This window comes from Vigna unguiculata, chromosome 2 (assembly GCF_004118075.2).
Source record: "Vigna unguiculata cultivar IT97K-499-35 chromosome 2, ASM411807v1, whole genome shotgun sequence".
In the NCBI taxonomy this organism is placed as follows: domain Eukaryota; kingdom Viridiplantae; phylum Streptophyta; class Magnoliopsida; order Fabales; family Fabaceae; genus Vigna; species Vigna unguiculata.
In genome coordinates, this window is record NC_040280.1 from 19,783,179 (window position 1) to 19,855,267 (window position 72,089).

Below are 72,089 nucleotides of genomic sequence, written 5' to 3' on the forward strand. Positions count from 1 at the left end.
AATTAATTATTGGAGACAAACAAACATGTAAAACAACAGTAGCCACAGATACAATTCTCAATCAACAGGGACAAAATGTAATATGTGTTTATGTAGTTGTTGGTCAAAAAACATCTTTTGTAGCTCAAGTGGTGACTACTTTACAAGAAAGAAGAGCAATTATATATATATATATATATATATATATATATATATATATATAAAGAGTAGTTGCTAATCATTTTCTTGCGGTTGTGAATGTAAGAAAATGTCTTCTTCTTCATGTTGTGTTTGTCAATATTCATACATAGAGATGCATTAAGTATTCTCCATGTAACATTAATTGCATATATTTTTTTTAAGTAACAACTTGATACTTGACACAACTTATTAGGCTTAAGTTAAATAAATTTTATCTAAATTGAAGAAAAAAACATAATCATAAGGTTGATGATCTATGTAGAGTTTCCATGTAGTCTTTCTAGAAGGGATGTTAGCGTGCAACAACATTAACATGTTCAACAATATACCTTTAATGTAGATAAATTTTTGTGAGATCTCTTTTAAAATAAATTAAAATGAAAATACTATGAGTGTAGAATAAATATTTATAATATTTGAATTGTAGTGCGAAGTATTTAAGAGTATATATCTTTATTGTTTATCCTAACATAAACATAGTAAAACCTTATAAAAATTAAACTTATCCTTCAAAGATTTATCAAGATTATTGTGTTATATATTTCAAATTCCTATTGAACTATGCACAAATATATAATTTTACCTTCAAAACATTCATTTATGTATAGTAGATATGCCATATCGACTAAAAATATAAAAAAATTATTTTCTAGTATATTTTTTCTTTTTACTATTCACTTATTAACTCTTTCAAATAAAGTGCCATCAAAACAATATGAATTTCTTTCTTTTGTTTTTTTTCCCACTTTCTAGCGTCTTAATCTTTTTCTCTTTATAATGGTCTCATCATATCAGTATTTTTCTTTTTCCAGATTCTATATACAAAAAAAGTAGATATCATACAATTTTTTTAATCATTGCTTTGAAAATGAACATACTTAAATGCAAAATCGGCTGTTGAGAACCAATTCTTTACTTATCCGATAAAAGTATTTTAAAATACCAAAAAAAATAAAAGAAAAATGAACATTGATGATTAATGGGTCCCAGAGACCACACGTGGCCACTCCTAGTTGTGGCGTTGAATGAACGCAAATCCATCACTGCACTGCATGAAGACTTTACTAAGGAATAAACCACTCCAAAAAAAGTTATATATTATATAAATTTTAGCTTTTTAGATTAATATAACTTTTGGGAAAAGAAAAACAAAAAAGTTGCAAATGCTTCAATATAGAAAATTTTTATTCTTATTTATTATAAGAATGAAATTTCACTGCAACATTTTCAATATCTTTTTTATAATTTTTCTTCATATATCATAATTTATTTGCTTTAAATGAAAAATATTATATATACATATTTAAAACATTTCTTTATATGATTGTTATATAACTATATTACAGATTTTGCGCACCTTAAAACACTGGTTAGATGCGAGTTTTACCAATACATAGCAACAACACACTTATATATAAAAAGTAACATTAAAAGATATAAAAGACATTGTATCAAATATTTTCATGGATCCATTGTGGTTTATCTTTTACAATTTTGAAGAGATACTTCAAAAACATAAGCCTTATAGCTAACTAATTCCATTCAGTTTTTACAACAGAAGATACAAGTCAGTACTACTTTCTTAAAAACTAAAATTCAACAATTTAAATTAGTTATGGATATAATTTATATAATTTAAATAATTAAAAATATTTTAATATTTTAAATGAAAAAAGCGAAATTTATAATTGGAAAAAAATTATACTGTTAATATTTTATTAAGTAAAGATTTTTTCTTATAAAAATAAAAGTATAAAAGATAATTAGAAAACTATATTTTTATTAAGAAAATAAAATAGTACAATGAAAAACAACATTAAAATGTGGTTACAAAAATTTTCTGTTATTTTTTAATTTTTACAAGATAAAGTAGAAGTTTCTAGGTGGGTTCAATATTACCTCAAAAAGACTTAATAGTTATCATCAAATAAAAGAAATAAAAGAAACGTGAGAACAAAAAAAAACAAAAATGTAACAATGTTCTTCTCAAGTGCCTCTATAAGAAGAAGAGCAGAGGCTTCACACATTATGATGCTTGTGAGGAGCCATAACCATGTCGGACGAGGAACACCACTTCGAGTCAAAGGCTGATGCTGGAGCATCAAAGACATTTCCCCAACAAGCTGGAACTATCCGCAAAAACGGTTACATTGTAATCAAGAACAGGCCATGCAAGGTTCGTTTTTTCCTTTTCTCTCAATGTTTATGGAAAAAATTATGATGCCCTTTTAGGTTTTTCACTTTTGATCGGGCTTGCACTGAATTTTTGTCCAAAGGTTTCTGTTTGTTAACTGGATCGAGACAATTGACGTGATTAATCAGACCCCACTTGGTTCTTTTTGATGAAATTGAGTTTCATGTGGAACTTTATCCCTTTCTGTGGCTTTTCCTCTTTTTAGGGATTTTGTTGGTTGAAAACTAGGTTTAAAGTTTTGGTTTTTATTGATGGGGTTGTGTTGCCTGGACAGGTTGTGGAGGTTTCAACTTCTAAAACTGGCAAGCATGGACACGCAAAGTGTCACTTTGTTGGAATTGACATCTTCACAGGCAAAAAGCTTGAGGATATTGTGCCATCTTCCCATAACTGTGATGTATGCATGAGTGTATTTTGGATTTGGGTTTTACCTTTTTAATTAGGCCACTAATATATGCTTATCATGGTATGATTTATGTATTTTTGTGGTTGCAACAGGTTCCTCATGTCAATCGTACTGATTACCAGCTCATCGATATATCGGAGGATGGATTTGTAAGATTTCAATCACACTTTATCTTTCACTCCTTCCCCTTTTCTATTGATACCCCAAAGTGATTTTCTATTGATACCCCCAAAGTGATTTTTGATGTGATGTAAATAAAGTTGTTTTGGTAGGTCAAATAGATATTTGATTTTCTTTGATTGCATATTTGGATTATTTTATTTCATGATCGGTTTTCTTAGAAAGTGATTGAATCAGACCAAATGATTAAAGTAAATAGATCAATGGTTGATCGTTGATGCATGTTTTAGAATAAACTGTATATGATTGAAATTTCATCCTTATCATATCTATGTATAGTTTTTTGGTTTCATTTTTCACATTCTCTTCTGATATGGTGACAATTGGTTAATAATGTTTGTTACCCTTTCATTGAATATGTTAGGTGAGTCTGCTGACTGAGAATGGTGGTACTAAGGATGACCTTAGGCTTCCAACCGATGAAAGTCTGCTTACGCAGGTTAGATTGGTTGATACCTATTCTGCTTTTTATGTTGAAATTTGCACAAAATTGTCAAATTATGGATATGAAGAATTAACATTTGATGATTGCATTATTTGTCCTTACAAAGTGAGGAATTTGGCATGATCTTGATCTTGATTTTATGTTAAACTTTCATGATTTGTTCCTTCTTAATACTGATCTTAATCTTCATGATCTTAATACTGATTTTAATCTGCATGATGCAGATCAAGGATGGATTTGCTGAGGGCAAAGATCTAGTTGTGTCTGTTATGTCTGCTATGGGAGAGGAGCAGATTTGTGCCCTTAAGGACATTGGTCCCAAGTGATAGTTCTATGTCAGATTAATGGTGAAAAGCTGAATGGTTAAAAGCTGAAGTTGTAACTGAGATGATATAGTATTTGTTTCTCTTTTTCTCTTTTATGTGGGTTTGTATGCTAAATCAGCCAAAAATTATGCCATTCTTACAAGATGTGGTCAAAATTGGATGGCTTTATTTGGGAGTCCTTGACCTATATTTTTATTGTGTTGGATATAGAACCATAAAATGTTAAATGTTATGTTTGGATGCTATTGGCAAGTTTTTCAGACCTTTTTCTGGTAAGATTTTCTTCATTATGATGTTTTTTAATTGCATTGAGAAAATATACGCTTTGCAAAGGGTTTGCTCTAATTTTGTCAAAAACTAATTGCTATTTCGTTATCAACCAAGTAGGTAAAACTCTCATTGTTTTCCATTAGCATTTTTATTAATCATCAGCTAGTTCTTCCTTTGTTGCACCATTCCATTGCGTTGAACTCTCTTTAAAACAAGTTTCATTAACCACAAAGCTACACTTTTCATAAATTTCAACCACAAAGTTGGTTTTAAGTACACAAGAATCAAATTCAACAATTTGACTTTCATCTTCCTTTGTAGTTTGTGGTAGTTCAGTCTTTATGTTTCTTTGAGCTTGATTATTTTTCCTCTGCCTTCTTATTCACCAAACCTTCTGATTCTCGTTTCCTCATTATCCCATTCCCTGTAGTAAGAAAGGGGAATCCCAATATGCATTCTCATCAAATTTTTTATCACTTAGTCACAATCAAATTTGCATAAAATTTGACACTTTTGTAACCTTTGGAGCTTGCAACATAGCTTAGGAAAATTCCCATTTCGTTTTTTTTTCATCCAATTTTGATCTTTTAACTATTGCATCATGGACATAGAAAATTGATCTTAAATTCTTCAATTGTTTTGTAGTGGGCATCACTCTTATCCAACATTTAATTGACGCTTCTCTCTTGAATAACTCACGTGAGTTGCAAATTTAAGAAATGCCATGTTGTAGAACAATTTTAACCAAAATTTTTTTCATAAGGTTAAACATCTCGCCATTTTTGTAACTATTTTGTTTTCTTTCCAAAACTTCATTCTATTATAAGACATTAGGACATAAATAACTGTTAATTGATAATTAATATATATATATATATATATTTATAAAATATATTGAATTCATTCGAGACATATTCATTCTCATTGTCTATTTTTATTTTAATCGTGTAACCATGTTGAGTCTCCACCGTAGTTTTAAGCATTTTAAGACATTGAAAGTTTCAGTTCTGCTTACTAAAAGATACGTCCATGTCATTATGGTAAAATCATCAATAAAAAAGTGAAGTGTTTGCTTTGACTTAAAGAAGTAATACTCATAAGAACACAAGTAATTATGAACAAACTCTAGTTTGTTATTTGTCTTTGTGACATCTAAAAAAGAGAAAGACCTTCTTTACATCTTCTCATATTGACAAGCATCATATAAACCATTAATATTACATATCACATACATGTATCTCACTATTTAATGAGTTTGCTAAAGTTTTAGTGCAATTATATTGAGGTGAACATATCTTTTATGCTATAATGTGAAATCACCTTGTTCGAATAACTTGAAAATATATTGAGTTTGTTCGAATATCTTTTATTGGAAAGTTATTATCAGATATTTCAACTTTAATAACTTGAAAATCTTTAGAGTCCAAAATAGTGCATCAATAGATTAGATATTCTCTTTTCAATAGTTAAGCCACACTAAATCCAAGTATGGAATGAAATAAACATCATGAATAAATTTTGCACCTTCACTAGGACATATTGTACAACCATTTAAACAACAATTGCATGCTTGAGTGTCTATAAACAAATGTTTTTTCAATTTGTGATTTCTCATCAGTGAAGTTGACCTGATGTTCTTCGTTCGTGTTGTGGTTGAGTTCAAATATGTTTAAATCTAGGTACCTCCTTTTATGTCTTTGACTTAATGCCATCATTACATTAAATTTGAGTATTTTTCTCCTTTAGATCACCACTTATTTTATAGTTTAACTTCTTTTTATTTTCTTGAATTGATTGTTTCCCTTTATGACTAGCTTGAAATCCACCTTCAATTATGTCATCCATTTTCATACTCTTAGTTTGCAATAAATATTTAATTCTTTCTAAATCATGTGACTTTTCAATAGCAATATCTTTGGCATCAAAGCTTTTGGATTGGCTAATCAACATTTTTCTACAACTTTGTGTCCTTTAAACCTCATCATATAATTTCATTTGATTAAATGGGACAACTTTGAAGTGTAGTTTTTTTGACAAACTTATTCTCCTTCATTTTCAAGATTCCAAACTATTTTTAAGAGTAAAAAACTTAATGGACCTTACCCTTTCATCAGCTACATATCTTTCAATCAATTCATATCATATTTGCTTAAAAATATTAAGTTTTGCAACTCAAGAAAGCAACACTGAGAAACACTTAAAAATACTGATGTAGCCAGACACAACTTGCATAAGCAACATAAGTTACTCAACAACTTTTACAGAAATATTGTATTTCCTTGAAAATTTGGCTTGTAATCAAGTCTACTGACATCAAGTAATCCATGTAGCTAATTTTGACAGCACCGAATAAAATGAGAAGTTACAAATGGTCGAGTAATTCGTTCATTTAGCATTTGACACATGATTTTTGAGTTGTATTGTTTAGATATACAACTCATACTCATGATGTGACCAAAAGCTACTACTTCATGTTGATTGTTGAAAACTAAGCAAAAGATTTTGTCATGGCCGATTTATTTCAAGGACCGAACAACAGTTCCAAGCCAGTCATCAGGGATGCTGCTTCTCAGATCTCCATTTAAGGCCCTTAACGAGTGGCTTGTAGCTGCCTGAAATTGCAGCCAAAGGTTTCAACATTAAAAGTTCTGACATAAAACACAAACAAATCAAATGTAACAAACATTACCTTAACAATGTAGACATCAATTCCATGTTTTGCTATCATTGCAGCTTCTGATATCTTTGTTTTCATCCCACCAGTTGTATCATGAGCAGCAACTGTTAGTTCAACTGTGGAGAACACATGTCAGGAAAATGCATTCCATCATATATTTCAGCTCAATTTAAGCCCTCAAAAGAAATAACCATAAAGAAAGGAATAACTAAGTCATTGTGTGAATGTATAAAAATTCTTCTTAGAACAGTTGCTGGACTAATAATTTCTGAAACTGCCCCATTGCAAAATTTATCAGACCAAATAATAGAAGGGGAAGAAAATGAATATTGATTTGCCAAATCTGCTCACTTGAGTTCTGCAACTTCGGTTTTACAACTGACCAGCTTCCATCATCAGCAACAGCTGTCACAACAGTTGAAAATGCTCTTATAATACCCAGTCATGAAGATATTACACCATATTCAAGATCATATATGCAACAAAGCTTACCAATCTCCTTTAAGAGTATTGCATCAGGTTCTGTTGGAGGGCGATCATATACCCCATATACATCTGTCTTTGAGTCATATTTAATGGAAAACACTCATGTAATGTCTTCTAAAATATTTTATATATATATAATTTGTGATAGAATGATTAGTTTGTTCCATGATAATTCAAAATTTTGGTTTTGCAGATGTTGCATATTTGTAATGTTTGCTAACAACTCTTTAACATCAAGTGCATGTTTGCTACAGATTTAAACCAACGTAAATGTCAGGCTGCACATGTTTGAAGGCACTTTTATTTGCACCAAACATTTTTTTGTCTCATCTGGAGATTTGCATGGGGAGGAAATTAAAACATAGAACTTTGTGATAGCTAAACTGCTCTCAGTAAATGTGGTGAGAAATGAAAATAAAAAGTTGAGGTATTCATCATTTGGAAATATGAATGGAACTCTATATCAGACACTAACTAGAAAACTATTTGGTTTGGTATGTTCAGAAAGAGCTTATATCTGTTGAAATTAAAGAATAAAAATTGTTGCAAATGATATACAAAGGATACCAGAAAAACAACATATTTAGGCTTTGAGTACGCTGCCAGATGACTTATGATAACATCTCCACTCAGAATAGTGCATCCCTGAAAACAAACTAACTTAAAATGCCATTTCCATTGATGGTGAATAATGAACAATAAAACGGAATACACTTAGTCTCTACCTGAATCTCATCAAGCACTGCATCTCCATGCAGAACCTAGACAAATATAAGAGGTTAATGTTATTCAAAGGGGAAAACAAAAAAAGAAAACAATTACATTGCATAAAGAATAATATAGTACTCAAGAAAAGAGTGCATTGCTGGGAACTATGACCCATTTTGGTTTAGCTTCTAGCTTATGGGAGCAATTCAACTGAGACAAGTAATTCATTTCTCACATACAAAATAACTCCTGGAAGTTCATTGTGCTTATGAAAAAGATAACGATGTTTTTGAAAAAAGTGCATAAGTTGATTTTAATTTATGCTAAATGTTTGATTTATTTTATCTTCTTCTGCAAGTGCTTGCTAAAGATTATCCAAACTGTATCTCTATGCAACAATGAGGAAAGTTAAAAGGGTAGAAAACTGTTTAAAAGCTTCATAGTAGTGAAATAAATTTAACATTCACTCTTACCGGTGTAAAACCAGAGTCAATTGCCTTAGCCACTGAAGATAAATCAGCTGAAGATATCTGCACATGTTGAATACAAAGCTAGATCAGTAACATTTAATATAATCTGACAAACAAGTCTACAATTTATTATGTTGATGAGTATGATCTGGAATATATCCAGTTAAAAGTTTACTAACATGTCTCTCACTGGTGAACCATCCACATGAGAAAGGTGACATTCCAATTGAAGGAATGCCCTCTGCAGAGAGAAACGAATATCTTTTAGAACGAATTCCATTACTTTGCAAAGAACATGAAGCCAATAAAGGGGGTTAAACAGAATAACAGATAGCGGCAGGTACTAAGATTCAGTTGAAGGGTAATTATCATTGTTGTAGATCTTACATTGACTACAAATATGACCAAATTAAAATATAGAGTAATGAAGCTAGATAGATGTCACATTAGTAAGATAATGAAGCTAGGAAGATGTCACATTAGGAAGATGTCACAGAAGACTGATGGAGATAGACAACAACCATGTGAGCCAAATAATGAAGCTAGGAAGATGTCACAGAAGACTGATGGAGATAGACAACAACCATGTGAGCCAAATCTTAATATGACTGAAAAGTTTAAATGTATATCATGTTACCATGATAACATTTAGTACATTCCTGAGGACCAACTACATGAATCTAAAGGCATAGAGGTTTGACACAAAAGATAAATACCCAATGCTCTGATACAATGTGTAGTCATATTAGATAACAACAATTGCAAAACTACCTCTGGCTAGTGCTCTAACAATTTCCAGATTAAGAGTGGTTACCTGAAGTTAAAAGCAAACAGAGTGATAAGAACAGAGACAATTCTCATTCTGAAAGTAATTAGCATAAACAGTTTATTAATATTGAAAAAAGATGTTCTTCAAAATAACCAAGGATTATAAAAAATTCAGACCAAACATATCTAAGTAAAAATAAAAATAAAAATAAAAATAATTAAATTATCATAACACTCTAGTGATACCACTTTGCCAATTTCCTCTAATATATAAAATATGGCACTGATGGAGATCCAATCTTTCTTTCTTACATTGGGGTATGCGAGACTGCACCAACCAATCATCCCTTAGGTGATATCTCACACTTGATTAATCTCCTCTATTGATGAGAAATATATCTACTGCTTACAATCTAAACTTTGATAATTATGGTAGACCCTAAAAATATATTCATCATGAACCATATTCTAGATGATGTCAGACATCATGCCACCAGTCAAATTTTCCCTTTTTACATAAAAAACTGTCATCTCCACATGTTAGATTCAGAATGCTTCTTTCTCAGGATTGGTAGATTTTGAGGGCCAGAGCTTCAACTATTAACAAAATGTTTAATGATTTATGCAATAATAGTACAATTCTACAACTTTGACGTATATTGTAACATTAATAACAAATCACTTCATAAACCATTATGGTTACAGATTAGAACATATAAGATCCCCCAAAAATAACTAGAAAGAGCTTATCATCTGCATTTAAACTGAGTTTGGAAGCAAAGAATTTCGAGTTTTCACTGTGAAATGTAGGAATAAGTTTTTTATTATCAACTTGGATCTGGACAAGAAGTTTATTCCTAGGTGCTAGGTACAGTGATATAACAGTCTAAATGTCATACTTCTCTAGACAATCTGAACAAATACAACTGCAGATACCTTGCCAACAATTACTTACAGATATTCGGGTAGCAACAAAGCCTCCTTTGACAAGAGGTTTATTCAATTGCCCCTTGTGGACACCAGATTTGCTAGCTTGGAAGTGCCCAAAAGAACCTGAGATAACCACAGGTTTAAGGACAAAATATTGTTAATTCAGAGAACTCCATCCATCCAACGCAACAGATAATACTAAATTTCTATAACAGTTTTAACTTGAATAATTTAAAAGAAATAATAGATTACAAACATCAAATTGGTCTTCCATTTATAAATACATCAAATTGATACACAAGATATGTGTGCCAATTTTGCATCAATATGGTCATTTAATGCCATATTTTCTTTCACTTTTTCATTAAATGGATCCTTAAAATAACATCAAATTGGTCCATGAAGGACAAATCTTATGACATAAACTATCATTAGAGGATTAATTTGGTGTCATTGATAGTGGAAAACCGATGTAATGTGCGACAACAAAATATTAAAAGAAAAAAACTAATCTTCCTAACATTTCTAGTTTTCAATTTTCATGCACTATCAATATAAAGTTCTTATGCCATCAACCAATTGAAAACCATCCCCGAGTATGAATTTTAAAGTAGTTAATATAAAAATCGGTAAACTTAGTTTTATATGACAATATATGATTACACGAGGTTGTAAAATGCCTTTAACTTGTCGGTGTATTCACTAATCTAATTGAATTCTTATTTTTATTATGATTACTAGAAAAAAAATAAAAGTTTACTTCAAAACAAAGATAAAAAGAAAATGAACTCAAGGAACCTGCTCCATGAACCACAATGAAAGGGCTACATTCCATGGCAGAATGATCTCCAAATTCTTCCGGGTTGCAACAGATTTCTGATCCTCCAGGTCTCTTGCTCCAATCCATCCCAAGAGGCTTCTCAGAAGATGCAATCATAGCTTGCCTCAGCTGTCCTGAAACCTTCTGAAGAATCTCCTCATTTATCATCTCCAATTCATTTTTGCAAGTGACTGCAGCTCCTCCTGAATACCCCACCAAAAGCATTTCAACTTTTTCACTGATTGAAAACCCTCAGATTGAAGCAGTCCATGTACAACATTAAAGGGTCTCATCCAAATATTTTAAGAACAGAACAAACACTCTTCTGGGTCTGTCTGTTTAGTCAATAAGAGACACCCCAGACGCTTATATGCAAGAGAAAATAAAGACTTTGACATGGAAGAGGGTAGCAGCATTGTAAAGCAACAATCTTTGGAAAGAAAATATGCAAATAATAAAAAGGAGTTGAGATACAAAAGCCCAGAGAGTGTGATACCGAGTTTGACTATGCAACGGATTGGTTGAGTGAAAGGAGAAAGGGGTGATGAAGTGAGTGTTTGGCTCTCATTCTTGTTCTTCTCCATTACCCTTCTCCGATTCTCAACACCCTCTACTTCACGGATCAAAGATGTTTAATCTTGTGTAATCTGGCCACAAGTTAACTATCTTTTCATGGTTTAACTTAAATTTTTATTTTTTTTAATTTTCAAAGTTAAGTAAATGGTTAATGCTGGGTTGATGTATCTGGTGCATGCAACTCGCTGGAGTATAAGAATAATTTTTTATAGTCCTATTTCGTCCAAAATGGTTAAGTTTGTCATTCAATTTTTAATTTTAATTTGATTATAATTTTTAAAAAAATCGATGAAATTTAGTTATATTTGATAAATTTTTTAAAATAAAATAAAACTTTTTGTCAAAATTAACACTAAAATTAGGTTAATTATATCAATAAAATAAATAAATAAAATTTAATAAATATGATCAAATTCATCAATTTTTAAGAAATTAGAAAGACTAAAAACAAATCGAACACCTTAATATTTCTTTTGGAAAAAAATAAATAAAAAATAATTAAACCATTTCGATTAGGTCTCTTTACATGTTATATTTTTGGAGACAATGTTAATAGCTAAATATCAGTTTATTTTTCTTTTAAAACATGTCACCGTTTTCTTCTATTTTTTTTTCAAACACTTAATATAAATAATAACTGATAAATTTAAAATATTTAATTAAGTTTTAAAGTTTTTATGAATTTATTTATTTTTAATTGAGTTTCTATTATTTTTTTTTTCTACTTAATCTTTATAATGTTTTTAGGTAAGTGATGTAGTTTTTATTTTGCTTATTTATTTTTTTAATATAAAGTCATTATAAAGATATGTAAAGTATAATTTTTTTTCTTTTCACCGAATGAAGTGATATTTTTGTTTGTTTGTCTTAACACATTTTTTATAAATGTGTTTTACTACTTTAATACAAAAACTGTGTATAATTTATAATTTTATATATATATTATATAACTTCACATTTTTCTAACACATATGTAATCGATAGTAGTCACATTACTCAAAGAAAAAAAAATAGTTGGTGCAACTCAATTAAAAAATATACCAATTTGAGTATTAAATACATAAAAAAATCATAAACACTCGATTATATAATTTTTTGTTATTTTAAAAATTTATTCTAATATTTTATAACGTAATTTATTTGGATTATATTTTTAAAATGATTTTTCATTTAATTTATATTTCAAAAAATAATTTTATTTAAAATTTATAAAGAATTAAAAATAAATTTTTTACTTATAAAATGTAACAACTCAAGAAAATATATTATTATTACTATCTTGATCATAACATGTTAAGTATAAAAAAGATCTAATACATGTAAAGAGGGTATTGTCACATTCCTTTCTATTCAAAGTTTTTAAAACAAAAATACAAAAGTCATCAAAATCCTTCATATCATATACAAGACTAATGAACTACACCAAAATATACGTCAATTCTAAAAATAACAATTTAAGCATAGCTCATCTTATTGATTACCTTCACAATTACCTACAACCTCGCTACTCATACCATAAAAGTGGTCATTATAAAAAAGCATAAACAACCAATAAACAAAGGAGAATAAGTTAAATGATAAACTTCAAAATGATGTCCCTAGCGAATGCACAACACTAGAATCACTTGCCATAACCTTCCTCTCTAAGAATGATATAACCATACGACCAATCACAACATCCAAACACTATATCACATTTCATTTATGTTGGAACACCTCCGTGAAACGTTTACCTCAATCACATAATTAATCTCCCCATAATTTTCTTCTCAAAGACAACACCTTTAAATTTTATAGACTCGCGTAGCGACAGCGAGTAGCCCTTGAAGGTTCACTCGCTCAACAATTGGGTGTCTCGTCCAAGGAGTCCAACATTGGAACCAAATTCAGGATAATAGGCTAGCAAGAGTTTACTTGAATTTGGCGTTCACCTGACTCTTTGCCAAACCCATTTTTGACAATCACTCATTAGTAAAAGGGTTTGTTCAAACAGTATGAATAACACAAACAACAAAATATTATAATTCGACAGAGCCAAACACACCAATTATTCATCTCATGCTTCACACAATTCACAAACATATAAAAAACATGATTTAATTCAAAGTATCAACGTGAAATACACATTCCAACCATTCAACCATACCAACCATAAAACAAATCATAACATGCATACTTATAACCTTAAATAACCTATGGTTCATTTCAATCACAAAGCCACAAGACAAGCATGCTAAATTCAATACACCGTCAAATTTACAATCACCACTAAAAAAGAAAATCAAGCATTAATTAGTTATAATTAGCTTTCCTCACCTGAGATAAATTTCCTTTCTCACATTATTGCTCCATAGAACTATATACAACACGGGATCACCTAACACAAGCAATAAAAACCCCGATTAGAGTTTTAAGCATAACATCATGATTATAGAGCAACAAAGATTCACCAAGAACAATCTTGAGTCACATGCATTGCCCTAAAGCTCACATGCAACCTAAGAACTAAATGCCTTAAAGTGGAAAAAATGAAAACCGACTATATTCGACTTTTGATCAGATTATTACGTAGAGTGTTTCTCACTAGAAATGAACCTATAGTTCTTGGTCTTCAAATAAATGAAGATTGGGGTTAGAAATCTAGAGAGAAGGTATAGAGAGATAATGATTTTATAAACAATAAGTTTTAGTTATTAGAAATCTATTTATATTTTAAACCTTTTATTATTAAAATATTTTAGTGTTCTCTTTTTATAAAAACCACCATTGTTCTAAAGTCATTTTCTAGGTTATTCAAGTCTAAGTATGAACTAGTTGGTGTAATAAAGATAAGAGAAAGTAATTAAGACTTTATGGGTGTAAAAGGAAGGCAAACAAATCATGTCATATAAGAATGTAAGGAAAGCATGACGAATTGCTAATGTCATTTTCTTTTTTATTAAGAGTACTTGATCAAGTATTTAAATTTTTAAATTCAAAATTTCTCTATTTTTTTAGTTAGTTTTCGACCAACACATCTGCTTGATTTTAGAATAAAAATTCCCATTTAATTTCATTATAATTATCATTTATATTTTATATAGACTTATCTTATGAATAATCGTATCTAGTTTGAATAAATACACTTTTGAAATATGTATGAATTTGTCATTTTTTGTATGATAGTGTGTAACGAGTTTCGTTGAAATTTTATCTTAATTAATAAGAGTCGGATGGTAATTCATCACTTTGTGTTTTCCTTAGAGGAAAGTACTATTTTTCAGGAAAGAAAGACAAAGATGAGTTACTTCCTCAACACTTATGGGTGGTGATGGCAAAGTCAACTCCACCACCTCTAATAACACCCTCATCGCCTTCTACACCATTTTCACAGTCTTTGGTATTCTTAACGATGACATCTATTATATCCTCAACGTCAATGGTGAGTGGGATGTGAGGGAGGCATAGTGCATTTGGAGAACAAAACAAAATAGAAAAATAGTAAAACAAAAAAGCGAAAAAGCAGAAAAACCTAGAAAAAAAAAACAAAAAGAAAAAGTCATGACAGTGACTCGTGGTCAACTTTCAAGTAGTGTTAACACCAATTTAATGGAAATGACCACATTGAATCCTTTAATAAGGAATGGAGAATAAGTTAAGATAAAAAAAATAATTAAGTGATCACATTAAATAAACCCATAAATATTGACAAAAATACTATTTAAGCCTTAAATTTAAATGATTCTATCTCATTTTATCTTAAAAATCTTACAGAAACCCACCTCACAAAGTTGAAGGAGACTCCATTAAGATGATGCGCCTAGATGCGTAAGCATGCAATGATGAAGGAAATGGAGTTTAGAGAGTGGTTTGGATGTGTGTCTTGAAGGAGGTTGGGCCAACCATCAAGGAAAAAGTTAGAAAAAGTAAAAAAGACAACTATCCTAGTGAACTTAGAAGGGGAAAGCTGCAAATTTTGGTAGACTTTCTCTATATTATTTCTAATTTGCTTTCTCCCTTTGTTGTTGTATTCAATGTATTTTTAAGTTTTTTTTTTCAATTTGGTTTTTGACATTCTCATGAAACTTCTTAATAAATTCCACTTTAGATACTCCTTCTTTACGTACTAAAGAAGTTGTTTTCGGATGAGGCAATAAATCAAGAGGTGTGATATGGTTAAAACCATAAACAACCTCAAAGGGAGAAAGGTTGGTAGTCTTATGGACTACTCGGTTATAAGCAAATTCTACATGAGAAAGATGTGCATCCCAAGTCTTCTTATTGCCTCTAAGAATGATCCTCAATAGAGTGGATATGAATTTGTTTACTCGGTTTGCCCATCAATTTGAGGGTGACATATGGTAGAGAACAAGAGTTTGGTTCCTAGATTTTCCCATAAAGTTTTTCAAAAAAGGCTAAGGAACTTAACATCCCAATTAGAAACTATTTTTTAGTAGACCGTGCAACCTAACCACTTCTTTAAAGAAGAGTCTTGATATGTAGCTAACATCATCTACTTGTGGCAGGGTATGAAGTGAGTCATTTCACTAAAACGATCCACTACCACAAAGATATAATCATAGCCATTTTGGGTTTTTAGCAAACCTAAGACAAAATCCATGTTAATGTGAGACATTATTTTAGACTTGGCTCGAAACAAGTTATGCATCTAGAGCAATGCTTCTGAACATCTACTCTCATGTGTGACCAATAAATTTTTTGTTTTTTCAAAAGAGTTAGGGTTTTTTCAACCCTGTGATGGCCCATGAGGCCCCCTCCATGACTTTCTTGGATAAGATGCTTTCTGATGGATCCTTGAGGTATACAAAGTTTTCCTTTATTAAAAAGATATCCTTCAGAAAGATTTAATCCATCAAGAGGTTTCTTAAGACATGATGAATATGTGGATGCAAATGTTTCATCATGCTCATACAACTCTTTGATGTCATCAAACACTAATATTAGAGATCCCAAGGAAACTAATAATGTGTGTCTTAGACAATGCTTAAGCTAAAACATTATACTTCCCTTTTTGTGTTTGATAACATAAGGGAATTGTTCCATATGCTCCACCCAATTTGCATGCCTTGTATTCAACTTTCCTCACCCCTTCAAATAGTTGAGTGACTCATGATCAATATGAATGAAAAATTCCCTAGTCACTAAGTAATGTTCCCATGTTTTATGAGCACAAATGAGAGCATAAATGTCTTTGTCATATGTAGGGTAATGCAAGGTAGGCCTTCTAAAAGCATAATGCCCTTTTTCATTACATGATCTAGAATGTATATGGACCTTTTGTTGTGACACTAAGAAGCATAATGCCCTTTTTCATTACATCTAAAACACCGGGTCTCTCTACCTTTAGTTTCTTTGGAAGGCTCTCTAGGTTTATATTTTTATTTTTCCTTATCTGTATCATGTGACCCATCATATTTAGGTTTGGAAGGGTAACCTTCCCCTCTTGGAATCTTTCATAGGGTAAGATGTGGTGGGGCAATCCTTCATAGTGGCCGACTTTCTCTTTAATTATTGTTCTACCATCACACATAGTTGAACTAAATCATTTAGGTCATTGTAAAGAAAGAGTTCTACCATATCCCTAATATTATAGTTCAAGCCACTTTGAAACCTAACAATTGTCATCTTTGATTCCTTTCTTGTTCCTGCCCTTAACATGAGTAAATCCATTTTTTTGTTGATATTCTCCCACACTCATGTTTTTTTTGTTGGAGTCTATGGAGCTTGTCCATAACTCCATATCATAATAAGAGGGTACATGTCTCCTTCGAAGGGTTGACCTAAGCTCATTCCAATATTTTATTTGAGGTTGATTGTGTATTTTTAGGTCTCTAACCAATGAAGTCCACCAATACTTGTAATGGCCCTGAAAGTTTAATGTAGCCATGGGCACCTTTTTCTCTTTAGTTATATGATGACACTCAAACAATTGTCCAACATTCATCTCCTGATTTAGATATTATTCTATGTTAAGTTTCCTATAAAAGGGAGGAAGGTCAATTCTAGGTTCCCTAGGGTAGTGCTTTCTAGGTCTATAAGGTCGCTTAGGTGGGGATTGATAAAAGTCATCATTATGATGACTACTATACCACTTATCTCTACTAGGAAAGAGGGATGATTCTCTAGTGTATCTACTTCTTTTAGGTGGGGAATCATCTTTTTGTTTGCCCTTGTTTTGACTAATCATGAATTGTGCAAACATGCCTTTCAATCCAGTTATATCCTTTCTTTGTCTTTGGAATTACTCTCTCAAATGTATCCTTCTTGACTATCCCTCACACTACCATGTATACTAGAATGATGAGAATGTTCACACATGTTGTGATGAATAAAGTTCTTCACAAAGGTTTTCAAAATTTCACAACTATGAATGATAAAGATTTTCTCAAAAGATTTTTCCTTTTGGTGAATGATTTTTATAAAGAAACTATTGATGGAAGTGTTCCAAGTAGCTCCTTGGAAGGAGAGGCGAGTCACAAGTGGATAAGCTTAGAAACAAAGTCCTTCCTAGTTAGAGTTTCCTTAGATTACTTTTACCAAATTTTCTATGTAAAAATTTTCCAAAACAATTTTTCCTAATAGTGTGTGTTTTGTTCCTAGAAACCAAAGAAAGGTTTATCTAATTGCAAACAAGGAAACATCGTACGTATCACGGAAACCTAAAAACAAGAATCAAAAGAATCAAAGTAAGGTAGAAAGAAAGGTAAAGGCAATTCACTAAGCTAGGGAAGTCCTATGTGAAGGTGCAAGTGACACTTGGAGCCTTTTGACACGCTTTCACTTCTAGTGTGCACGTATTGTTACAATGTTTAGTCAAAGAGATGGAATTACACCAAAGACATTTTCCCAAGACACCAAAGCAAAGAAGAAAGTGAACAAACATTTAGAACATAATAAAGCAAAATTATGCAAATGTTCCATGATATAAGTCAAAAGAAAAAAAAATTGTCTCGTTCTTCCAAATGCTCTTTTTTGCCTCCCTCCTCAAGTGTTTACTCTCTTTGTTTCACTCCAAAGTTCCTCTTGGTAGCCTTTTTTACCTCAATCTTCTCGAAGAAAATCTATATCAAGCTTCTTCTTACCTTTAGGATGCTTCCTTGAGAAGTTAGTCAAACTCCAAAAGAAACACGTATTCCAAGGATGTAATCCACTCAAGGGGCTGGAGGAATAAAAGCAACAAAAGCACAATTTGAAAAGCTAAACTCAAAGTGAATATAGACGAGACAAGACAAAAAAAATTCCAAAAGAAAGACAAACTAGAAATAAGGCACACAAGGATGTAAGCACTCAAAATAAAGCCCTGGTTCTAAAATGGATTACAAAAACCAAAACAAACTAAGAATGAATGATATTAATTTCTTTAGCACCTGAAGTTCAAGACTAGTCAGTCTAGGTTGATGGTTTAATAATATATTTTAAAAAAATATATATTGTCATGTTTAAAAAGAAAACTCTATGAACTTTCTAATTAGGGGCTTTTTGTCTCTATGGACTTTTGTGGCCCAATCCACGTAGATGAAGGCCTAGCCCTGTGGGCTAGACCAAATTTGAAGGTCTAGTCATAAAGTCAATAATGAAACATCTCATATTGCTCATATCTTCTTTAAGAAAGTGTTTATACTATTCCTACAAACATAATGTCATATAAAAATTTAAAATTGTTAAGTCACTTTTGTAGGATCTTATAAAAAAATTTAGAACTAAACTTTTATGGGTTAAATATGTTTTTGGTTCCTCAATCTTCAGTAAAAAATGAAATTAGTTTTTCTTCAAAATTTTGGATCAATTTAGTCCCCATATTTAGAAATGCGTGGATTTAATTATTTAATCAAATTTTGTTAAGTTTATTTGACATTTCAAATGCGTTTTTAAACTAACATTGAAGCGAAAATGTGTCAAATGGTATAAATAACTGAAATGATATTATGAAACACGTTTGAAACGTCAAATAAACTTAACAAAATTTAGTTAAAATGACTAAATTTATGCATTTCTTAAATTTAGTTATAGTTTCGAAAATAGACTAATTTTAATTTTTACTTAAAGTTAAGGGACAAAAACATATTTATCCTAACTTTTATTTTATACTGTTTGTCATTCAAAAATTAATGATTAAATAGAAGTGATCGGTATAACTTTTAGACATTAAAAATCCTTTTCTTGTAATCTTTAGATGCAAAGGATATTTGTAGATATAATTTAACCTAGTTACTTAAACCAAAACTAGGAACTAGTTGATGTAGACAATAAAAAAGAGAGCAATTAGGCCCTCAAAGATGAAAAAAAAAACATGAAAAACATTAAAAACTTGTCACAGAATTTTTTTTACCGACACTTGAATTTCAAATTCAAATTTCCTTTTTAATTCTCGGTCAACACATTGTTAGTTCTAAAATATGAGTTTGCTTCTTTCATGATAATAAAAAAAAGGGAAAAAACAAATTCTATTTTTGCTTCTATTAAATATTCACACGCTGTATACTTCCTAGCTTTTTAATATCCTATCAATAATTTATACTGAAATGGGTATCATAAACAAAATGTTTAATGTTATTCACGTTTCTTTTAATTGATTCAACGTGATATTGCTGCAGGAGAAGAAAAAGGATCTCATTAAATTATTATTTGTTCTAATAAAGGGCTCAATTAGTTGAAATGGGCTTCAGTGGCCCAACTTGTGATCTTCAAGAGAAAACAAACTTATGCAACATTGATTTTTTTTAAATCAAAATTAATTAATTAAATTTGGTTCAAGTTTGACTAAAAAATAAATAAAACATTTAAGCCGAACCAACAAAATGACACGTGAGCTAATTTCATAAAAAAAAATTGTAGCTAGGAAGTAATGTATTAAATTTACGGTAAAAAAGATTCCTTAAATTTTAACAAAGAAGATTGAAGCAAAAATTTATCACTTGTTTGTTAAAATTTATTTTTTTACGAGAATAAAATTCTTTCAAAATTTAAAGAAATTATAATTAGTTGAATTGAATCGAGTTTGAAAAAGTTATCACAAAAAAATGATTAATAAAATCATATCAAAATTAATTTTACATTTTTTTCACTTTAAGTTAGATTCAAAAGTATCTAGGATAAGGAGTGCTCATTCTAATGTTAAATATGTTACTGCTAGATAAAATATTGTTGAACGATATATAAAAAGAATAAAACAAAATCTTGATGATGATATTTAATTGAAATGTTGAATATATCTAATGGTGGTGGTTCAGTTGCACGATATTAGTTCCGTCTAAGAAAAAGTTTTATGATGATAATAATAATAATAATAATATATATCATTGTGGTATATATTTATAAACTTTTAAGCCGAGTGAAACTAAATATACAAAACTATATATTTTGTTGGACCTTTTACAATACTGATATTAATTCTTAAAATGATAAAATATATAAAACTAAAGTCAGATTTTCATAATAAATTATTTGTCATGATAAAAAATTATGAGCAAATTATAGAAAAAATGAAAGAATGTGAAGGTGTAATTGATGGATAATGATGTGTAATGTAATGTCACACCCTCATGGGACTACCTTGTCTCAAATGTCCCATTTGGCCCTAAAAAACAAAAAGCATTACCATCAATACATAGACCCATATCACAATGCTGAATTTCACATTTTATGAATGCAATTGTGAATGGAAACAATATATATATATATATATATATATATATATATATATATATATATATATATATATATATATATATATATATATATATATATATATATATATATATATATATATATATATATATATATATATATATATATATATATATATATATATATATATTTTGGAATTCATGATTTCATTTATGGTACCTAACCTACACTAAATTTAAGTGGTTCTTATGTATAAGAATTTAAAAATTTACTATATAAAAAATAGACATATGTAATTTCACTAAAATAATGCATTTTATTGTTATATATTTTTTCATTTAAATACTTACATATGCAAAAATAAATTATGTGTGAATAGTTATTTATTTTTAAAATAAAAATGTTATCATTTTCACCAAAAATACTCTAAGTTATGGTGGAAATCTATTTTTTTTTAAAACAAAGATTAGCAGAGTAAATACTGGTAGAGTTTAAAATTTAGAGATCAAATCAGTTATTAAAACAAATGAAAAGATGAAGTTGATGTCTAATATGATTATAAAAGAAAAAAAATCTCTTTTTTATTAAAATTATCTCAGTATTTTTTGAGATCCTTTTCAACCAAAAAGTGTTATCTCGGAAAAATCCCATAATTGTTTTACCAAGTCATTTGAGCACTTTGTTTATCAATGTGGAGATGTCTATGAAGTGAATTTTGGACCGTCTTTAGTCCTAGTTTATTACTATATAAGAGTGTGTTCCTTAAGAGTGTAAGATAATATAATAGAGGCAAAATCTCTGAATCTACTTGATAAACATGTTTTTTAAAATAGAGTCAAATGTATAGTTTTGAGGACCATGAATGCAAAACATGTATGGATGTGGTTGTATTTGTGCTAGTGAGGGCATAATTCTTGTAAACATTTGATTCTTGGTGATTTTGTGTAAACGCTTGGATTGATGAAATTTTTTTCTTTGTTATAAGATGATCTTGTATAATTTATAAGAATGATTATAATTGTACTAACATGTCCTGTTTTTTAGGCTTCAGTTGTGACTTATTTCCCTGTTATGATCATATATTATACGTGTACAATTAGATATAAAGTTGTGATTTTAATTATTAGAATTAATACCAGATATTATGTCAATATAATATTATTCCAGTATCCCTGATATTTTGTCCATGTGCAGCCATCATTATTAATTATTTCTTGTATTATTTAATGATGGCTTTATTACAGAGATTATGATTGTACTGTATTGTGTTTATATAAACACAACAGCTGCAATACAAATGTATAGATTTGCATGATAATATTCCTCCTTTTTATCTTTCTTGGTTTCAGAGCTCTTAAGCTTGAAGGCTCTTGATCCAATCATGTCTTTCGCAGCCAACACAAATCACAAAAATGACTTACCCACAACTGTTTCTGTCAGGTTGCAAATTTGATGGCTACATACTAGGAATAAAAGAATGTCCAGAATCGTTTGTCACTACAAGTGACAAAACTCAGAAAACAAATCCTAACTACGAAGAGTGGATTGCACAAGATCAAGCTCTCCTAAGGTGGCTAAGAAATTCAATGGCCATTGATATTGCAACACAGTTGCTGCAATGTGAAACCTTTAAGGAACTTTGGGATGAAGCCCAAAGCCTAGCAGGTGCACACACAAAATCAAGGACAATCTATCTCAAGTCAGAATTTCACAACACTCACAAAGGAGAAATGAAGATGGATCAATATCTTCTCAAAATGAAGAACTTGGCTAGTAAATTAAAGCTGGCAGGATCACCAATCTCCAACTCAGATTTGATGATTCAAACACTGAATGGACTGGATGCTGATTACAATCCTGTGTTGGTCAAATTATTTGATCAAATCAATCTTAGTTGGGTTGATCTAGAAGCCCAACTATTGGCTTTTGAAAGCAGAATAAAACAACTGAACAGTTTCTGTAATCCTTCAATGAATACTTCAGCAAACCTTGCAACCAAAACTAATTTTAGAAGCAACAAATCAGGGACACAAGGTAATTGGAGGGGCTCTAACTTTAAAGGAGGTAGAGTAAGAGGTGGATCTAAACCAATATGTCAAGTATGTAACAAGATCGGACACATAGCAGTGAATTGCTTTTATCATTATGATAAGTCATACACAAGTTAAAATCATAATGTTGAAAATAACAAGAGAGAAAATCACAGTGCTTTCATAGCCTCTCCTTACCACAATCAGGGCTATGAATGGTATTTTGATAGTGGAGCTAGCAATCATGTGACCCATCAAAATGAGAAACTTCAAGATCTCAACGAAAACAATGGTACGACTTCTTCTCTTTTAGTTGGAAATGGTGAAAGATTGAAAATATTGGCCTCGGGCACAACCACATTAAATAACCTCAACTTGCATAATGTTCTATATATTCCAAAAATAATAAAAAATTTGTTAAGTGTGTCTAAGCTAATTGTAGACAATAACGCTCTTGTTGAATTTGATGCAAACTACTGTTATGTGAAGGACAAATTGACAGGAAAAATACTACTAAGAGGGAAACTTAGAGATGGATTATACCAACTTTCAAATGTCAACTCTCAAGTCCATAAAGATCCATGTGTCTACATGTCGCTAAAGGAGAATTGGCATAGAAAACTTGGACACCCCAACAATAAAGTCTTAGAAAAGGTGCTAAAGAATTGCAATGTCAAGACATCATCACGTGATGAATTTTTATTTTGTGAAGCTTGTCAATTTGGAAAACTTCACTTGTTACTGTTTAAATCCTCTTCCTTTCATGCTAAGGAACCTTTAGAGTTGATTCACAATGATGTACGGGGACCTGCCCCAATTTTATCTCCCTCTAATTTTAAGTATTATGTTCTTTTCATTGATGATTACAGCAGGTTCACTTGGATTTTTCCTTTAAAACAAAAATCAGAAACAATACATGCTTTCACACAATTCAAAAGCCTGGTTGAAAACCAATTTAATAAGAAGATAAAAGCTCTTCAATGTGACGGTGGAGGTGAGTTTAAACCTGTTCAGAAAATAGCCATAGAATCGAGAATTCAATTTAGAATGTCTTGCCCGTATACCTCTCAACAAAATGGTAGAGCTGAAAGGAAACACAGACATGTGACTGAACTAGGGCTCACACTTTTGGCACATGCTAAAATGCCTTTACAATATTGGTGGGAAGCTTTCTCTACCTTAGTTTATCTCATCAACAGATTGCCTTCATCAGTTAACCCAAATGAAAGTCCTTTTTCATTGTTATTTGAAAAGAAACCTGATTATCATGTTCTAAAGTCATTCAGTTGTGCCTGTTATCCTTGCCTTAAACCATACAATCAACACAAACTTCAATTCCACACTACACAATGTGTATTCTTGGGATATAACAACTCTCACAAGGGTTATAAGTGCCTCAACTCTCATGGCAGAATTTTCATCTCGAGACATGTGGTCTTTAATGAGAATTTCCTTTCCATGATGGCTTTCTTGACACAAGAAATTCATTAAAAAGACTAACTGGAACAACTCATATTGTTCTTCCTTCTTGTCTTGCAGGTACCACCACAAGCCACACAGTTGAATCAACTCACAGGGAGGTAAATCATCAAGAAAGTGACTTCGTTTCCAATGAAGAGCAACCAACTCTCGATGACTTAACTGTCAATGATGATCAACCAATGCTCAATGATATCTCTATTCATGCAAATGAGGCAACCTCACATGTAAATGACACACTAGAAGAAAATAACCAACAGACTCAACAGGACAACACGCACTGGATGCAAACCAGAAGCAAGACAGGGATCTACAAGCCAAAACTTCCCTATATAGGGCTATTAGAAACAGACACAGAAGACAAGGAACCAGAAAATGTTAATGAAGCTCTACTTTGTCCAAAATGGAAAGTAGTCATGGATGCAGAATTTAAAGCTCTAGCAGCTAATCATACATGGACTTTGGTACCAATTCAGGGGAAGAATAACATCATAGACTCCAAGTGGGTCTTTAAAACTAAATACAAGGCAAATGACTCAATTGAATGAAGGAAAGCAAGATTGGTTGCCAAAGGTTTTCAACAAATGAATGAAGGAAAGCAAGATTGGTTGCCAAAGGTTTTCAACAAACTGCGGGTCTCGACTAATGAAACCTTTAGTCCAGTGGTCAAGCCCAGCACGGTAAGAACTGTCCTATGCATTGCAATACATTTAAATTGGGAGGTTAGACAATAAGACATAAATAATGCATTCTTGAATGGAAATCTCAAAGAAAATGTGTCCATGCATCAACCTGAAGGATATACATATTCAACCAAGCCTAGTCACATATGCAAATTAAATAAGGCAATTTACGGACTGAAGCAAGCCCCAAGGGCTTGGTATGACAAGTTGAAAGATACTTTATTGAGATGGGGCTTTCAAAACACCAAGAGTGATTCGTCATTATTTGTTCTTCGAGAAAATGGTCATATCATACTCCTTCTCATATATGTTGATGACATAATAATTACAAGGAGCAACAATAAGTCTTTAGAGACTTTCATTACTCAATTAAACATTGTTTTCTCTCTCAAAGACCTTGGCCTTCTACACTACTTCTTGGGAATTGAAGTACACAGAGATGATGGTGGAATGTACCTTAAACAAACAAAGTACATTAGAGATCTACTCAAGAAGTTTAATATGGAAAAAGCTTCATCTTGCCCTACACCAATGGTAACAGGGAAACAATTCACTGCTAAAGGAGAACTTATTGCTAACCCTACACTATACAGACAAGCTATAGGTGCATTGCAATATCTGACCAACACTCGACCAGACATAAATTTTATGTCAACAAACTCAGCCAATATATGAGTTCCCCAACCATGGATCACTGGCAAGGAATAAAAAGAATATTGAGATATCTCCATGGCACAACAAATTTTTGTCTCCATATCAAACCCTCAACCGATCTTGATATAACTGGATTCTCTTATGCAGATTGAGCCACTAGCATAGATGATAGGAAATCCATAGCAGGGTAGTGTGTTTTCCTTGGAGAGACATTAATCTCATGGGCCTCAAGAAAATAAAAAGTGGTGTCACGATCAAGTACTGAGTCAGAATACAGAGCTTTAGCTACCCTAGCAACATAAGTAACTTGGATCATATCACTTCTAGATGAGCTGAAATTTCCTATGCCTAGAAAGTCAGTTTTTGGGTGTGATAACTTGAGTGCTAAGGCACTAGCATCCAATCCAATGATAGATGCTCGGTCTAAACATATTGAGATAGATGTTCACTATATTCGTGATCAAGTGCTTCAGAATCAAGTTACAATAGCCTCCCACAGCAGATCAAATTGCAGATTGTTTAACCAAACCTCTCACACACAAGGTTCAACATCTTGAGAGACAAACTTGGGATGACTAAGTCACCTTAGTTTGAGAGAGGGAGTTAGAGAAAATTGTGATTCTAATTATTAGAATCAATACCAGAGATATTATGTCAATATAATATTATTCCAATATCCCTAATATTTTGTCCGTGTGTGTACAACTATCATTATCAATTATTTTCTGTATTATTTATTTATTCAATATGACTTTATTACAGAGATTATGATTGTACTGTATTGTGTTTATATAAACACAACATCTACAATACAAATATATAGATTTGCACCACAATATTCCTCTTTTTTATCTTTCTTGTACAAATGATGTGCAAATGGAATTTTTTTTTGCTGATGATGCAGGTGGACAATGCTGATATTACTAGTGAGCTGATAAGAGTTTGTGCTAATGTGTATATAGTTTTTGTTGTATATTTCTCCACATGTGGACTATCTTTATATTTTGAAACATAGTTTTGTTTTATATTTTAAAAACTTGGAGGACCGTAAATATGAAGTTTATATTTACTAAGTCTGTAATACTCTATTTAGTTTTTAATCATACTAATATAGGGTGTTACATATGATAATAGATGTATCAAAAGATATGGCCACAAGTTTTTTAGAAGGAAGCTAACATCAATTCTATCATTTTTTTTTAAAATAAAATTGTAATACTTCTCTTTTTCTATTATTAGTTGTTTGTCTTTATACAAGTGTTTTAACCTTTATTATTTATTTACTTTAGATTATCTCTTTTTTGCTAGACCTATAAGAGATCTACTGCTTTTATATATTCGACCTCTTTGTATTTTACTTCTATAGAAAAAAAAAATGTTCATTCTCTTTTTTTGCCTTTCTTCTTCTCTATTTCATCTCTCTACTTTTTACATAATAGAACCTAAAACAGAATAAATTTATTTATTGAACTCATATCTCATCTTTAAAGACTCAAACTAAACATGCATATGCAATAAAAATAAAAATAAATAAAATATCCAAGAAAAATTAAAAGTTTATTCAAAATAAAACCAAATCATATTGTAATATATTGTGTTACCATCTAAACTTATAAAATCCTTATTCACATAATATTATAAATATATATTTTTTATTATAACTATATGAAAATAACCCTGCTTTATTCACTTATGTTCCACGTGTTTCTTACTTACACGAGCCTCTTCATAACAATATGATTAATCTTCTTTATATTTTTTTCTATATAAAGAGAAGTGCACAAAGTATTTTTTGTATGTATTTGCAGAAAGGGTCCATCAACCTTAATGGGAGACAGAATAGCAGACACTCCATGCCAAACCACCAAATGGCCCATCATCATCCACTCACCTTTTCAAACCTTCTATCAAAATCATGTGAAACTTTTATGCATAAATATTTTTTTTAGAGTTTAATTAAGTTTCAAGTTATTTGTAGATTTAAATATTTTTAATTGATTTTTGTTAATTTTTTTAAGTGTTTAATTTTTTTGTATTTATTAATGAAGTTTTAACTGTTTAATCTTTTTGTTAATTGGGAATTGTGATTGTCTTATATTTTGTTTATTTATGTCCATGTGTTAAGAAACATAATTTTTTTTATTAATACAAAACAATATTATAAATAATATAAAATTACGAGTGATTTGTGTTGGATAATTAAGAAGTGATTGTTATTGTCACTTACATTGATCGAGTGATAACGATAATCTTTTGGTTGTTATAGGTTTATCTAGGAATATGAAAATCTCATTATCCAATGTGTTTTAATTAAATCAATAAAAGTCACTTGTTGTTTTAAATTAACCATAAGATCATTATATATATTATCATTTTAAATTAACTACAAAACCCTCATTTTCCAAACTCTCATTTTTTTTAACATGTGAGTAAGTGAGTCAAAAGACTAGAAAAAATAATGACCATGTCTTCCTGTTAATGAAAAAAATTAAACAACAAAATTTAAATTGATATAAAAAAATTAAATAAACCAAAATTATTTAGTAGACATAATTTAAACTTAATTAAGAGCTTTTTTTTCTTGTTATATAGTCATGTTTAGTAGAAAAACACAAGGACCTAAAAGGAAGTAATGCATCATTTATTACATTCATACCTAAGGTAGAAAATCCTCTAGAACAAAATAAGTATAGGCCTATATCTTTAGTGGGTAGTGTGTACAAGGTAATATCAAAAGTTCTATGAACCAGATTGAAGAAAGTCCTTCATAAGATTATAGATAAAAGACATATTGCTTTCACTAAGGGTAGAGGACTTTTGGACAATGTAATTGTAGCAAATGAAATGATGGATTAAATTAGAAGGAAAATATGAAGTGGGATCACAGTAAAAGTAGATTTTGAAAAGGCATATGATTCAGTTAATTGAGATTTTTTATACTATATGTTAGAAAGACTAGGTTTTTGCTCTAAATGGATTAGATGGATTAAAGGTTGTTTAGAATCTACCTCAATATCCATATTAGTAAATGGGAGCCAAAGGGAAGAATTTACTCCAACCAAAGGAGACCCACTAGCCCCACTCTTATTTTTTATTGTGGCCGAAAGATTAGCAGAACTAATGAAGCAAGCATTACATAAAAATAAGCTAAAAGGGTTAAGGGTCAGGAAAAATGAAGTAGAAGTGAACATGTTATAGTTTGTTGATGATACTTTGTTTTTGTGTCAGGTTGAAACACAAAATATTTTGGTTATCAGGATCATTCTCTGTTGTTTTGAACTACCATCAAGGCTAAAGTTTAATTTCTATAAAACTAAGTTGGGGGGGGATTGAGGTTGATAATTATACTTTAGATAAATTTTCAATTATGCTGAATTACAGAAAAATGATGATCCATTCACATACCTAAGAATTCTAGTGTGTGAAGGGGGAGGGGGATCATAGAATTATGGAATGGCATCACTCAAAAGATTAAAAAGAAACTTAATAACGACAAAGTGGTAGAAAAATTGCATGGGTAAGTTGGAAAATTTTATGCAAACATATGAAAAAGGGTGTGTTAGGTATGAGAGATTGAGAAGTGTTTAATCTAGATTTATTAGGTAAATGGAAATGGAGACTACACTATGAAAAACATGGGTTGTGGAAGGATGTATTCGAGTCAAAGTATGGATCTTGGAGAAGCTTAAACAACAGTAATGAGAATAAATATGAATCGTTGTGGTAGAGAGACCTTAGGAAAGTATGTGGGAAGGGACAAACATGGAATTGAGTTGATAAAAACATTTCTTGGTATAGAGGAAAAGGAAATCTTATTCGGTTTTGGGAGATAGTTGGCTTAGCAAAGTCCCTTTCTTAGAAAAGTATCCTCGAATGTATATCAATTCCACTACTATGAAGGCTAAATTAGGGGAGGTTGGAAAATGGAATGAAAAATCTTGGGAATGGAAATTACAATGGCGAAAAGATTGGTTTGAATGGGAGAAAGTTCAAATATCTAACTTGATGTATGAGTTGGGAGAGTATACATTAGGTAAAGGCAAAGAGGATGAATGGGAGTGGAAGGACTATAACACCCCGTCGGGATGCTACTAAAATAATTAGAAATTTTTCGTATTAAAAAATTCTTCCTTTATTTCATCAAAATAAGCTTTCCAAATAAAAAAAATATTATCTAACTTTGTAATTATCTGACATATACATTACATTATTTAAAAATAAAAAATAAAAAAGTTGCAAAAATTTGAAAAATAAGAAACAATTTTCTCAATGCAATCCCTAGAGCTCCTCACTGTTGTGCATCCAAATCATCATCTACAACATCACTCTACTCTCGTATAACACTAATCATAGGATTATCGTAAGTAGAAACCACAACCACAAACATGCAAGGGTGAGCTAACATAAAACAACACATACCAATAACTTACCAAACATCTTACTCACCTAAACTTCATTAATTTCAAAATCATTAAGAACATAATTTCAAAACCATATTCATGATAATAAACATATCATATTACCACATTATAATACCAAACAATATGTCTTTCCCATGTGTAACACCCCAAACGGATATTACTAGATAAAACTGATTTTTCACGAAATATACTTTAAGAAAATCAAACATTACGATAAATTCCCAAGCGCGGGAAATTTCAAACTTGTCTCGCTATAATCCATTTGTACTGTCTCATCTTTATTACAAGTTCATAATGGATAAAACATCATAATGGATAAAACATCATAATGTCTATTACAAAAGGTAGGAAAGCATAGCATAAAGAAAATCCCCCATCGGTAGCCCCGCTTTGTTGCTAAGCATCAACATGATCACCTGAATTCACGTCTGCTCCCACGTAACAAGTCACGTGATCATCGCCAAACACAAACAAGCAAGGGTGAGCTGAGAAAGAAAAACTATACAAATAATAAGATAATAAGAATTGACCCTCACCCAATCTAACTTAGTCAATTTTAGTTTATTGACCTTTTTATAACATTATACCCCAATCTCATAACCTATATGAGAAAGATCCATTCACAACCTTGGTCCTTAGGGATTATCATGCTCCCACGAACCTGCCCGCTCGTGGTCCAACTCTACGGACCTCCCCGCCCGTAGTCCAACTCTACGAACCTGCCCGCTCGTAGTCCAACATGCGTGAACACCTACTATGAACCTCCCCGCTCATAATAGCCTCAAGTGTGAGCACGGAACATACGAACCTCTCCGCTCGTATCCCCACACAAGAGTACAAATGATACGGACCTTCCCGCCCGCATCAATCACGCATCTCAAATCTCTGTTACGAACCTTCCCGCTTGTAACTAATCCAGCATATCCCAGACCAAGACCCTCACAACAATCCATGCATAATGCATAATGCATAACACACTATAAGCACATTTGCCGCTGCATGCATTATCTTAAATATATGATTTAAAGCTACGGTTACAACCAACAGTTTTTTTTTTTTCAAGTCTATATAAAACCTAAAATTATAATGTCTCTAACATAACCCTTACATATAGAAATAGATTTAAAGGCTATGTCATTTATTTCTCATGATGGCACCACTTCATATGCCATATGCTACCGTTAAGGACAAAAAGAAAGGCTTGCATCACAATACATAACTGACCTCAACTTTAACAAAATTTTCCAAATAAATGGACACTCACACCTGAATCTTTATTTTTAATACTCCTGTTCTAGCATTTTCCATTCGCCTAATAAAGTTGCATACAACTCATGCCAACACATTTTCACTCACTGTTTTTAGTAATCAATTCATCCCTATTAAGAACAAAATTGTACCGCAACTTGGTACCATATATCCAACTAGATAGCATCATTAATCCATATCATAGTTTTTGGTTACGTAAAAGATTCAAGTTGCCACTAAGTCATTAATAAATATATTCGGTTATCACAACACATTCAACAAATTATAAAAATAAAATCCCTTTTAGTTTTAATTTTATTTATTTATAGTTTTAAATAAACTTGCACCACTTCCTACACACTTCACCGTATATTTCATTCATGTTTTACAATTTAATCACACTTATGCAAACCAACCGTCAACAAAAGAATTCATGATTCAACCAAAAAAAAAAAAGAATTGCACCATTTAAATTTGATACATCCCTATAAAATTTATGCAACCCTAAACTCCAAACACATGTGCTTACCCACTAAAATTTTCCCGTGCTCTTAACTCTATAAAACTTCTAGTAGCTTTTAATATATTTGATTATTGTTGATAGCTAAAAGCAAAGTAATGAATCTTTATCAAAATATGCTCTAATTCACTCCACAAATTTCTCCCTAAATTGCACCTAAAAAATTTAAATAATCTTTATCATCCAAGATTTTGATTCCACATTTCATGCTTTTTCTATAATCCATACGAAAGAAATTGTCCTAGATGGAAGATTAGATATTTACACTTTCCTAATACATCATGAGTAACTAATCATATCATGACTACACACTTCTCACCATAAATTAATTAAAAGAAATTATAATGATATAATCTTCTATGAATAAATAGTCGTTATACCACAGAAGAAAAAAAGAAAAGAAAATTTTAAGTAAACAATTTTGAACCACAACCTTCTGCTTTATTCCCAAAACCAAGACATGATACAAATATCACTAACCCGCAACTGCTATTATTCTTCATACTATCATAAGAACTAAAACACAATTACAATAATAATAATGTCAAGGCCATAGTTTGAATGCCACCACCAAAATAATTCACGGACATTACCAAAGTTCCGAATGACCCAACCTCCATTTATATATTTTATAGTTTTGCCATTGTTCATGTATATTTTTGTTCATTTGATCTAGATAAAGTAATAGTACTTAATATCATATGGCATCAATACACACAAAAATTATAGAGTATATAAATAAATATATACTACCACAGAGACACCAGTAATAACCTTTTATAAAACAATCAAAACAACAACTTTCTATTACTGAAGCATGATCTGTATAAAAAAATATATGTAATAACTTTTTTTTTTATATTCCGCAAGCCTGAAAGTCCTACCAAAAAAAAAATTAAAACCATCGGCATATGCTTAACGTAAGAACTTGCCGAAATTATGCTTGCAAAGGGAATAAAACACATACCAATCTCATACGTGCACTGAAATAATTATCTCAAAATTAAGACAAATAGTGCAGCTCCCCTTACCCGGTTTTTTAGCTTCAAACAATTTCCAATGAATTCTTCCTTGTTCCCAAAGCTCCCCTCCTTGCCTCCACTCCAATTCCCCTCTCTGGATTGCAATTCTCAGCCCTCACTTGACACACACACTATGACTCTTTGTTTTCCCCACTCACTCTTCTCTCTCTCCCCCCAACTTCAGCCCAAAATAAATAATACCCATATTAAAACGAAATTTATTTAAATTCAAGGTTTTATGACCATTATTTTGGATTACTGCACCCCAACTGCTACCTCTCTGGTTTCTCAGGGAATTTCTACAGTCTCTAGATTTTTCCATCACTTAGCAAAAATATAAAAATATAAATAGTCTACTTACTCTAGTCAAGATTCAAACCCACAACCTCCCAATCCATCAAACACATGCACACTAACAAACCATCTCATTATTCTTGTTAATTCACACATTCATATAAGGTTAAACCATGTTTCCGCATTCATAATATTTTGGTAATATAAAACACAACTAAAATCACACTAATGGCACACACTAGACTTGAACCCAAGTCCTCCCAACATAACCAAGTACTCTAAACCCTTTAAGTTATCATTGTTTCTTGTCTAAGGTTTATCAAAGAACTCCCTTAAGGTATTCTCAACCCCTCATTTCTTTATTCCATTACTTATTAATTTTCATAAATTTCCTGGATCTCACACCATGTAACTTACTGACACCCTTCCTGCCCACCAAAGCCTTATGGATAGGGCCTTTTTCCCTACTTTCCAAAAGTCTTACGTGTAAAAACTTTGTCTGCTCACCAAAGCCTTACAGTCAGAGCATACTTACTCAACTCAAGCCAAAGTTTTATGGGCGAAAGAAATAAAACTTCCCTTTTTCCCCTGCTCACCAAAGCCTTCTTGGCGAAAAGGAATCACTTCGACTTTACAATTATGTGAGAATACATACATATAGCTACATCAAACACTCATGAATCTCATTACATCATTATCGCATGTATAACCATACATCAATCACACCGCAAACAGATGTTGCTCTAAAAAAACATCACCAAATCCTGCTCCAAAAATATAGCAACAAACATATAAACAGAACTAGGAAATTGTAAAAAAAAACAATAACAAACTATTTTAAAAAGGTTAAATCATTTTAGAGGTCTCCATTTTTGTAGCGAAATTTCAAGTAGGTCCCTCCATTTTTATTTGACTCAATTGAGTCCCTATTTTGGAAAATTCGTTGTAATCAGGTTCTTTCCATTGTAGTACAACAACGGTGTTAACTAGGTGTGTGTCAGCACATAGTTTTTTTTTTTATTCTTTTGATTTTTTTTAACTTTTAATTTTTTTAATTTTAAAAAAAAATTAAAAAAATTGCCAAGTGGTAGAGATAATGTGATGTAATAGTGGCAGTGTCATGTGTCACTATTAAAGTCTCAATGTAATCCCTATATTTGTTATTTTGTCTCAATTTGATCCCAATTTTTTTAAAACTGAATCAATTTTATCCTTTTATCAAATTTAATTTTTATATAAATTTTATAATGGTATTTTTATTATAATTGATATTTTTTAACAAAATTAAGTTTATTTAAATGTATATTTTGCATTGAACTTTATTTAAATATTGTTTCAAATATTTATATATCAATAATTTATAGACAAATGTTAAAATTGGTTTAAAAATAATAAATTTATAAATTGAATTGTAAAATTTTAAATAAATATATTTATTTTAAATTCGTTTAAAATTTTATGTTTGAATTTGTAAAGTTTTTATTTTTAAAGCAACTCTAATATTTATCTATAAATTATAGATATATAAATATTTAAAACAAAATTTAAATAAAATTAAATGCAAAATATACATTTAAATAAACTTAATTTTGTTTAAAATATCAATTATAATAAAAATACCATTCTAAAATTTATATAAAAGTTAAATTTGATATAGGGATGAAATTGATTCAGTTTTAAAAAAATTAGGACCAAATTGAGACAAAATAACAAATACAGGGACTATTGAGACTTTTCACATCCAATAGTGACATGTGACACTACCACTGCCACATCACACTATCTCTGCCATGTGGCACAATGTCAGATTGACACGTGGCAATTTTAAAAAAATTATAAAAAAGTTTAAAATTTTTTAAGAAATTTTAAAAATTTTAAATAAAATCAGAAAAAATCACGTGCTGACACGTGGCACATAGTTAACACCGTTACTGTACTACTAACGAAAATGACCTGATTGCAATGAATTTTCCAAAATAGGGACTCAATTGAGTCAAATAAAAATGGGGGGACCTACTTGAGATTTTGCTACAAAAATTGAGACATCTGGAATGATTTAACCTTTAAAAAAATAGAACAATTGTTTTAAAAACATCAGCAACAAAATATTTTCTTAAAAAAACAACAAACTGTTTTAAAAACATCAACAACAAACTATTTAAAAAAATAGAACAAATTATTTTAAAAACAACAAACATGAACCAAGCTGAAACAGAAAATTTTGCTCATGCAATTTACTACAAGTTGTCCTATACTGATAATTTAACTCTATGCTCATACCAAATAATCATCAAACCAAATTGGTTAACTTACCTTTGCACCATCCATTACCATGATACCAAACCTTATTTTCTGCACATAATAAATTTAGCATATAATTCACTAAAATTTTGAACATTACAACCACAATACCATAGCACAAAATCAACTTTGCACATGGTCATGAACACAAATTAATAGACTTACCTCTCATATGCAATCTTCACACTCTCAACTTTTTTCCAAGACAAATTCCCTTCTGGTCCAAGTCAAAATAATCCTCCAATACCACCAATATTTTATATTGACAACTAAAATTATCCACTTATACATATTACATTCCAAGATTATAAAAAAAAAAAAAAAAACATTCTTTCAATGAAGTCATCGTTCTACAATAATTTCTAACAAAAAAATTCCAAAACACCCTTAAAATCAATTCCATGTCAATAACAGTGTCATAATGCAAAAACTACTTCAGAATAATTAATCATTATAGCCCCCAAGTTTTCGAATATAATACAAACCATAAACATCTCATCACTTCAACGCTAAAAATCTATCCAACCAAAAATTATGAACAAACATCATGCCATAACAAGAATGTGTATTTCACAATTTCACCATTGATTCATCCATAAAACTTAGATATTATATTATAATCATCATTAAAACACAATTTATCATTATGTAATCCAATTTGCAAATTTTTTTCTATGCATAATAATAATAATAATAATAATAATAATGAAAAAGGTTAGATCCCCTTACCTTGTTTTTTTTTCTGAACCAAAGACCTTTTCCTTAGCTTTAGTCTTGTTTCTCTTTTTTCTTCCCTTAGGATGTTTGGATATTATGACTATCCCAAGACTGGTTCATGGGAACTCACTTCTAAATTAACAAAACCAGAACATGAAGTTATTTTTTCTGCACCATGGGCACTCACCTTAAATGGAATCACCTCCACCAATGAATATTCACCTTCACAACAAAAACACAAAAACACAAAACCAGCATCCTCATTAATGAAAAATGATTGTACCAACAAAATAAAATAAGGTTTTGGGGACAAGTTGCTTACCCAAAGCTCATTGTGGCACCATCATCAGCAGAATAAGGGTAACTTTGATGCGATTCCTCACCTCCATCATTGGACCGACTAGAGCACGAGAAATGCGAATGTGAACCACAAATGTGAAAGCTCAGGCCAAAAGAAATGTAGAAACAATCACCTCTAGTGTTGGACCAACGAGAGCAGGAGAAGTGCCAACGCGAACCACAAATGTGAAAACTCATAGTTGGAGAAATGTAGCAAAACATAAGTGAGGGAAAAAAGTAAAGTATAGTGAAAATGGTAAAGTGGTTAAGGAGGGAAAGTTAATCACTCGCTAACTTCACTTCCCTTAAAGACTGTCAACTTTTAAAATTAAAAATCTCATATACGACAACACATGGCATTTTATTTAAAATCCAAAATTTAAAATAAAGGTGCGCGTGGGTGGAACTAACGCTCAACAAAAGTAAATTAATAATAAGTGTTGTCTACTTATCATACGATGACACTCACATATAGTTTTTAATTTAAAATTTTACATTAATTTCCAACTCAATACCTCGATGAGTGAAATTTCATTATTTTTCAATATATATATATATATATAGAGAGAGAGGGGTGAGAGTTGAATTTCTCCCCATTTTGAGTCATTTGAGCCAACACTTTTATTTTTTATTATTTTAAAATTTAAAATAGTAATTTAAAGTGGGTTGAGCCCACTTTAAAAAAATATATATTTTTTTTCTATTTTACATTTGTGGAGCGAACATTAATGTCACACTATTAAAGTCCTTCAAAGCCTTTTGGAACCTAAGTTCATGTTATTCCAATAATAAACATTGAACATCCTTTAAGTCCTTTGTTAGCTTATCCCTTTCCTCTTTAAAAAGTTGGTGGTCAAGATTTAGATCATCAACATTTCTCTAGAGTTAGTAGACATCTTCGAAAGTCAATTATGGAAGATATGACAAACTATTCATGTTCAATGAAAAAAGAAGTAAAAATATTTTATAAGAACAAAATAATTTAGTGACATATATTTTTGTGAAAAAAAAATCTTTAATATATTTGCAAATGGTTTTATGAACAAAATTTTTACTCATTAATAATCCATTTTCCGAAAATTTACATGTATAATAAAAATAGAACAAAACGCTAGAAGGAGGGCTTGAACCTCCGACCTTGTGGTTAACAGCCACACGCTCTAACCAACTGAGCTATTCCAGCTTACATGGTTTTTAGACTCCATTGGATTGTTTTTATTGATATTTTTAAGAGTCTAAAGACTTAATGATAGGCAATGATAGACAATGTAAAATAAAAATAGTTTTTTAAGAGTGATAGAAAATGTAAAATAAAAATAGAACAAAATGCTAGAAGTAAGGCTTGAACTTCTGATTAACAACCACACACTCTAACCAACTGAGATATTCCAGCTTATATAAATTTTATAGACTTCATTGGTGTCCTTTTATTAAAAACAACATCCATCAATCCTTAGTAGTCAATATTTTTATGGTTGAGACTAAGAGAGTGTGTGAATGTCTTCAACCACCCAACTTTCATTCTTTCGTTCTTCAATAATGAAAATGTTCTTGGCAAAAGCTTTCACACTTGTTCGTCTTTCATATCACAATACTAAGATTAAGAAATAATTTAAATAATTGACATGATATTTTTTTAAATCTTTTTATATATATATATATATATAATGATAGAAAATGTAAAATAAAAAATAGAACAAAACGCTAAAAGACAATTTAGACTAAGACAATGTGTGAATGTCCTTAACCACCCAACTTTCGTTCTTCAGTAATGAAAATGTTCTTGGCAAATGTTGCTTTCACAGTTGTTCGTCTTTCATATCACAATACTAGACGCTAGAAAAAGGACTTAAACCTCTGACCTTGTGGTTAAGAGCCACACGCTCTAACCAACTAAGTTATTCTAGCTTACATGAATTTTGTAGACTCCATTGGTGTCCTTCTATTAATTATTTCAAGAGTCTTGACTTTGATTTTTCATAAAGTCATTAAAAACAACATCCATCAATCCTTATTCAACATTTTTATGATTGAGACTAGGATAGTGTGTGAATGTCTTCATCCACCCAACTTTCGTTCTTCAGTAATGAAAATGTTCTTGGCAAATGGTTGTTCGTCTTTCATAAAACCAAAAATTTCAGCTATGACTATGAATATGAATGCCTTTTACCCCGGTTAATTATTACTTTGATCAACATGATAACATTAGACTCATGTTGCTACCCCATCCTAATATATCTAGACTGTAAGTTTGCTTTAAGCACTATAATTTCTTTAAAGTAACAACACCTTATGCACGACCCATCCACTTAAGGCTAGGAGCACATCTCAAACACAATACAATTTCAATCATATCTTATATGTGAAAATAATTTATTTTAAACAAATAAAATTATTTTTGAAATTATAAATAGTTGAAATTAAGAAATAAAAAATTGTAAAAAGAATTGTATAACAACCTTATAAAACTATATAGTCTTTCAAAATATAAGTTTTATATATATATATATATATATATATATATATATATATATATATATGAAAATACCACACATGAATTTTATACATCAAAGATACTTAATAATTGATGCTTTCTAGAAGATTCATATTAAGTATGTCTTACTAGAAACTAGTACTTAGATTTACAAGTGAATATGAGAATAATGAATCAAGGTAAGTTTATTACAACCCAAGTTCACATATTTTATAATGTAAAATGATATATTATTCTATGACTTAGATCATCATCATTTACAACATAGGTTTCAATACTTAATACACAAAATAAACAATAGTTCACATATCATCCCATATATGTGAACACATTCATATAATTCTTATAAACAATCTCAACAACTAGTTTCATATAATATACATGATGTAAAATAAATAATATCAATTAAATATACAATTTAATATGCATTTATAATAAACATTCAATACAATCCATTAAAGATACAAAGAGATAAAAAGAAAGAAGAAAAGAAATTAAAAAAAAAAAAACTTCTTTTTAGCTTAAGTGTAATGACCTTAGCACATTTAAATATTATATATATATATATATATATATATATATATATATATATATATATATATATATATATATATATATATATATGAATCAAATTGGTTATAGTTGTCTCTCGACTCCTACCCAATAGTCCGGTACTACATGTTATGGCTAACATTACCCTTTTGCAAAAGAAGCATATTTGCTTACCAACATTTGTGCTAACATAGTTGTCACTCGACTTCTACCCGATAGCTTGTGCTAAACGTCAATGCTAACATTGTCTTTGCTCAAAATAAGCCTATTTGCTTCATAACCTTTGTGTGAACGTAGTTGCCTCTCGGATTCTACCTTATAGCCCACGCTAAACGCTAGTATTAACATTGTCTTCGTGCTAAATAAGCCTTCTTGCTAACATAGCAACCTCTTAGCTACTACCAATATTAGCCTACATGATATAAATCGTCAGACAACCCTCAATTGTTAATATTCTTTGTGCTAAAGTATTGACATCTCAACTCTTACTACTTCATATGTCTTTGTGCTAAGTGACCGAATGGTCCAAACTTAAAAAGACATATTTACTACAGTAGTGGTCTCTTGGATCCTACCAAAACATAAACATTCATATCAAGCGACAAATTGGTCCAAACTTGTACTTGCCCACAATTTAAAAATTTTAGACTTTTGTCTTAAATATCCATTACTCCTAAATAATAGAGTGGAAAATAGTTGCTCTTTTCTCTATAAATAAACCATATATACATTGAATGTTTCTAGTTTAGGCTTCCACTTTAGCTTTAGCAAAAACACAGTTTTATAAAAAAAAAAAACAATTTGCAAATATAATCTTAAACACATTAAGATGGTTGGTAAAATATGAAATTTGTTCCGGATCATCCTTCATTTGTTTCAATTCAATCTTTACAATTTAAACTTAATACAAGGAAAAGCCACTAATAAAAAATTTACTAACATGCATAATCTAATCACTAAATGAACTTTTTATCGATAATATTTAATTCAAACATTCTAAAGTAATAATATATTAATCAAAACTCAAATAACATTTAGCTTCAAACCTTCAAATAGTTTTCAAAGAAAATACCAACTCTGCATCAAACTCAAGATATGACCATGCCACCTTCTTACTGAGATTTCATATTCAAATAATCTATCTTAAGGTTTTACAAAGTTATAAATAGATTCCCTTGTCTGCAATCCTTTCTCCTCAAAATAACTTAATAGTTCAAAATCTAGAAATCTAATTCAAGATATCCAAATGTAACTAAATTTCAATACAAATTAATCAATTTTACATGATTTTTTTCTCTCAACTATCTTCACCACAATTAATGACAAAATCATAAAAGAAATAATAAAGACTCTTTAGAATAAGTTAAATTTATTTTGTTCTAAAATTTGATAAGTTAAAATTAACCTTTATATTTTAAATATAAGTATATATGATCATATTCTAGAAGACATGTGATATGAAGAAAAAATATTGAAAAAGAAAAAGAAAAAATTTGGAAAAGAGAAGTCGTAATTTAAAATATTAATGAATATCTTTTAAACAAATATTCAACACCAATAAAATGATGGATTTTTTTTATTATGAATCGGATTTTTTTCAGACATCATCTCATTTAAACAGTTGTTTAATTTAAAAGAAATAATAGTAAAGAGTTGTTCATGTTCATAATAAAAATTAATTGAGAAGAAAAGAACATTGTTATTAGGGGTTATGCGCCGTCCAAAAAAAAGAAAACAGAAGAAAAAGGGTTTGTCAATTCATTTCATTGTTGTTCTCACAATTTTGTCTTACCCAAATGTCCAAAAAATTCACAGTAAATTTGCAGCTAGCTACCTGCACATTATATAAAAATTATATAATTCTATTTTAAAATTATAATATTTTTAGTATGTAAATAATAACAATAAAAAAGAGAGAAAAAGTAATAAATATAAATTACTCGTGCACTAAAAGTAATTGCATACATTTAAACTCTAATACTACAATTACACTTTTTTTTTTTATTTTTTCCCATATGTATCATTTTATTACCGTTATTTTCATTCAAATTACAAATTACGCATTAAATAGAACTAATTATATAATATTATATTTAAGTGAATTTATTAAGTTTGCGAGTTAATATAAATATTAAATGAGATTATAACAAAAAATTAAATAAAAAAATTATGAAAAAAAGACAATGAAGGTTGAGAAGTGTAATTTAGTGATAGACTAAAATAAAATAAAAAATAATTTTAAAAATTATAAAAATCATGATTATTACCAATTATCTTCTGTGTCTAAAAAAATTATTAAATTAATTATAATTTACAAAAATTAGAATTTTTAAAATATTAAAAAAATAATACCAAAATAAATAGTATTTACAAAAATTGAGACGAATAATATATTCAAACTTAAAAAAGTAAGGTTATACTTTCTAATCTTCTTATTTAAAGAGTGTGATCTCACTGACAGTTGTATCATCACAATTTCGTGCAAATTCATCGAAATAATCAAAATGAACGTGTGACTTTCACGTTCACCCTTCCCTTTGAATAGGAAATTTTCGAAATGAATATATAGTAAATCTATACATACAGGTATGTTATTTTTAGGGTTAAATATGTTTTTGTCCCTTAACTTTTAGTGAATTTTGGAATTAGTCCATTTTGAAACTTTGGACCAATTTAGTCCTAATCTTTCGGAATACGTGGATTTAGTCCTTTTAATCAAATTTTGTTAGGTTTATTTGATGTTTCGTACACATGTTAGGATTCTATTTCATTTGTTTATACTATTTGACACATTTTTGCTTTAATGTTAAGTCAAATACTATTGTGAAACGCGCTTGAAATGTCAAATAAATTTAACAAAATTGGATTAAAAGGACTAAATCCACGTATTTTAAAAGATGAAGGACTAAATTGGTTCAAAGTTTCAAAATGGACTAATTCCAAAATTCACTGAAAGTTAAGGGACCAAAAACATATTTAACCCTTATTTTTATTTTATTTTCTGAATAGTGGATTTATAACTAAAAGTACTTCAACTATGCAACATATTTATAACTTCTGGGCATATGAAAGATATTAAAAACTTAAGAAGAAAAAATATTAGCCATTTATAGTTCTGTATGTACTATCTTATTAGAAAATATAAAAAAAAAAATTAAAAATATGCAAAAATAAGTTGGTGGTGGAAGTGTCATCATTTTCTTATCACCTTTTTCATTGACTTACTCTGCCAAATGTCTTATTTTTATAAAGTCTTTTGGTCAATTTCAGCAATACTTCATTTCATAAGTCAATTATTTTAGACCACTTGCCTCCCTACACACCACAAATTTCATTCCTACTTAATCACGGCTTCACAATTAATTCAAAATTAATTAATTAATTCATCTTTATTCCCAAAATGTTGAATGCTTCAATTTTCTTTAAATATTCTTTATATTGAATCTTTCAATAAAGTAAGAAGAAAATTCAAATACCTTTTTCTTAATTTTCTTACAAATTATTGTAACAAAAGTATTAGGTAGGATTTTGTTGGTTGATTATAATATGATGAAGAATAGATGTTTACAAGCCATAAAGAGATAGTAAATGAAAAAAAAAATTGAAAATGTTGATTGGGTTATGTATTATATGAGTGTTCACATTATCTTATGCATGAGGAGAGATCAAAAACTTCTTAAATTAAATTTATATTTATATTTTCAGGTATTAGTCTTCATTTTTTAAGAAGATATTTCATAAAATTGCTCTATAATAAATTTTGCACACCATCTTAAATAGTGTTATAATTATATCTCAAAAGTTTACATCTCCATAATAATTGTGATAGTAAATTTGGATAAAACATTTATAGTTCTTCTGAACAAAAAGTACACCTCAGTTCAAAAAAATGCAGAGTTTTTAATAAGATGAAAGCTAAAATTTATTGAAGAAAAGATATATTTTTTTTTTTTACAGAGCATTTGGTTGGGCAAAGAAGGCGTGGACTTTTTGATACATTTTCTTCATTCAGATCCACCAAACCAAACCAAACCCATCACACAGAATCACGTAAAACACCCAACTCAAAAGCTTCAAACTTTTTCAGTTTTTCCAAATTAAGACACAGTGAAAGAAAAGGAAAAGAGTTGCAAAGTTTTCTTCTTTTTTGTTTCTTGAAAGTCAGAGAAAAGTTTGAAGCTTTCTTTCCTCTGTTGGATTATTCAACTGGGATGGCGGGCGGCGGAAGTGGGGACCGGCCACCGTGGAAGGAGGCGGCGCCGCCTCGACCCACCATCAGTCTCCCTCCAAGGGCTGCTTCCATGGAGACCCTTTTCAATGGCGGCTTCAGTCCTGGTCCCATGACTCTTCTCTCTGGCTTTTTGACCGATGGGGATGACAGCAACAAGTCCTTCTCTCAGCTCCTCGCCGGAGCCATGGCTTCTCCGGTGACCTCCACCGTCGCCGTACACGACTCGTATGGCCTCTTTTCACCTTCCCAGGTACTGCAGTTCTTTCTTTCACTCATTATGTGCAAGTTCTTCTAATGTTGCATTTTCATTTATCAAACATAGTAAGTGTTGGAAAATTTGTCTTTTATTTTTGGTTTAGACAAAATTCTGATGCAAAACTTTAGCTACTTTTAGCATGGTTAAAATTGAAGTTTGACCCCTAAGTAATTGACTTTTTGATGTTGACTTTTTATATAAGGATTACTGAAGTGATTAAGTTAAAATGATTTTGATTAGGGAATGGCTTAAAATCTACCTTCATAGAGAGGAGGTGTAGATAAGTTTTATAGTTGGCTTCTGGGAATTGGCTAGGAACCCCTTCATTATAGGAAGATTGTTTTTGTCATCTTTTGTGTTTGTTATGTTTGTACAAACATTTAAGATTTTTTAGTCAACTAAGCAAGTGTGAGAAATTTGTGTTAAGGCCATGTTTGGATAAATTCCTTCATAAGCATTCATGAGGGAATAAAATAAGAAGAAAAAATTAAGAAAGTTTCTCTCTTAAGCTAAAATTAGCTTTTACATTGTTTAAAATAAACTTTTGGATAAGTCAAATGAAAAAGTTTTACAAATTAGTTTAGAGGAGAAGCTTTGTTTTTCCTTATATGGAATTTTTCTTTAAGGTGGTAATTGTAACTATAACCCTTTTTATTAGATTCGTGGAATCTAATGTATTACAATGAAAATGAATGTAGTTATTGAATGTGAATATATAAACATATATAAAATTTTGTATTTTGGGGATACTTAGAAGGGTTCTGTTTTTTTTTTTCTATTACTAGAATAGGATCTTTGTCAAAATTATTGTATTTTGTAATGGTGATGGACAAGTTATGATGCACAAACAAAAGCTTGAAGGTAGGAGATGTATTCAAGTTACAGATCATTATAAGTTGGAAATTATAATCATATACAGTGCTTGGTATTGTTATTCTAGTACTTAATTAAAAGGAAATTAAAATAGGTTAGTGGATATGTCTGAAATGTTTTCTGGACATTTTGAACATGTTTAAGTTTGTTAAGGATTGTCCAAGTTTACAACATGTGTGTTGTCCTCATTTTGTTTCAATCTTTCAACTTTTCACGATGTTGTACTTAAAACAGACAAAAACAGCTAGAAACGACTAACACATTAAATACTTATAAGACAACACCTAATGCATTATTATCCATAAGATTCCAATAACTAATACATTAATTACCCTTCAGACTCCGATGGCTAATACATCTAAGTTTATTCCAAACCCAACAAAACATTCATCTCCTGTGAAACTTGATCCTACTGAATGAAAACTATTTCTGCTGATTAAGGAATGAACCATTCTGTTTTGAAATCTTAGTTATACTCAGGTGTGAATATCAGTCTCAACTCAAGACAATAATTTACCCTTTTAAAGTGGAAAACAATTTTTGAGTGTGAGTATTAGTCACATGATATTTTTAAGTGATTGTACTTAAAATCACTTATTCTTCTGACAAACTGATTTATGATATATGCAGATGTCATTTGGAATGACACACCAGCAGGCACTAGCCCAAGTTTCAGTGCAGGCTTCACAAGCTAACTCAAACATGCATATTCAGGCTGAACATTCACTATCATCACCTACCTCATTCACACAGGTTCCTGCAGCTACTTCCAACACCACACAACAGCTGGTTCCACCCTTAAATGCAGATTCTTGGGCCACAATGACTGAATCCACTGATCATTCTCACTCTGAACAAAAGTTGCAATCTTCATCGCTGAATGTTGATAAGCCTGCAGATGATGGATACAACTGGAGGAAGTATGGACAGAAACAGGTGAAGGGTAGTGAATTTCCTCGAAGTTATTACAAATGCACGCATCCACACTGTCCTGTCAAGAAAAAGGTTGAGCGTTCCCTTGAGGGTCATGTTACTGCAATTATTTATAAAGGAGAACACAATCATCAACGTCCTCATCCTAATAAACGCTCAAAAGATTCTGTGGCTTCAAATGAACATTCAAATATGCAAGGGAATGCTTCTTCTTATCAAGGGATGGCTAAGATGGATCCAGAGTCAAGTCAGGCAACAGCTGATCATCTATCAGGAAGTGACAGTGAGGAAGTTGGTGATCATGAAGCTGCAGATGATGAGAAAAATGTTGAGCCTGACCCCAAGAGGAGGTAAGCTTTTGTTTATGAAATCCTTTTCTTGCTTGTTATGAGTTAGAAAAAGAAGGAAAATGTTAGAAGTCCCATATCAACTAAAGATAATGTCAATTCATAATATATAAATGAGTGTAATATGGTGAGACAGGCTTAAATATGGTGAAGTAAAGGAAAAATGTTCATTCTATTTGGTTATAATTTGTAGATTGAGATTTTGCTCTTTGTTAGAGGAAAAATCCTTTGTGTTGGTGAAAGGTCTCTATCATAATATTCTCAGCAAAATCTCTCTTTTCTTTTTCACATTTATCCTTGGATTCTAATATCAGTTGTGTTTTCTGATCTTGAAAGTGTTGTAATTCTGCAGTAAAACAGAAGCCACAAATTTGGATCCAGCATCTTCGCATAGGACGGTCACTGAGCCTAGAATCATTGTGCAAACAACAAGTGAAGTTGATCTTTTAGATGATGGTTACAGATGGCGAAAATATGGGCAGAAAGTTGTGAAAGGCAACCCTTATCCGAGGTACTATTGCATCTCCTCCACACTTTGTTGCATTCATTGCACTATTATTCATGACTGATAATTATGATTGTCCAGATTGAAAAAATTATCTCTCAAAGAAAAATGCTCAATTTTTCCAATGTTCATCACTCATTACATTCACTACTTCATATCATGTTGACCCCATCATTAAACTTTGTCTAGTATAATGCTGAATCTAGCATGTATGTGATGTGTAGGAGCTATTACAAATGTACAACACCAGGTTGTAAGGTCCGAAAGCATGTGGAGAGGGCTTCAACAGATCCTAAAGCTGTGATAACAACATATGAAGGAAAACACAACCATGATGTTCCAGCTGCTAAGACCAGCAGCCATGTTATGGCAGGTAACAACACTTCACAGATAAAGTCACAGAATTCCAATCATAGAAGACAAAGTTTTGGCAGCAGAGATATTGGTGGCAATGAACAACAGCCTGTTGCAAGGCTAAGGTTGAAGGAAGAGCAGATAACCTAGTATGTGCTGGAAGAACTTGATTCCATGTTTTGTTTTCATGCTCATTGCATTCTTTTTTAGTCTTAGGCCTAAGTTTTGATCATGGCCTATCAGTGCAATCCCTAATAAACAAATGGTTCAACACTTTTCTCTTCCTGGCTTCTCCCACAAACACATCATGATGAAAGAGGTAAGGGCAGAAAAAAGGGTTTATTTGCACAGTGAAGTGAACACAGGTTTTGGACGATTCTGTACTATTTGTATCTTTTGTGTACATTGAAAATTTATGTTATGTTTTTTAATATAGCTGCTCATCATTTCATAGTGTAATTCCTTGTTATTTGATATATTTTTTTGAAAGATGTGAAATTTTTGGATCCCTGGATAAGTTCAAGTTAATTAAGGAGATTATGGTCAGTTATAAATGCTTTACAGAATCATATATCGTGGGATTATAACAGATTGTAAATTTTTAAATATATATATATATATATATATATATATATAAAGAAAACATTGAGGGAGCAGAAGTTCAACCATACAAGACTTGGAAACTGATTTGAAAGACTTCTCACAAGTTGAAGAGCAGCTAAATTGTCACAAGATTCAAGATTTTTGCAGAACAAAAATTGGACTATTAACCAAGCTTTTTTTCTGTCAAGCTAACCATTATATTTCAAAAAAAATAATATGAAATACTTTATATATATATATATATATATATATATATATATATATAATGTAATTGATTTTAATTTTTAAAAAATATTTTCACATTTAAAAATATCAATTCTCTCCCATAACAAGTCAAAATAATAGTTTCTCATATTTTTACCCCATTCCTCTCCCGTCACTGTAGAGTTGGCAAACCTTTATTTAAAAAAATACAATAAGTTTTTTGAAAGTCCTATAACTAGATAAACATGAATAGACAATTTTAACAGCAATGAAATATTAATACGTTTTGTTTATGGATAAAATCTATTTTGAATTATTTAGAAAATTTTTAAATTCATTTTTTGTAATCTAAATTTTTTCTTGTTTAAATTATTTTTTTTTTCTCCCTAAAGGTGATTATAGTTAATATTTAATGATGCTCAGAGTATATCTAAAACTAAGGAAAAAAATATTTTGAGAAAATTATAACTGGATTTAGAAAGTTGTAGAGAGATTAAAAAATAGTTTACTAGTCTTTTAAATAATTAATAATTAATTAATTGTATCTGAAGATATCTAAATTGTAATTAAATAATTCTCACAGCACCATGTTAGTTGAAACGTAGCTTTAATTTTTTTTTTGTGTCGAATCAAATTTTGTTTCGTGGAACCCTCTTAATTATACAAAAAATAATCATTAATTCTTTCCTTAAAGTCTCCTTCATTTCTTATAATATTTCTTAATTTCTTAAAAAAAATCCTCTTCTTTTTAACTTTTCAAATTTTATCTCTTTTAGAATCTTAATCTTATCTTATAAGAATGGGAAACTTTGAGTTATTTTCAATTCATCATATTTTTAAATAAAGTAACGTATTGTTTACTTTAAAGATTGTTTACTCTATTTCTTTTCTTTTAAATTTGTTGCAATCTTTTTAGAGAATTAGTTGAGGAAAATCAATTTAATTAAACTTATATTTAATTTTATTATATTTAGATACTTTGGTCTAAGTCTTTATATTTTGAATTTTTTTTTTTGCATAAATTAGAAGTTACTCTGAAGAATAAAATTATAGATAAAAGAAACTATTTATGTTTGTGATTGAATAATGTGATAGATGGTTAGAATGTAAAAGTGACCTACCTAATCACAATATCTCAATTTCTATATAGAGATATGCTTTGTTAAGAAAATGATAAGAATGTTAATAGATGATTGTTTTAGAATAATTTAAATCTAATACTCTTGTTAAGAAATTGATATAATGTGTAGATTATGCATCAAAAGATATAGAATTTTTTTTTAAATTGAGTTTTGAATATGATTTGAGTAAAGCTAGTTCCTATAGTTTTTCATATGTTAGGTTATGAGAATGATGTGAATGTGTGTATTGAACTTGGATGATCTATGTTTAATTGAAATAAGTGAAGAATGAGACTAATGCAAATTATGGATTGTACTGATCATTTTTAATGTGCTTGAAAGTTGTATTAATTATATTGGTTTAACTTGAAAATACATTTGGTAAATTTACATGTGGTTTTGCTTAAGTAAAAGTAAAATAGAACATATATCCAAACTTTACTTTTATCTAATTTTAACTCAAGCAAAGAATTTTTTTATTAAAAAAAATAGAGTTAAAACTCAAACTTTTCTCTTGAACTTAGTTTCGCTCATGTCTAAATAAATTATTTTCTTTGTTGTCTGATTAATGGATTCATTATTCATTGAAAATAAATAATAATATTTAGTAAAACATCAAGACTTCCAAAATATATCGATTTTTCATCTGTTGAATGTTCTTTTATATATAAATTTATGTGTGGTGTATATTGATTTTGTGTATTTGTATTTGATTGAAATTAAATTACTATGTTGTTAATTAAAATGTTATTTTATATACGTCCGAATACAAAGACACAAGTGAAATTCATTTAAAAGGAAAGGGGAACATTGATAAACGTTCAATAGAGTAGAAAATTAAACTATAGAGTATTTTGATTAATAGGTTTAGTTATCCATTTAATCCATATAGCTTAAAGAATTAGGTTTTATACTAAAAAGATATCTCCTTTTAGACTTTATACTATAAGAGGATATTTTTATACATACAAACTAAGAAAGATTTATAATACTAAAGTTTAGTGGTAAGAGTAAGTAATAAATTTTATACTCAACAGTTTTTCAAATAATTCATAAAAGCAGGCCAGAACATATTCCAAAGCAGAGTACAATATAACTGCTTTTAGATTAGAGAAAATTTGGAAGTATTAGATCTCTACATATGAACATCAAAAATGCCAAATCTAAGGACTGATTTTCTGTCAGACATTTTTCACAGCCAAAAATCCATGTAGCCAGGCTTAGCAGTGAATTCTGTGGAGACAGACTGATATAACCATTAAACACCTACTAACAAAGAACTTCTGAATTTTTATCATAAATATCTCACAACTTCTAAATTCTTATCATAAATAACTCATCACATTAAACATGAAGGCGTTGATAATCCTTTGTGTCCTTTAGCTAGTGGTGGTAGTCTGGTGGATAGTGCTCACCCTTAAGAAGCATTGGGCATTTGGTGTGCAGCACAAAAAAAGTAACCACTTTTCAACCACTGTAATAACCTATCATAACTAGGATTTAAATACTGCTACTCGTATGACTAAATTGATCACTGGATCCTTTGTAGCAGCTTTTCAACCATTATTCTCTGTTGAGCATCACTCAGTGTCTCTGAATTCATGATCGCATTAGCTACGATAATAGTTGTTTGTGGAGATGCTGCCTTCACCTGGATGGAACAATGGGAAAGAAAAGCTGAAACTAAGAATGAAATTTTCTCCAACTTCAACTCATAGGTTTCATACGACCCATGTCCGTTTAAAGAAACAAAGAAAAAAAACAAGATATGGCACACTAAAAATAGTGAGTGTCTGCATACCCAAACACGTCCATTTAAGCCAACTGCAATCTCAAAGGAAACTTTCTTCCCTAAAGCATCAAGAACTGGACACGTGGGTGAGCTAAGAAGCCTACAAAAAATCTCTCGTGTCAATATCTGTTAATGTTTATGCATGAACAGCAAAAAATTAAAAACCACTGGCATACCTCCTTGAGAGACCAGTTGTACAGTCAAACATATAGCCATCTTTTAGAGCACCAAATTCTGCTGCTTTCCCAGTAGCTGAACAAACACCAAAACAAAATAACAGGCAGGGTGGGTTAAGTCTGCAAAATTAATACAGAAATAAATTTAAACTTACTTAACAAAAAAAACATACAATTAAGGCACAAGGATAAAACAAAGTCGAGATAAAACACCTACCATCAGTGCATGACAGCTCTGGATTCATTCCAGGGTTTGCTTTTACAACCCGCACATAAAGCAAAGTACCTATCTGCAAGTGATGCATTAGGCAAAAGAAATTACAACCTACAGAAATGTGATAAACCAACCAGATAAAACATAGCTTAAAACCCAGATGAGAACAAGTTGCTAGTTTGACATTCAAATCAAAAGAGGAAAACAAAAATGTAAATGAATTTTACTCTTCACGTTTTACAAGAATTAATTACAAAATACACTTCCAGAAGACTTAATTAGGTTAATCAAGGTGATCTATGGCAGTAGCGATGTTCATTAATGGAAATAGCACCCACTACTTCGTAGTCCTAATCTCACCCTAATATATAACAGAAACAGAAAAACTGTTTGTTATGATTTATGCGTAAGAGGAGAGAACCTAGCCCAAAATATTAGTCCATTAGGTGAGAGAGTCCCAAGGCTTAAGCACTAAATCAAGTAGTTCATCCTATTTAATGTGGAACTCCTAACATTGCTACCCTCATTAAGGGCAAATGCCCATTTTCACTTTATCGAACAGTGCCTTTATATCTATGAGATGAATTCACTGATCTACCATTATTGTTAGGACTAACTGTTGGCACCTTAATCCAGACTACAAATAGCCTTTTTCATAGTCCAACTCTCAACAAGAGGAAAACCCCAAAAGACTGTTTTATTAGATGGGAGAGTCTCAAGGTACCACATCAAGTAGCTCATCGTCTTAATTTGGAACTACTAACAGTTTTGCTGACTTGTTCTTCTTCCATATTCAATAAATCCAACGAATCTAGCAAACCACATGGAGCTTCAACTTCTGTTGTTGTTTGGACGAACTTTTGTATCCTTTCACCTCCTAATGCATAATTCATATCAAACAATACTTAAAACCTAATACTCCACACATCAGCCAGCCATCAACACTGATCTAAGCCTGGACAACCTGAAATCACTTTTTTTATTTCTTCTAGGAAACACTCCCTTACGAGCATCCAGAATGCAATCTTTTTCTAGGAAACCTAATACGTCCTGACAATCTTATCTAGAAGGGTGAGAAATTTAGTTAAATGATAACTAGGAAATCTTTTAACCTATAAAGGCAAATGGCTGCTGACAAATGGGAAAAAGTATCTAGGACAAGAATGAGATATAGTGAGAGAAGAAATATGCCAAAATATTCAACTACACATTTTCTTTTTCAAAACAAGAATATCAAGGCTGATCAAGGATGAAAACTTTAATTAAAGCTCCATAGCTAAGAATAACCCTGCTCGTAACAATTTGGCACTTCAAGCATTAATATATAAAGAAAATTATCCAAGATTATGCATATAGAAAATGAAAATTTACTATTATTGAAATGGAGGAAAAAGTACAGCTATAAGGTGAACAAGATTTCTACAAAAATCAAACAAAACAGATAATATAGAAAGAACATGAAAATAAAAAATAAATATAAAATGCAACTTTGACCCCAAGATGCAGCCAATTTATGATGGATGGAGTTCGAATTTATAAACAAGACATGGTCACACAACACAAGTTTTAAAGCAGACTAGTTAAGTGACTTTAAAGTGTAAAATCCAGCATGAAGACCAAGGCTTGTAAAAAGGATTTTGTTTTTAGTCATACTAGCCAAAGTTACCAGTGCCTCCAATTGGTGACACCAATCTTCTAATGGTCCATGGTTCAATGCCTAATACTGATCTCCTTCACCTATATCTAATTATTTATATTAATAACTGATGACCAAAAAATGAACCTTCTATTTTACTTTTGGTACACAGCAACAAATACCAACAGAAAGTTGCAGTGATTTGAGGTAGACAAGGCAACGACAGAAAGAAATAATTATGAATGTGTAATCCTTATATATATTATGAATAAAAACATTTCTATTTTTCATCAAGATATGTTTCCAACCTGCAGACAAAGAGATGAAACGACAAACTGAAACTAAAAAAGAAAGTATTGCATTATTTTACATCTGCATGAAATACATCAAAAATAACTTATACACACCTCAAACTTAGGTATATTTCTTCTAGTTCCTCCTTCAAATGCAAGTACCGGTAAAAATGCTATAGCTGGTCCTTTTATGTCCACAAGAAAGTTCTACACAGAAATAAATCGAAATTTTTATAGAAAAAAACCTAGATTTAGATGAGAACAAATTTTAACTATTTTCAAGCAATTAAAAAAAGTACAACAATTGACACAGAACCAATCAATCCATTCATTTTGTATTACAAGGGTAAATTCCTTTTTAACACTTCAATCAACATTTACATGATATTAGTTAAGATGAAGCGACCTTTGATTATCAACACAACTTTGTAGAAAGCCTTAGAATTTAGATCTCAATCCCACAAAATCAGTTTGTAAGATGAGACCTGACTTCACTTATATTTTGTATTTTAACTATATCACTGGTTGATGTTGGACTACACCACTCATGAGACTCAATTATGACAACCCCAAAGAGACTGCAACTAAGGCAGGTTACGTGTGAGTGCAATTAAGACAATTGTCCAACAAAAAGAAAGCAAGTAAACAAGAGAGAAAGCAATCATAAACATTGCTATTAGCCTCTTGCTTTTTTCGTTTCTCTATTACTTGTGTTCTTGGTCTGTTTTCTTGACATACGTCTTTACAGGAAAAAACTAACGGTTTTGAAGAAGGGTAATGCCAACTTGTCACGGCTAATTCTCTTTTTCAGTCCTTAGTCCTCATTAACAACTTAAGACAATTAAATAATTACATAAAACTCGAAGCATACAAGAAAGCTTGAAAGACAAAATTAGAAAATTCCTTACATCTGATCTGGACTCCGCAACAATTCCAAGTACAGAATCCTCTGCATGCGGCACATACTGAAAAAAACTTAAAAAGATCAGAATATGGACGAAAAAAGATAGCACTCTTCAGTAGAAACATTAAAATCCTACTCCGAACAAAGGAAAATTGCATAACATAATCCAATGCTGAAAATAGAAAATGAAATTTATATGCATTAGAAAATAGTTTTCTGCAAGAATACAAACTGTCATTCACCTTAACAGCAAGAACTTGATTCCCACATAGTATTGAATATGTATAAAACTATGAATTGAAATGGAAGAAAGTGCTCAAAGCTACAAACATTTAGCCTAATTTCATGATTGCAATTAAAACTTTACTTAATTCAAGAGGGCATAAAACAGACCCAAAGCAAACATAGGTAAAGGTCTTCCACGAATTCCATGACGGACACTACCTTCCAATGTGATAACAAACAAATTTTGACACTTACAAATGACATTACACTGAAAACCAAAACAATTGATTTGAGGATATTATTCCCACGCCATCTTTTTCTAGATTAAAATCATACTAGCCGTTTCTACTAAAAATGCCCCACTAATCCATGTAAGATGAACACATGTTTTATTTGAAGTCGTTTATTTTCTGCTATTTGACAAATTCGTATAGCACTAAGAAAGAAGCATATTAACCAGTAGCAATGAAAAGTCAGTATCGTCCAATAACCAAAGTCATGTCTTTACACATTAATATATAGATCATGACCGCAGCATTATACTCACCCTCTTCTGAGAATTTTCAACCCAGTATTTATTGGGCTTTGAGAACCTTAGTCTGCCAGCCTTCATTACAGAAATTGCATCACAGTCCTAGAAAATTGAGACAGACGATAATCAATATTATTAATAGGCTTGAACAGAATGAACAAAATGCAAGAACTATCATCATCTATAATTTCCTTTTTGTTTATACGCAAATGAAAATTGAGTGCCTTATTACATCCTTACTAAACAGAAGAAAAATTCAAGAGAGCTAGTATATCTACCGTGTCTGGCATGCATATAAACTAAGAAAATAAATATGAAGGTATGGCATCCTAAAATTAGTTATAAGTTAATAAGCACCCAAAATACAAAAATTCGTCTTTTCAAATGGACAAGAACAAAGACACTTAAGTACTCCAAGGAGCATGTCATATTACTTTATCTGAGACTTCAGCACCCGATAAGTCTCTATCATTGTCAAAAATTATTTGTGTGTGAAAGAAGGAATTCAAATGTCAAATTTTCAATGAATCCTAAATTTTAAAAGAACCAAAGACCTACCTGTCGTAGACCACCTCCAAGTTTAATTGTCTGGTTTGTCATGCTAGACAGGTCAAGAACCACATCTCCAGGACACTATACAATCATTGACATAAATTATAAGTAGCAGAAAAAGCAATGCTCAGTGTTATATCCATACCCAATAGAGATTGATAAGGGCTTGAACAAGGAAAACACTCACCACTAATTGGTCCACTAAATTTGCAGAGGGTTTTGTTTCCATTTATTAGAGCAAAAAGGACGCGCTTGACGGGGAAGAAGTTTCAATCCAACAACCTTGTAATTTGTACTGTGAAGATCATTCAACATTCAAATGTAAGTTTTCACATTCCAGCTGGCAACAAAAATTGTTCATTTCGACTTGACAAATCACATGAGTAAAACAATCATTCAATCACACCAAAGAACACAGAAAACCAATTCCATATGAAAAAATTGCAAATGGTTGCAACAATGCCAGCAGAAAACATCTCACTTATTATATTTAATAAAAGAATATAATTTTTATATATGTTGTTAAAACAATAACGGGAATTGAAGATACCGAGAAGAGAAGAATGCAGTGTTTGCTGCTTTGTATCAGTGTGCTCACTGCAGCAAGTGAGTCAAAAAAAAATAGGGTTTGGTTTTGATTCTGATTCGAAGATAGCAAAATTGAAAATCCCCAGTTTAAAGAGACACTCAGCCAGCCCGCTCTACTCCAATACACTGTTCAATTTCTATGACGTTTGGGCCCGGTTTAGATTGAGAGGGTTTTTATAGAGAGGTTTTCTCTTATAATTATATCTCTTATAATTATATCTCTTATTTAAGAAAATATTTTAAATATATCATACGTATTGATAATACTTGTACATAATATTTAAAAAATATAATTTTCATAAAAATATTATTTAAAAGATAAAAAAAAATTATATTTAATCTAATATACCAGTAGAGGTATATCACGAATAATTGTATCTCTTATTTAAGAGAATATTTTAAACATAACATACATCTTCATAATATTTAAAAAATATAATTTTCATAAAAATATTACTCAAAGAGATAAAAAAATTATTTACCAATATCCCATTTAATCGGATAAATCAGCAGAGGTATATCACAAAATGTATCGCATACATGTATTAGTACTAGTATTTTGCACATATACTAGTACCGGTATTTTGACTTTTGCAAGCAAAGAATTTTGTTTTTTGAAAGGGAATTTATTGTTTATTATTAAAAATATTTTTTATTACTTACAAAAGTTATAAGATTTGTTAGTTATATTAGATATTTAATATTTTTTAATATATGTAATTTTTCTTTTCTATCATTTGTAATTTGAAATTAGTCATAATATTTTTAGATTTATTATAAATATATTATATTTTACACAGGAAAATTAATTTCATACCTAATTTTTAACTATATTCAATAAGATAGAAGTGTTATTTATTGTATAATCAATTTGGAAAGTTATTAAGAATTAACTTAAATTCAAATGCATTGTAAACATTTGATTACAACTTAATAAGAAAATATTATATCTCGAATTAAATTATATATTTTTTAAATGAATATATAGAGAGCGAGTTTGTACATTATATTATAAAGAAAAATAATAAAAATTTGAATTAAAATATAGTAATTTAAGTCAAATATAAATCTTCATAAATTAAATAACAATTTTATACATTTAAAAAATAATTTTTATATAGTTTATTTCATATACAGATAAAATAAAATTACTAAGAAGTGTAATACTAAAATAATTAAAAAAAAATTACAATAAAATAAATATGAACGATATATAATAATGATTACTTAAATTTGGTATAAAATATTAAATAAAAATAATTCAGTAGAATAAATCTTAAAATTACGAATACCTGATAGATTAAAATAATTGGAGAAAAAAAAGTAAGCAACTTTATTATTACGGATAACACATTATTATAAAATGTGTCTAATACATAATTTCAATACATTATTACATAGACAAATATTCATGCAAAACCAGGTAATGTTATAATTAGTCTGCGTAAATAAAAAAGTATATAAGTTAGCATGAATAATTATATATATATATATATATATATATATATATATAATTGGGTAATACTTCTTTTAAAAAAATTTAAATTATGAACTAGTTGTTTAATTAATAAAATTCTAATTAGTTGGTTGAAAGTTTTTTTGTAATATAATACTCCCCGAAACATATCTATTGTAAGATACGGTTTACTCATAAAAAATAATTTTATCAATATCCAAAAAATATCTACGGCAAGATATAATTACAGTTTACAACTAATAAAAAATTAATCAAAACAATGTTTTCCCAAAAAATAACCCTATAGATAAAAAAAAAATAGTGATGCCCTAAATAATAAAATAATCTCAAATCAAAATCTTAATTACGATCTTATATTCCTATTCATAAAATAATTGAATAGTTTGCACTTCTTTTATTTTTAATCACTTTAGCCAGATCTTGACATGAGATGTGCAAATGAGATAATATTAAGGATAAAAAAAATTCATATAGAATTCAAATCACATGGGTATAGTGGTTTCTCACCATCATTTACATATTTTCCTGAAACTCAACATCAAATCTTCTTTTGAGGATATTTTCAACCACAAAAAAGAAAAGAATTCTAGATAGAAATCATTTTACACTCCAAATGGTTAATTATAAATGATAAAACCAGCAAAACAAACAAAGCACAAATATAAATATTCAAACTTAACCAAAAAACATATATTGTAATTGTCACCACTAGTTTTGGATTAAAAGAAAAGAAAAAGAACATCTTACCAATTTAATATTGACCATTTCAAATTGAAAATAGATGTTAGATTACAAATTTACAAAAATAGAGAAAAGGAAATGAGATAACAGAAAAAGAACAAGTATTTGACTCAAAAAGATATGAATTCAGTTGAAACTCTAAACCATGCATGTTAAATGTTGTCCCAATCAATTCCGATCTTATTTTGTCAAATGAAGAAAAAAAGTTTTTTTTTCAAAAAAAAAGAAATAGTAACATATAAGAAAATGAGAAAAAAATGGAAATTTTTAGCTCGATTTTTTCATTGACACGTATCTCTAGAATAAAGCATGCATGTGATCACTATTTATAACTACAAACTTTGTCATCAAATTTTGTCATGAGTGCTTAAGTGATTACAGTGCTAACATGTAGTTGCATGGTTTCAAAGAGTCAACGTTTGACTACTTACATCTCAAAGGAAAGAGAGTTACCCCAATCTCTTTAACTTAGGTTTCAAGTTAATGTTTGAGTTATACATCTTATTAAAACTTGAATGTCCATGTTGTCATGTGAGCGATGAGCGATGCATCTCATTAAAAGTTTTGAAAAGCTTATTGTAATTAGCAATGGTAATAAGCAATGTATCTCATTTCCTTGAGTATCACTACAAAAAAAGTTAAAATTATCTACAAATAATTATATACGGATTAAAGTCCGTATATAAATTAAGCTTTATATATAGATTTTACATACAATTTTTTTTCGTATGTAAAATGTTGTTACATACAGATTTTTTTTCGTATGTAACAATATACTAATTATTTTTCTCTTTTTCGTATGAAAAATTCGTATGTAAGCGAGGACATCCCTTTCATACCAAATTTACATACGTATTTTAAATTACAAAATTATTAAAAAAATATAAAATTTAAAACCTTCTTTCATTTTCGTTGGATGCATTTCTTTCCCTTTTCACTTATTTGCTCCTTGTCGACACTGAAACTCAATTTGCTCATCTTTTATGTTTATTAACTTTGTAGATTGAAAATCTCCATTCGTAAAACCCTAGCTTGGTTTGTTCTAAATCAAAGAGACCATTCGAGTTCCAATCATCCTCCCCACACTTGGTAAGAGAATTTATATTCTATTAGTTTCTTCATGCTTCTTGCTAAACCCATTGAAAAGCATAATGTAATTAGTTTCAGTCTCAAAGTCTTATGTACTTATAGTACCTGAATAAACATAAACAACCATCAAGAAGAGGTTAACTTCCTCATCCTCTTTTGAAGAAGCACTAGAAGAGGTCCAATTATTGTTTTTCAATGTAATGTAAGTTATTCCAGTCTTACTTTCTTTCTTAGATTTCCTATCATTGAACTTTTCTTTATTTTGACTATTTGGACATTTAATTTTGATATGACCTTGTTTTCCACGTCCAAACACATGTAAAGTTAGATGAACTAGAATCAAAATTTTCATTTACGTATCCTTTTTTTAGAAAAAAACTCCATCCTTATTCCTTTTCTTTAGAAATTTTCCAAATATTTTGACAAGTAGTATTACATTTTTTGAATCATTGTTTCATTCTCTTCATTCTTTCATATAACATCTTTAATGCAATGCTCTAATTTTTTTTGTCATAACTTTCTTGTTCACTAAGTGTATTCATCTCTAGCTTGTAATTCTTAACTTTCCAAACAAAGATATTGTTAACATATCATTTGACCTTAAAATTACATCAACAATTGCTTCCTCTTGTTGCATCTTTAAAAATCCATACTTGTGAATCAATGCATGTTTTCTTGTCCTCTCGACTTCAATAGCTTCTTCATGTGTGACTTTAAGAATGTCCCACATTTTCTTTATTAGGCTACGGTAAGAAACTCTGAAAAATTCATCAAGATTCAATGCAAAGTTTATAATATTCTTTTGTTGTGCAATCATATTAAGTTATTTGTCTTCAATTTGAGACCAATCAAACCAAGATTTTTCTAGAAGCTCATGTTCAACAACATGCTTATGAATACACAAATACCATTCACTATGACATCCCAAATCCTTCTATTAATGGATTTAGTAAAGATCTTCCTTCTAACTTTCCAAAACTAATAGTTTACCTCTCCAAATATTAGTGGCCTATTAATAGATGAACATTTAGCAAAAGGAAGGTTGCTCTTAACCATTTTTGAAAAACATGATAAGATCTTGAATAAGAGACCAACTCTTATGCCAATTGTTAATTTTTAAAGGTTTAGTTCAAGATGGAAGTGAATTTAACTATCTCAAATTTTCATAAAACTTATAATGATGTCTCTATTAAAACATTCAACTTTAGGATTGTTGTTTCCAATTTTATGCATAGAACCAAGATGAAAAAAAAACATCAATTGAATGCTAGAGAGAAAGATAAAAAAAAATGCAATTACTTTTTATACTAGATCACTTTATCAGAGAGTTGCATCTAGTTTCTCAACCACACCGGTCAAGCTCACACTAAAATAAGAGTTCCTACAAATACACAATTAATACAATGAAAGAAAATAATCCAAGAAACCAAATCTTGAACCCTACATAATTGATTTTCACACCTAGTAAATACATTTAAAGATAGTCTAAAACTCAAAATCGAATACAACAAATGAAAACAATATAATCTAAAAAAAGTATAAGAATAATAAAAAAGAATAAATCAGGTGAAATTCTATGTCTCTCTTCAAACATGTTATTAATTTCATAATTTGCACAAATAAAGCTTTAAGAATAGATTTTAGCTTTGTCTGAACTCTCTTTCAATTATTTTTCAAAAACCTTTGTTTTGATCTCATGTTAAATGATTTTGAGATGAAAGAGTCATATATATTCTAAAAATATTTGTTTTAATTTGTTAATTTTACTTGTGAAATTAATTGATCAACTCATTATTTTAACACATTAAAATAGAAGAGTCCAAAGCCTTTACAAAAGTGTAAGAAATTTTAATCTACTAAAAACTCATTTTAACATATTAAAATAGAGAGCTCAAAACAACTCATGGTTCTAAGTGATTATTATTGACTAAAAGGATTATCTAATCAATTAAAATGTTTCTACGATCATTTTCTACTAGTTAAGACCATTTTAATAGATTAAAAATATATTTTAATTAATTAAAAAATAACTTATAATCAAGGCAAGTTCTAATTCAATTGGGACAACTTTCTAACTGCAATTATAAGATCAAATCATAAAATACAAGTTACAACAAATCTTAATCAACATAACACATCCTAAAAACACATCTAAGTCTTCATAAACATATTCAATAATCAACAACATTGACATGAATGATAAAACGACTAAAGCTTGATGTATTATATTGTTCTACATATAAAAATAATACTCTTTCCTCTCATACAAAGTATTTGGATAACAAGAATATAATAATAAAAAAATAGTTAGATCATTGTTGGAGCATATTTGATGAAGTTTTCTACTTAAAAAAAATCAAAACCTAGTTGTTGGATCAATGTTGTACTACAGTGTGATATATATATATATATATATATATGTGTGTATATGTATATGAAGTTGGTTACACTATGTTTTTAGTGTCTGTTTTAAGTGTTCCTATGATAATGATTTAGTTGTATTTAGCTTGAATTTAAGCATTTGTTATGGATATTGATTTAATTTTCTAACACACAACATAAGATAAACAAGACATGTAATTGGAAAAAATTGAAAAGATTGAACTAGAATAACTAAACAAAACAGTAATAAGAGTTAAGACAAATAAGTAAAAGATAGAAATACTTGTAGGAATGAAAGAATGAAAGAGAAGTGTCACTCAGAAGACAAAGAAATGACAAGTTTAATAAAAAAATATTTACTTACCTCCAAAGGTTCTTCACAAATATTTTAAAGATGTCAAAATTTTATTTATAAGTGCATACAAATTTTAAAGAATAAATTTATCATAATTAAAAATAATATTTTTATTTATATATTAATTTTAATATATATAAAAAAAATAAAGGTCAAAATCCCCCTCAACTCCCAAGCTTACCTCTTAAGAGCTCAAGATAAAATTCCAAATTTATTATCACTCATACAAGAATATCTTCACAAGTCTCAAAAATTCATAAATTCCAAAGTAAACTTATTGATTTTCCTTCTAAATAAAATTTGGAATGCCTAATTAGTAAAATGAAAATGTGGCTTCCAAATCACACTTGTCAATGCCAATAATTAAACCGGTAAATCGAAAAAAAAAATTAAAATTTAAAAATAAAATCTTCATTTGGCCGGATTTGTTGGAGATGTTTTCCTTACTTATCATGTTTTTCATGCTTTCTTTGCCACATTTTTGTTACCTTTATTTAATGTTTCATTGGCCAAGATTCAATTAATGGCTCCAAATTGGACTTCAAATGGGCTTTGAATTGGTTGCTTGTTTCTTGCACTCATCGTTTTAGGCTCTTTCTTCCTGCACCTCCAAAATTTTATCTACACTTCCAAAAAACTTTTAAATCCTAAAAATACCCTTTGACCATTTAATTAAAGTCACGCGCATCACACCTCCAAAATTACTTCCGGATGTCGACTTCCGGTGAAGAATACTTCCGGAAGTCAAAAATTATCACCGGAAGTCGATTTTGGAAAGTCAAAATATATCACTAGAAGTCGACTTTCGAAAGTTAAAATATATCACTAAAAGTTGACTTCCGGAAGTCAAAATAAAGTCGACTTCCGGAAGTCAAAATTTATGTTTTTTTTTTCGTTTATATTTTTTAATTTAAAGTTTTGTTTTTAAATTTTATTTTTTAGTTTAATTTTTTAATAAATTATATAAAAAATTATATATACGTATATATAATTTTATTTTTTAAATATATATATATATATATATATTAAAAATACTTAAGAAATAAATTAAATTAAAAATACTTAAACTTTATATTAAAAAAAATATTAATTCTGCTTTAACTATTTTTAATTTTAATTAAAATTTATGTTTTCTAAGTTTTAAATGTTTTTTAGTTTATTATTTATTATTTTATTTATTTTTTATGTTTTCATATTTCTTAATATAATAATTTCAAATAAATTAAATTAAAAAACATTAATTTTTTAATAAAATATTTTTTAAAATTTAAAAAAATGGAGTAATATTTTAAAAATATTCTTTAAGAAAATAAAAAATTAGAATATTAATATATTACCGAAAGTCAAATTCCGAAAGTCAAAATATATTAGCGGAAGTTGACTTCTGGAAGTCAAAATATATTACCAAAAGTCGACTTCTAGAAGTCAAAATATATTATCGAAAATCTAAATATATAATCGGAAGTCAACTTCCGGAAGTCAAAATATGTTATTCAAAATCGACTTTCGGAAGTCCAAATATATTATCGAAAGTCGACTTTCGGAAGTCAAAATATATTACCGAAGTCGACTTCTAGTAATGTTAACTTTGTGGTGTAGATGGTGAAAGTTAAAAGGGTATTTTAGGTAGTTTGGTAAAATTTAGGGGTGTTAAAGAAATGGTTGGAGGTGCAGGAAGAAACAGCCTTGTTTTAAAGTTATCATCCCTTCTATGATTTCTTAAGTATTTGAGGAAGTTCATCATGGTAATTCTACTTTTACTATTTATACCACTAAAAATAAGAAAAAGAACTATAAATTTTCAAATCCAAATAATACAAAAAAGAGAAAACGAAGGATTTTGTTAATATATATGTTTAATTTTCTTAATATGCTTATTGTTATTCTAGGTATAATATGTTTTTGTTAATTTTCTTCTTGAAAGTAGATATGCAATAAAAATAATGTGAAAATCAACTAATCAAGAATGATGTTTTTAACATTCGGGAGATAAAATTTTAAGACAAATAGTTTATCTTGCGTATCAAACTTCACAAATATTTACGTCAGGAAGACCTTATGTCAAACTATTGATGTTATCTCTCAAAAAGAAAAATTATGCTCAAGAAAATTAAAATACTAATATTAATATTTGTGACACTCATTAGTTTACATCAATGCTGATTAATACACATCAGAAAAAACATTTCTAAGTTTATAAATAAGGTTTATTATGCTTTAAGTTTATTATATATTTGAAATTATTTTAGTTCATTTGTTTATAAATTCAAAATACATGAAATTATGTTTACAGTGTGATATTCAGTAGGGGACTATTATAGGAGCAGGGAGGGCCATGGCCCCCCAAAAATGTTGATTATTTTATAACTTTTTGTATTTAAAATTTTTAAAATTTTTAAAATTATGTATTTAATATTTTGATTTTTTTATAGTTTATGCAATTAAAAATTTTGAAAATTTTTAAATTATATATAGTATTTAAAATTTTTTAAAATTATGTGTAGTATATCAAAAATCAAAGAAAATTAAATTAAATCTTTTTTATTTAACTTATAAATCATAATATTTAATATTAATTAATAATAAAATTTGAAATTAAATATAATAAAGAATAAAAAAAAATATTAAGATATTTTTTATTTGTCTTCTAAGTTTCTTACATATTGTTCACATAGTTTACTTTTACTTGTTTTTTTTTTTGTATTTTTAAAGAGGAAAATAATCATTGTTTCTACTCTTTCCTCTTATAGTTTTTCTTTCCTTCTTAAAAAAAAAACTTTTTTGTCTACTTGACAGTGAAATATTAGTTTAATAGTTAAAATTATTTTTTATCTAACGAACTTTTCGTATATTCATTTTTAAGAATATAGAAAAAAAATAGTGTACTATGTATTTTTTTCATAACTGATTTTTAATTGTAGTTTAATTATCATGAATTTTTATTTTAGTATTTACATCTCAATTTTTTATTAGATTATGACAAATTATTCTTTAGTCTTAGTCTTTAAAAAAAATATTGGTAAAGAATAAAAGAACAAATTATATTTTAAAAATGATAAAAAAGGAAATTGTGTGAAGATGAAAATAAGACAAATTCAACTTTTTCAAATATATTCTGAACCATGATACTATTAATTCAATTGTCCAATTATAAATTTGTTTTCTTAAAGTTCAAAAAATTACAGGTGAGTCATTACTATAATAGATTTTTTTCTAATGAATATTATCAAAACAAGATTATTGAATAAAGATGAAAGGTGAATATTTTGCTGACAATTTGTTTATTTACATTGAAAAATAAATAACTGGAATTTTTAGTTCTGATCCATTATTGATGAGTTCAAAAATATAAAAAAATAAATGACAATAATTATTATTTCTTTATATAGTTATGGTTATACTAAATTATGTATTCATTATCTTTGCTTTGGTGACAATAATTAAATATATAAATTTTGATTGTATTAATTTGGCTACCCATAAAATATTAATCAAGATCCGCCACTAGTGATATTATTAATATTTAACTATAGTTAAATAAAAAGAAACAACGTTGTTTCTTTTTATTTCCAATTATAATTAAATCAATGACACTTAATATATTAGTGTACTATCTTCAACCGGTTTTAAGAAAATTATGTGTACTAGTGAGAGGATGCTCCTTGTAAAATTTAAAATTAAATAATTTGTTTTAAATATATTATTTTATAGATGTTGAAGTGTCCATATATAATTATTTTACGCATAACTTATTTCTTTTTTTCATATATTGTTTCTTTCACGGATAAACTTAAATTAATAGATTCATAAAAATATCCAGGTAGATGTCACATAATTGAGTCTCTTATTAATAAATATCACTGTAAATATGATCAAAATATATTAAATGTATAAAAAAATATAATATTTAAAAATAATATATATATATATATATATATATATATATATATATATATATATATATACATGGATATATAATTATATTGGGTATAATAATGATATTATCTAATTGAGTTAAGTATGTTTTTAATCCCCGAACTTTGACCCAAAATTGAAATTCGTTCTTGTCTGAAACTTCGATATATCTTGATCCTTAAACTTTAGAAATGAATGAATATAGTTCTTTTAACCCAATTATTTTAATTTTTTTTACGTGTCGAACGCTTTTCATGTTAGTATTAAAGTTGTTTACACTGTTTGACACATTCCTAATTCAATATCTAGTGAGAAATGTATTCAACACCTAAAACAAAGTTAACATAATTGAGTTAAAATGACTATGTTCATTCATTTTTAAAGTTTAGGGACTAAAATATATTGAAGTTTCGGACAGAGACAAATTTTAAGTTGGGGTCAAAGTTCAAGGAGTAAAAACATACTTAACTCTATCTAATTTGATCATTTATGTAAAACTTTAATAGATATTTGATTTCTAATAATTATTGCATATATATATATATATATATATATATATATATATATATATAATGAAACTTTTTATATTTGTCATAGTAAAATTGTTATTTTTATTATATTATTATCCCTTGAAAAGCGAGATTTGTAGCTCCGTCCCTGCGTCTAATTGCGTATGTAGGAAAAATAAAATGAATTTAAAAAAAAAAATGTAAAAAGTACTAAACTGAAAAATAAAACAACCATAAGAAATGATTTTGTGTGGTAAAAAAATCAAAGAGAACTGTAACAAGAGTCCTCATGGGTTTTAGCCTTCTTATATAGAATATACTTTAAAGAGAAAATACACTTACAAACTAAAATGTTAGAAAACATTTTTCTTTTCTCCTAAAAGAATATCCCAATTACAATTTTTAATTAGCCTTCCTCTCAATAACACAAAGGAGGAAGCTAATTGTCATGCAAAGTTACAACATGTAGGACTTTGATAGAATCATCTTATAGGTAATAATTAAAAAAAAAAAATCTTCAAAGGTTGCTTCTCTTCTTTCTTCTTTTATTTCCCTTGTTAATTAAATAGACTTGGCACCCCCACTTTGAAACTATTAACCAAGTTTTTTTCTTTAATTTTCCTCCATCCATCAACTTGAGTTATCCTCAAGAGTTACAAGGGTAGGAATTTGACCATGGTTAACAAAATCAATTTTGTTCAATCTTAAGCAGCACAACACCTCCTCAGGAAGTTCCTCTTGCTTTTGTGCCTGCAAAACCATAACAAGTGGATATCAAATATTATTTAACCAAACTAAAAACATGTTTTGATTCCATACAAACTTGACCAAAAACAAAAGAGAAAACTTCACAAACTTCATAGTTTTAGGATTTTGTTGTAATTACGGTTAAGAATCAGATTTTAAGTTTAACTCAATTCTATAAAAATAAATTGTAAAATAAAATTTGTATCTACTTATATATTATAAATTTGTCTTATTTCTAGTCGATACGAGATTTTCAACTGATCCTTTCAAGACAACATATACCTGGATAGTTAGGCCAACATCAAGTATTCCAAGCTTTACACGGTCTCTGAGTGAATCAAGTCCTTTCCTTGATATGTAGCTAAAACGATGTATATCAAGATCTATCTCAAAGTAGTTAGGTCCCTGTAATCAAAATACATGAATAATGTGTTCAAATATAAGGAGTAGAAGAATCATTTTGCATGGTAAAGTAAGTTTTATGACTGAATGCAACATAGAATTGTTGAACAACTTCATTTTGATCATTCCACCTCAAAATCCTAAATTTTTGTTGCATTAAAGGGTGTATAAAAGTGTTTACACAAAATGAACTCAATTCTGATGCCATAAATATGTTATATACCTTATAGAACTCGTGTTGAGGACGTGACAACACAGGCTTGCCATTGTAAGCATTTATAAGCTTTTTCTCTGTAGAATACAGGTTAAGATCCTCTGGATTGACAACCCCAGCCAAAATTTTTAGCCTCTCCCTGTAGGGAATCGTGCTTTCCTTTGTATACCCTTTCACCTTTTCCATCTCATCATCCATTAATCTCTGCCAAACCAATACTCTTGTTTAGCTTAAAAAGAAACAAATGCTCAATTTGATGTTAGGAAACTATAGCAAGATCATATTGGACATTCACTTGTTTTCCCTCGAGTAATGGATTGACACCACCGCCTTCAATCTAAAACTTTAAGACAATGAATTTATAGGTCATTCTTATATGAGATTTAATTTTCTTATTTTTACTTAATGTGGGACTTAGATTCAACATTTGCATTCCTAACCCTTGTGTTTACTAAGTCAAATTTCTAAATAACAGGTAGATATCGATGAAAAGAAATACCTTAATCATGCTTTGAAAATTTTGTGAGATCTCTTTTTCAAAATCCTCGGACAATTTAAAATACAGTACAAGACTCAAGCCTTCTCCATCGGCATCACCAAGGAACACACTAGCAGCATATGCTGGCAGCTAAGGCAAAAGAAACATAATAATATAAGCAAGCATTCTTTAACGTTGTACAAGTAGAAAAACAGCATGTGAGTATAAAAGGAGCAAACCTGTATATTAACAATGAGGAGGGAAGGTAAGTTCTCATTTTCTGTGATAGATGGAAGTTCAAGATACCTAGCAATGTGGTTTATCTTCTTTGGACAAGAGAATAAATCAACACCTATTGGTACGTAAGGACAAATTTCAGGAGCAGGGCTCTTTTGCTTATCTCTGCACAAGTTATTTCGCATATAATATTAGTCTTTTAAGAAGAAACTAAGAATGAAACCAGTGGACTAATTAATGGATGAATATGAATATGAACATGAAATGAAAAATTTTCACGTGCCTGAAAAAGTTTTCACCACGAAGCTTGAACACTGATGGTGTAATCACAGACCATGTACCAGGTGATGGATTTTCTTGAGTTGAACCTGGGATTTGAGTCCCTGCTTTAGGACGGAAAAGAAATTGCTCTGATGAACCTGTTCATCCAATCATTTTAGTATCATCAAAATTCTGAGATATATGTATGTATTTGTTTATGCTAAATCTGAAGGCCAAACATTGAATGTTTCTAGCCTAAGTCAATATTCAGATTTAGTTGGAACAAAATTAATATAAAAAGTAGCAATGTAGCTGTAACAAATATGTATTCAGTGCATATAACATTCTCATTGTTGGACAAAAGCCTTTAAGATGCTCATAATTTCACGCTTGGAGATTTTGAAGAGCAAAAGGGAAAATCATGAACAAAACAATGGGAAACAGTGCATATTATGCACTTACGGGATTCGGTCATCTTGTCACATCCATCAATTGATGACCTTGTAACAGAAAGCATGATAACCGTTGATTGTTTTGAGTTGGTTTCTTGAGTTTTCTCATAAAAGCAAGATGCAGTTTCATACTGAACAACCTGATTTGGGCCACTTGCTAAAGCATTGCTGGCAAAGGGAAAACAATCTGTCATCACAAAAGACAAACACATAAGTCCCATTAAGATAGCAAGAACTGATTCTGAAATGAACACTGAGAACTGCAACCAATAAATGCATCACCTCCATGCACACTGCTGAAGTCATCATCTGAATCAGATTCTATAATGCTAACTGAATCAAACCATGCTTCTTCTTGATATTTTCCTGCATAATACAATCATACACCATCAAAGGCACAAACATTACAATCACAAATAACCAAAGGGTGAATGAGAAAACTTGTTATAAGAAAACCTATTAACTGCGTACCATTTGCATCAATTTGAGTGTGGTATTGAAGTTGTGTTAAATGAAACTTCATATTTGAAACCTCTGATCTTTTGCAGGGGGCTGAAGCACCATTCTCAAAGTCGAGGTTAACAAAGTCAGTGATATTGAAATCTCCCACAATGCTTCCAGCATTGCTTACCCTTTTCAAAGGCATATCAGGAAGTGCTGTGGGAATATTTCCTCTGCGTTTTGACTTGTGTTTTCTTCTCTTGTGGCCACTATTGGCTTTTCTATTTGGATTTGAGGCACAACTCCCCATTGTGGTGGAGGCAATCTTCTTCACTAACCCAGCCAACATTTTGACTTTCTTTTATTTCACCACAAAAATTGGATTAGGAAGTTTGTATGATTGATTCTCTGCCAAAAAATTAGAACCTTGCAGCCACAAAAACAACCAAATTATAGTTCTAGATTAGCATCAAAACATGGAATAAAAATACATAAAAAGGAAACTCAATTTATATGTGCATACATATACACCTCAAAAAACAGCACTCTAAAACAATGATACACCTACGATTGATTATAACATGGAGTCCATCAAAGTGTTAGATATATGTGCCTGCCACAACCACCTCAATTTGAAGAGAAATACCTGAATAATGAAGAACACGATATAAATATATAAACACATATTGATAAAAAAATTTAAAGAAAGAAAGATTCGCAGAATGATTTGGCTCGCAAGAGTTGACATAAACACGATAAAATCAGCAGCAAACAAAACAAGATGTGAGAGAGGATAACTACGTTGACATGGACTCATGGTACGTGTTGACATGAACACAAACCTCCAACACGTACATGTGTTGAAGGGGTAACCAACGGATAGAACAAAAGAATACATAAACATAGATGCATGCAGGAACGATGAAAAGATGGTTATATGAATGAAGAAAGTGAGAAAATGGATTGATGATAAGAAAAAGAAAGAAGAAGAAGAAGTGAATCACCTGGTGAAGGGTACTCTGCATGAATGGAGGATCCGTCGTTCCCAGAAAGGAACTAGGATTCCTCTCTATACGTGTTGGTTGTGGTTTCCTTTGTCCTTTAACTTGTTTGAGACAAGAGAAAAAAGAGACAAGGGAAGAGAAGAAAGAGGGTTGTTCCAACCAAAATGAAGAGAGAGAGTCAGAGAAATATGAAAGGTGTTGACAAGTACACAACACAATCCTCCGATCTATTTGGATCCTACTTCGTTGTCAAACGCTATTTTTTATACAAATGTAGCCATTGTATGATCAAATCTCTTACTATAATTTATATCTTACAATCTCATTTATCATTTATCTCACCAGTTTATCAATCATTATACTAATTTGTTCTACCATGTTTAATAAAATTATATTTTATTATTTTTAATCAAAAAATTTAAAATTTATGAAAATGTAATCTCTTTATCCTCGCTTTTAATCTTTAAAAAACTTCTCATCTAATAATTTTTATTACTAACATTGTAGATAGTGTTCATATTTAAAGTTTTACTTCAACCATTAATAGTAGAATACTTGTAAACAACGTCATAGATGTGATAAATAATTTATTAAGAACATCAAATATTAATAAATTTACTGTATAAGTTTTGTGCATTTTAAGATATTCTAATTAATACGATTAATGCATTAGTAACTGTTCTTTGTTCTCAAATTAATGTAAGTGTTCTCTTCCAAGTTTCAAAGACTATAATATTATTTGAATTAGTGTTTGTTTATACTAAATGAAAAGTGCAATAATAATAATAATAAAAAAAAAAGTGTTCCCAAAGACAAAGTAACTAATCTCTCTTGTCCCTAACTTTGTATAGAAATGTCAAAATGGTTTCAATCCGACTCATCATGGATTCGAATAAGGTTGGGTTGAGAAAAATTTTAGTTTTTTTTTTTAAAATATGTTGAACTTAACCCGGTTCACATTCAATCTGGTTTACCATGGGTTCAAGCAAGGTTGGGTTGAGAAAAGTTTTTTTAAAAGTAGGTTAAACTCAACCCGGCTCACTTAACCCACGGATTAAACAGGTTCGAGGCGGGTTGAAGGTGAGTTGACCCATTAAACCCACCAATATTTTTTTACAAATTCTATTTTATTTTTCAATAATTATTTACTGCTCCTAATTTTATAGGTTCACAATTTCATATTTTTAAATGCTAGAGTGTTGTTCAAAAATATTTGAATAGTTTGAATG

General features: G+C 29.7%; 5 protein-coding genes, 1 long non-coding RNA gene and 2 other non-coding genes across 10 annotated transcripts; 2 read left to right on the forward strand and 6 right to left on the reverse strand.

Moving 5' to 3' along the window:
• The first annotated feature begins 2,126 nt into the window (after positions 1 to 2,126).
• On the forward strand, positions 2,127 to 4,007 carry LOC114173872 (eukaryotic translation initiation factor 5A). Its single transcript, XM_028058527.1, has 5 exons — positions 2,127 to 2,356; positions 2,649 to 2,771; positions 2,873 to 2,929; positions 3,325 to 3,399; positions 3,630 to 4,007. Exons 1-5 carry the CDS (start codon positions 2,234 to 2,236, stop codon positions 3,729 to 3,731), a joined length of 480 nt encoding a protein of 159 aa, XP_027914328.1. The 5' UTR covers positions 2,127 to 2,233; the 3' UTR covers positions 3,732 to 4,007.
• A 2,191-nt stretch (positions 4,008 to 6,198) lies between these two features.
• On the reverse strand, positions 6,199 to 11,549 carry LOC114169739 (isopentenyl phosphate kinase). The gene is made up of 12 exons (XM_028055024.1): positions 11,357 to 11,549; positions 10,839 to 11,063; positions 10,066 to 10,163; positions 9,114 to 9,156; positions 8,522 to 8,583; positions 8,346 to 8,402; positions 7,890 to 7,925; positions 7,732 to 7,809; positions 7,171 to 7,237; positions 7,030 to 7,083; positions 6,691 to 6,794; positions 6,199 to 6,613 (listed from the first exon to the last, which is right to left on the reverse strand). Exons 1-12 carry the CDS (start codon positions 11,442 to 11,444, stop codon positions 6,518 to 6,520), a joined length of 1,008 nt encoding a protein of 335 aa, XP_027910825.1. The 5' UTR covers positions 11,445 to 11,549; the 3' UTR covers positions 6,199 to 6,517.
• An 18,917-nt stretch (positions 11,550 to 30,466) lies between these two features.
• LOC114173299 lies at positions 30,467 to 36,979 on the reverse strand. 2 transcript variants are annotated; one of them, XR_003602485.1, is made up of 4 exons: positions 36,906 to 36,965; positions 36,755 to 36,832; positions 36,445 to 36,654; positions 30,467 to 30,758 (listed from the first exon to the last, which is right to left on the reverse strand). It is a non-coding gene; the product is annotated as an uncharacterized LOC114173299 (long non-coding RNA). The 2 variants fall into 2 exon arrangements; XR_003602484.1 differs by having other exon boundaries at positions 36,755 to 36,979.
• Positions 36,980 to 37,880: 901 nt separating this feature from the next.
• On the reverse strand, positions 37,881 to 37,954 carry TRNAN-GUU. The gene has a single exon. It is a non-coding gene; the product is annotated as a tRNA-Asn (tRNA).
• Positions 37,955 to 38,605: 651 nt separating this feature from the next.
• TRNAK-CUU lies at positions 38,606 to 38,679 on the reverse strand. Its single transcript has one exon. It is a non-coding gene; the product is annotated as a tRNA-Lys (tRNA).
• Positions 38,680 to 43,782: 5,103 nt separating this feature from the next.
• On the forward strand, positions 43,783 to 47,826 carry LOC114167040 (probable WRKY transcription factor 3). Its single transcript, XM_028051953.1, has 4 exons — positions 43,783 to 44,298; positions 45,808 to 46,460; positions 46,810 to 46,968; positions 47,187 to 47,826. The coding sequence occupies exons 1-4, from the start codon at positions 44,029 to 44,031 to the stop codon at positions 47,464 to 47,466; spliced, it is 1,362 nt and encodes a 453-aa protein (XP_027907754.1). The 5' UTR covers positions 43,783 to 44,028; the 3' UTR covers positions 47,467 to 47,826.
• Positions 47,827 to 50,315: 2,489 nt separating this feature from the next.
• Positions 50,316 to 56,309, reverse strand: LOC114173013 (putative exosome complex component rrp40). The gene is made up of 10 exons (XM_028057202.1): positions 56,119 to 56,309; positions 55,756 to 55,863; positions 55,575 to 55,649; positions 55,032 to 55,118; positions 54,264 to 54,320; positions 53,470 to 53,562; positions 51,430 to 51,502; positions 51,213 to 51,288; positions 51,046 to 51,136; positions 50,316 to 50,895 (listed from the first exon to the last, which is right to left on the reverse strand). The coding sequence occupies exons 2-10, from the start codon at positions 55,795 to 55,797 to the stop codon at positions 50,776 to 50,778; spliced, it is 714 nt and encodes a 237-aa protein (XP_027913003.1). The 5' UTR covers positions 55,798 to 55,863; positions 56,119 to 56,309; the 3' UTR covers positions 50,316 to 50,775.
• A 10,582-nt stretch (positions 56,310 to 66,891) lies between these two features.
• Positions 66,892 to 71,025, reverse strand: LOC114173272. 2 transcript variants are annotated; one of them, XM_028057550.1, is made up of 11 exons: positions 70,861 to 71,025; positions 70,425 to 70,502; positions 69,887 to 70,282; positions 69,698 to 69,781; positions 69,426 to 69,602; positions 68,986 to 69,121; positions 68,705 to 68,867; positions 68,487 to 68,615; positions 67,997 to 68,191; positions 67,654 to 67,776; positions 66,892 to 67,374 (listed from the first exon to the last, which is right to left on the reverse strand). In XM_028057550.1, the coding sequence occupies exons 3-11, from the start codon at positions 70,203 to 70,205 to the stop codon at positions 67,255 to 67,257; spliced, it is 1,446 nt and encodes a 481-aa protein (XP_027913351.1). In that variant the 5' UTR covers positions 70,206 to 70,282; positions 70,425 to 70,502; positions 70,861 to 71,025; the 3' UTR covers positions 66,892 to 67,254. The 2 variants fall into 2 exon arrangements, with proteins under 2 accessions (XP_027913351.1, XP_027913352.1); XM_028057551.1 differs by having other exon boundaries at positions 70,388 to 70,502.
• Positions 71,026 to 72,089: the final 1,064 nt, after the last annotated feature.

Bases quoted from the DNA above. Each gene is read 5' to 3' on its own strand.
- LOC114173872 (XM_028058527.1), top strand. From the start codon at position 2,234: ATGTCGGACGAGGAACACCACTTCGAGTCAAAGGCTGATGCTGGAGCA. The intron at 2,772-2,872 runs GTATGCATGAGT...TGGTTGCAACAG, and splicing joins CATCTTCCCATAACTGTGAT to GTTCCTCATGTCAATCGTAC. The intron at 2,930-3,324 runs GTAAGATTTCAA...TGAATATGTTAG, and splicing joins ATATATCGGAGGATGGATTT to GTGAGTCTGCTGACTGAGAA.
- LOC114167040 (XM_028051953.1), top strand. From the start codon at position 44,029: ATGGCGGGCGGCGGAAGTGGGGACCGGCCACCGTGGAAGGAGGCGGCG. The intron at 46,461-46,809 runs GTAAGCTTTTGT...GTAATTCTGCAG, and splicing joins GAGCCTGACCCCAAGAGGAG to TAAAACAGAAGCCACAAATT. The intron at 46,969-47,186 runs GTACTATTGCAT...TGTGATGTGTAG, and splicing joins AAAGGCAACCCTTATCCGAG to GAGCTATTACAAATGTACAA.
- LOC114169739 (XM_028055024.1), bottom strand. From the start codon at position 11,444: ATGGAGAAGAACAAGAATGAGAGCCAAACACTCACTTCATCACCCCTT. The intron at 10,164-10,838 runs GTTCCTTGAGTT...TGGTTATCTCAG, and splicing joins CATTGTGGTTCATGGAGCAG to GTTCTTTTGGGCACTTCCAA. The intron at 8,584-9,113 runs GTAGTTTTGCAA...TTCTCTCTGCAG, and splicing joins TGTTAGAGCACTAGCCAGAG to AGGGCATTCCTTCAATTGGA.
- LOC114173013 (XM_028057202.1), bottom strand. From the start codon at position 55,797: ATGGAAACAAAACCCTCTGCAAATTTAGTGGACCAATTAGTG. The intron at 55,119-55,574 runs GTAGGTCTTTGG...TCAATTTTCTAG, and splicing joins TTGGAGGTGGTCTACGACAG to GACTGTGATGCAATTTCTGT. The intron at 50,896-51,045 runs GTATGCAGACAC...TGTTCCATCCAG, and splicing joins GCTTAAATGGACGTGTTTGG to GTGAAGGCAGCATCTCCACA.
- LOC114173272 (XM_028057550.1), bottom strand. From the start codon at position 70,205: ATGTTGGCTGGGTTAGTGAAGAAGATTGCCTCCACCACAATGGGGAGT. The intron at 68,616-68,704 runs GTTTGCTCCTTT...CTTTTGCCTTAG, and splicing joins TCCTCATTGTTAATATACAG to CTGCCAGCATATGCTGCTAG. The intron at 67,375-67,653 runs GTATATGTTGTC...ATGGTTTTGCAG, and splicing joins ATGTTGGCCTAACTATCCAG to GCACAAAAGCAAGAGGAACT.